This window comes from Hippoglossus hippoglossus, chromosome 10 (assembly GCF_009819705.1).
Source record: "Hippoglossus hippoglossus isolate fHipHip1 chromosome 10, fHipHip1.pri, whole genome shotgun sequence".
NCBI lineage: Eukaryota > Metazoa > Chordata > Actinopteri > Pleuronectiformes > Pleuronectidae > Hippoglossus > Hippoglossus hippoglossus.
In genome coordinates this window covers 24,432,635-24,497,634 of record NC_047160.1, presented here as the reverse complement: position 1 = coordinate 24,497,634, position 65,000 = coordinate 24,432,635, and the positions used below count along the sequence as shown (strand labels likewise).

The 65,000-nt window shown below is 43.3% G+C and overlaps 1 protein-coding gene across 1 annotated transcript; it reads left to right on the top strand.

The window, feature by feature from the left end:
- Positions 1–19,668: 19,668 nt before the first annotated feature.
- Positions 19,669–56,232, top strand: ankrd50 (ankyrin repeat domain 50). The gene is made up of 4 exons (XM_034598052.1): positions 19,669–19,970; positions 21,363–22,507; positions 36,294–36,526; positions 51,434–56,232. Exons 2-4 carry the CDS (start codon positions 21,996–21,998, stop codon positions 54,967–54,969), a joined length of 4,281 nt encoding a protein of 1,426 aa, XP_034453943.1. The 5' UTR covers positions 19,669–19,970; positions 21,363–21,995; the 3' UTR covers positions 54,970–56,232.
- The last annotated feature ends 8,768 nt before the right edge of the window (positions 56,233–65,000 follow it).

The following is a 65,000-nucleotide window of genomic DNA, read 5'->3' as shown; positions in this document are numbered from 1 at the left end:
CTATCTATCTATCTATCTATCTATCTATATATCTGTCTATCTGTCTATCTATCTATCTATCTATCTATCTATATATCTGTCTATCTGTCTATCTATATATCTGTCTATCTATCTATCTATCTATCTATCTATATATCTGTCTATCTATCTATCTATCTACTATCTATCTGTCTATCTATCTATCTATCTATCTATCTATCTATCTATCTATCTATATATCTATCTATCTATCTATCTATCTATCTATCTATCTATCTATCTATCCATCTATATATCTATCTATCTATCTGTCTATCTGTCTATCTATCTATCTATCTATCTATCTATCTATCTATCTATCTATCTATCTATCTATCTATCTATCTATCTATCTGTCTATCTATCTGTCTATCTATCTATCTATCTATCTATCTATCTATCTATCTATCTATCTATCTGTCTATCTATCTGTCTATCTGTCTATCTATCCATCTATATATCTATCTATCTGTCTATCTATCTATCTATCTATCTATCTGTTAATCTTTCTATATCTATATATACTGTATATATACCTGCATACCTTTTTTTATATTCATAGGATATTGTATAGCCTACTATTGTGAATTTATACCTATACCACAGCATTTTATTCTCGTTATATATATATATCATGTATTTCTTTGTATCTTTATGTACAAATACACAGTTTTACTTGCTCGTGCAATCGTCCTGTGCCTCTGCACTTTAGGGAATTTCTATACAAACTACTGTATATTACTGTGAAAGATGTTTATTATGTACATATTCTGTATTTTCTTTAATTAATTTTGTTGTGTTTATTCTCTTGTCTATCTCGTTCTGACTTGTCTGCTGCTGTAACAAGTTAATTTCCCCAGTGTGGGATCACTGAAGTTTTATCTAATGTGAGTATTTATGTATCTTATTTAAAACTGCAGTAACCAGGGTAAATTACAAGTTGCCCACACACCACATGTGATCTCTGGTCAGAGGTTAAGAAGCCCTCTCCGGTTGTAGAGGTCATCTGGACGTTCACAGTGCGTCTCTGACCTGGTTTCCAACTTTGGAAATGACCCGACTGTACAAACAATCTGCTTTTACACGACGACAGCTGATCTCCGAGACGCCTCCTGCCTCCACGCGTCACCCGGCGCTCGGCTCGTTGTGACAGCGCAGACCTGTGTGCGTCCGTCTCGCCACGCTTAAGTGTGTGTGTGTGTGAGTTCACAGAAAGTGGGTTTGAGGAATAAAACACAAAAAAGACATTCATGTATTTCGTGTATTTCTCTTCCACCATTTGTCACTTGAAAAGCCTCCATGTGGTCAGAGCTGCATTTTCTATCTGTCAATCATTCTGTTCTCCCCCCCCAACGTGCTTCACATTCTCAGACAAACCTCCCGACTTCTTCTTCTGCTGGAGGACAGACTGATTAATGGCGTCCCCCCCCCACTCCACACACACTCTGACATATGAAATATGATGGCCAGCTGAATATAGTGACATTTTGGGCTTTTTGTTTGTGTCTGAAAATAAATAAATAGTAAATTTTGTGTTTTTTTGCTCCTACATAAATGTTCATTCCACACACTGGATAGATAACTTGATATGGTCATAAAGTAAACTTGTTCTACCCAGTAAATCAATATCTGAAGTCTGCAGTGAATTTTACATGAGAGTACATTTATATTTTAAAGTTACCAACTAGTTCTGCAATGCACCAAACTATGTGTGATGGAGCAACAGTGATAGAACGCATCCCTGACTCAAGATATTTCGCCCTGCACTTCTCTCACCTTAACAGGAAACACACACACACACACACACACACACACACACACACACACACACACACACACACACACACACACACACACACACACACACACACACACACACACACACTATAGATGATGATAAAGAAATACTGCACCTGCCTCAACAACATTACAGACAATTTACAGTCCTGGGACATGGTTTTATTATCTTTCATTTTTATTCATAGTAATTAAATAATAATATTCAATCATTAATAATAATTACAGAGATTTTGGCCGATATGAGCCCGTCACAGACATATTGGTATCAGTGTGTGTATTTGTCTTTAGTTGCTGATATAACAAAGTTTTTTTTACAGAATAAGAAATGGAGAAAATACTGATTGCATTTGTTGGTTTTTAAATTAATGTACAATATTTAGTATTGAAAAGTTCCTAATCCCTAATATTAGTATCAACCTTGTCTTCCAAAAATCCACATTGGTCGGGTTCTACTACTAATGAGTTTACAATAGAGCCTAGAACTCCAAACCCCACAATGCAGTTCTCTAAAGAAGTAACTCCTCAAACCAATGAAAAGGTTCCTCCGCCCCAGGTAGAAAACGGATGTGGGCCACTTCTGGCGATGAGGCGGCTGCTGGTCGTCTTGTGACCCGGACAAAATGGACGTGAGCCTGATGTTGCTCACTTATAAAAAAGCTAATGTGGCTCAAATATTCCCCAAAACTAATCTTTGACAACAATGCAGTGCTCCAGGCGAGTTGGAATCTGGATGTGGTAAATGATGAATATGGCCCAAATAGCACAAAACTAATTGGGGCCATTGGAATTGATTTGCCATGAGGGCTTCTTGTGGCCTGGATCTGGCAAACAGGAGCTGACTCATCAGTTCATGCACGTGGACCGGATGTGGGCCAAATCTGTGCCACAACAATTTAGCTAAGTTTGCCAGTGGCAGCGATGATATCAACCTTTTGCGATTCTTCTACCTCTAAACACGTCTCGGACATTCGGGTCCATCTGCGTTGCTGTGACCGGTGGCCACTCGTACTGTAGCGCTGACGTTCCCCCCCCCCCCCTCACGAGCTGACAAAGAGTCGCACAATAGACGCTCTTATGAGCCGTCACACATTCTCCACATGCCACTGAAGAGCTGTTGTGCATCAGTGTTGTGATGGACGCCTCCCACAGTCAGATGACCCCCTCGCTCCTTTCTCATGAGACTCGAGAGTTACGTGAGAACGGCAGCACCATGAATTCATGTCTTTCAGAAATCCTCTAAAATAGGATTTGACCCATTTTACCCATTTTTTGACACAAAAGGTCAGCTCCTCTGTAAAGTCTGGGGCCGTCGAGGCAGCTCGTTTTCAGGAGGCTCAGTTCCACTCTCATACATTATACATACATTCATCAGTCAGGGAGATCTTTAACTTTAAAAGGTTCAGTGTGAGAACATGACCTTGTTTCTTTGTTTCTGCCAAAACCAGCTCGATTCAGACACTTTCTGATTTCTCTCTCAGACTCTGGTTTGCTCATCATGTACATGTACAGTGCATGAAGGAAGGAGCTGCATGTTCATAATGTATCTAACATCTGTGCAGTGACGTCTCACTGCTGAACCTTCACAGTCTATTACAGCTTGTTGAAGGAGTATCATTTAGTTAATGGTTTAAATAGAACTGCAAATAATGGGTGTGTTGATTATTTTACCTTTTTATTCATTTGTTTTCTGTAAAATATCAGAAAGGAACTAAACCTCAAGACAATTCTCTTTTCATTTTTAACGTTTTTTCGAATGATAGAATTGTTTGTCTTCAGTTTTTATACGTCTTAGAAATTAAACAAAAGTTCCATTATATTTAAAAAGGTCATTCAGGCTTATTCAACAACTGTTATTAAGAAACTTCTCACTAAAAATCACTTTGACTTTCATCTTATAATGATATAATTGTTTAAATATCATAAAATGTAAGCGAGTGTGAAGATTCTTTATGTAGTCTTGCAAAAAACATTTTTTTAAAGCTACTGTTAAAGCTACTTAAAGCTATTGCCTGTGTTTTTATGGCTCCTCTGGGTCACGATGGTTTCTCTATGAAACAAAGTGGGCTCACTTGTAAATGAAGTTAGATTTAAAGTCGGAGGTTTTCAGTCTTTGTTGATGAGACTTTGCTTCACGGAGACGCTGAGAGCTTAAGTGTAGACGATGCTTTTTGTTTGTCAACCAAGAAGTTAAATCAACTGTAGCTTAATTGAATTTAGTGCTGTGTTCACACCAAACATTGAGTGAATTTTCTTGTTGCGTTACTCATGTGATCATTTGTGTTTACCTGCAGTACTCGCTCGAGCAATGTGAGTAAACACAGCCTGAATAGAGGAGGACTGGATTCACTACAACTGATGCCTCGTACCTGTTGTGGAGACGCCGGAGAAGCCAGTGCCGCTGGTGTCTGGGTCCACGAGACCTGAGACATGAGACATGTCTCCTGTGAGTTTCCTTCTCAACGCTGATTGGCTTTCGAGGCATTGCATCACGCAAATGTTTCACTGAAAATCAAATATTTCCACTTGAGTGCGGGTGAAGCAAAATTGCATCTATTAGCATCTTTGCATTGACTCTGTATGTAATCTCATCACGTAAAGATTTGTCGGGTCTCTGCGGAGCGATGCTCTCCACTGTTTATCCTCCCATTTCGTTATCTATTGATTTGTGTTAGTTTGTAAAAGTATAAAAGACCATAATTGGTATGAAGATGTAATTTGTCAGCACAAAACCTGAGGTTGGGATGGAAGAATTTGTTGATTCAGAAGATTTTTACCAAGCAGTTCCACAGAGTCACATCCTCCCCCCTCCTGCTCCGTCTACTCTGATATAAGGTTCACAGGCCATATGTCCTGATTTTGCTTCCTGCACAACCACATAAACTCACACATGACATCCTCAACACACACTCACACACATGGTAATGACATTCACGCTCACACACACACACACACACACACACACACACACACACACACACACACACACACACACACACACACACGGACACACACATCTCAAACATATCACCCACAGGTCTCCAGAAGACATCAGCAGATGGTGTGAGGGACATGGGGGAGTTTGACTCGAGAGCCAGCTCGCTGAGTCTGCTGCAGGTTTTTCTCTCCGAGCTTTTCCATCGCAGCACATCCAAGTGAATTCAGGCTCTCCAGAGATCTGAAACTCTGGGTTTAATGTAGTTCTTCAGCAGTTTGCAGTATGTTCGGATCTTTTAAGAAACGAAAGAGCGAAAGAAAGTCTGAAATTTATAACATACTTGAGGAGAAAGGCAGATATCAATGAAGATGTAGCAACAATTTACTAACCCAGGATTAAGACAAATTCAACAAATGTTGAGTCAGCCAGTTACTGCGATGAAATTAGGAATGTGGGGGCATCTTGTTGAGTTCTCATTTAGTGTAGGTTTTTAGAAACAACACGAAATAGACATTAAAATGTTTGAAATGTTGTCAATAAATGTATTTTACCTTGTATGGGCAAAGGGTTGAGTAGTTTAATACTCAAACTTTATCACTGGCCTGTAAATTCAAACGAAGCCTCGCGTTGGACTGAACATGTTTATTATCGGCCTGTGCAGGTGCAGACGGGAGTATTTTCTCCATTGATGCTTGTGCACACACACACACACACACACACACACACACACACACACACACACACACACACACACACACACACACACACGCACACACTCCATAGCGTGCATTTAATTATTTGTAAAGTGCACTCAATATAAAGAAAATAAAGGCATATATATGTCTATACACGCAGTATATGAACTTAATCTACGAAGCTCTGTAGCGGACATCTTTCAAAGAGACCATATAAAAGCCTGAAACGTCCTTATTCTGATTTAACTCGTGGCCAAAAAGCCTCCATCGTTCAAATTCATAGCTCTCTTGGCATTTCCTCACTTCCTCACTTCTTCCACTGTTCAACACGAGCACCGGCTCGGCCATCTGCGAGCGCTCGTCACTTCAGCTCCAGCTTTTTCTGTCCTCCAACAAAGAGTTTAGCTTTTTCTACAATTCCACCGGAGGCCATCTTTATATAAGACGTGTCTCTGTGCCACTGTGTGTCCACCGCCCGGCGTGTCGGTGGCGAGAGCCGCTGCCCCGGAGCAAATAAACAAGCGACAGAAAAAGCCACCCTGCAGATTCCCTGTTTCTCTCAACACAGCATTGTTGTGTCAGGCCGTGCACAAAGAGAAGGCCTTGTTTAAAACCCAGATGGTGAAATGTAAATGACTGTTGAACACGATGATACTTCAGACAATACAGAGAGAACCACCCTCACGCTGATATCACTTTTTCTCTCTGCTGGATATCAAGTATCTATTAAACAACATGTAATATGTAGTTTCTTTAAATAAATATACATAGATGATGTAGCAGCTGGATGTTATTATCACTGCCTAGAATCTAACTGCCTTATCATTGGTATCTTATTTTATCACAGACATCAGATGACTCCAGGAGCTTTTAAAGCAGAAGTTAAGTTTGGGAGCAGAAGGGAGTTTCAGAGGAGACAGATGTTTGTTCATTATTTAATTTTTTTTTATTCCCAACCTCCTTAAAAACCTTTTAAAATCTGTTACAGCTCAACACAGACTCTGAGACCTCCTCATTTCAGCGTTAAGGAAGAGAGTGAGGAAGAGAGTGAGATTGATCTCACTTCTCCAGCTGTGTCTACATGTTGCATGTTTACATCATCACGTAAATGGAATATAATGGTTTAGTTCTCTCTCTCTGAGCCCTAATGGCCACGTCTTTACATTAGTGGTTGAAGCGTTGAGCTGATGCTCTCGTGTTATTTACGACGGGTGTATAACAGCAGCATCATCTTTTCCCACGATTACAGTAAACGATCTGTGAAACTCTGCAGTTATCTCTGCTATATTTCATATTGCAACGCACAGTGTTTTAAAAGATGCAGAATGATCTCATGTGGAAGAGAAGTGCTGGGAAAAAAAATGATTTTTGATTGATTTTCATTTCACATTTCATCTCTTACACTCATTTTAGAGTGTGTGGGACTTTATTAGAGACTAAGTGTTAGAGTCATCATATAATGTAGAACATATAAAATCTGTTAGACTTCATTCATAGCTAAATATTCTGTTAAAACCCTTATTGTTGTGTTTCTGAGGAGTTGATCCAAAGAAAACTAAAGAAAACACAAGAAAAGAATGTGACTGAGGTTTAAATTGGAGACTTTAAGTTGAATTAAACAGATTATGTTTTTCAATGGTTTTCCGGTATAAAGACAACCTTGACTAATCCAACCTTATGCTACTTTACTGTGTGAGACGTTTCACTACAGAGGATTTCAACCACTTTTCCTTTAACTCTACAAGTCAACTCCTCCTGCAGAGCGCTGGTCATTAAGTCAACAAATGAGTCCAAGTGGAAGCGAGAGAGAGAGAGAAGAAAGGTAAAGAGTGCAGCGACCTCTGACCCCCCAGTGAACACATGAGTGAGTGTTGGTGTGACCGTGTGTGACAGCGAGGGGGTTAACCAAAGAATGCATGAAGTCCGCTGGTACCTCGGGATAATTGAGCCATTTGTTGCAAGGTCACTGCAGAGCAAACCCTCCACCGCAGAAAAAAAAAATAAAAAAACCTTATCAGCAGCCTTGACCAGAGCGACAGAGTCAGGTTCTATTCAACAGACCTGCTGCGGTGGTTTCTACATCTCCGTCAGCGATGCAGAGCTGTGGTGCATATGTCATTTATTCATTTCTACCTGTGTGTTAAATCGCTTGTTTTGTGCTGGTGTCTATTAAATGAATGCTGCGTTGTATGTTTGTACCTCCCTTTGTCCTAGGTCCACACACAACAACAGGAACATGTCCAAACCATTCAGGCAACTGGTGGCCTCTGGGTAGTGCACAGGAGGGAGGATGACGTACAAGTGTTTTTGTCTTCAGCCCTTATCAATAACTAAACTCTTGTTTGTCTAAGTTGACGTCAGTGTCTTCTACTTGTACGGCTCCTGTTTAAGATATTTCTGTTCTTCCATTTTTACGTCTGATGCGTGTTAGAAAACTAGATTTTCCAGAAATCTTCCTGTGGTGTTCTCACATGGATTTACTCAGACATCGAACTGGACAAGGGCCAGAAAATGTGCAGATCAAATGATTTAAGGTGTTTGCGTTCTCTCGTGCAGCGTTTCTGGGAAATTACAGGAAAATGTCTGGAAAGCAGCTTTACTCATAATATCAATGCATCTGCTTTAGTCGCTTCTTTCAACAGCCCGACAAGGTACAACAATCTTACACAATTGTCTAGTTCATACAAGAAACGGGCTCATTTAGGTATCTTACGTAAATTACATATTTGTCATTAAAACATAGTTCTTCTAAAACCCTGCTCCCACACCTCCACCCAGTGTGGTTGAAACCAGTTTAGCAGTTTTTGCGTGATCCTGCCAACAAAGAGACAAAAACAAAACTCAGGAAAACAGCTCGGTTGGTTAAATGACACTTGAAAGGTAAACATTTTGATTTTCAGTATCACACTGAGTTAAAATCTGGTTAAAAACGTGTTGATCTCCTCTGATTCAGAGATTTCCCTGACCAGTCTTTGTGCTTTCGCTCAGCCAGACCCTCCTTGTCCGAAGAGGAAGTGAAACCTTGCTCTAATTGACTTTATGGCCACCGCAAACACAAATTGCAGCTGGAGCTGAGTGTGTGTCCTTTAAACAACCAGCATCGTGGTCGTAAAAGTGCAGAGCCGAGCTCCTCTCCAAACACAGGAGGAAATGTTGAGTGGTGGTCGACAAACACCAGAAACAGGCAACAAACAAAAAGGAAAATCTTTCCTTTAATTTCACAGAATCACATTTAACGACTTTTTTTTTTATCCACAAAGCATCATGAGCAGCCAAATTGGGTCTTTGAGGTTTGTGTTGTAGAGCAGAAAACTGGCTTTTATAGGAAAAGTCTGTATCTGTTTGTAATTACACATAAAACGACCCGTCCACGGATTCTGTTCATTTTGATGGAAAATAAAACAGGGGGAAAAAACGTAGCAATGTTTATTTCATTTGTATTTATTCTTTTTTCATCATATATTTTATGGTTTCTATAAACTGCTCTGACATTGGAAATCTATTCCATATTTGTAAAAAATAACATTTTCACAAGAATTATCCCTTACCGCAAATATGACTATTAAGTGCACGATACGAGTCTAATAATGCTAAACGTTATGCACGACGTTAGATATTAATAAAATGGAGACTTCCGTCCGAGCTCTGCGTTAATTTTCGTCCGTATTTGTGCACGTCTTCTGAGAGTTTACGGATTAAACGTAGATGCAGTACCACTGGAAAACCTGGAGGGGGCAGTGTAGCCTGTTGTTCAAACGAGACGATTAAAGAACACAAGAAAGAAATGTCAACAATGGTGGCACTTTGAGGAGAGACTTTGCGAGTTTGTGAGTTTGACGCACAGACTCACAACCTCCGTCACCGCCATGTTTGTCATCATCAGAAACTCTCGATGCTGCACTGCCCCCTGGTGGATGTGTTGCTCAACAGCCACGCCAACAAAAAACGATGCACGGAACCACGAGGGCACTGATGGTTACGATATTCAAAGTGGACGTATTCCTTTTCCTTTGCCAAGGCAGCATAAACACAGGTTCAGACAGATATGTGCCCCCTCGTGTCTGGAGTTCTCTGCTCTTGTGAGGCCTAAAGGAAACATAATGACCTGTGTCCATGAAAGAACCTTCTGTGTCCGTGTCGTGTCGTCGCACCGCACAAACAAGGAAAGCTGCCATTTCCATTTCACACGGTTTAACGGGTCGAACCTCCGGGCAAAAAAAAGCATTTGGAATAAAAACCAGCTCCTGACACTGCAGCTATAGGAACTGAGAGAAGAAGAGAAAAACGAACGATGCCTGCGACGTGTTCTGTGCTGGTTATGCAACTGAAACACAACAGGGTGATATTTTTAAACTCGATCCTGTTCCCGAGGAGTAAAGCGTCGTACACCTCGCTCACCTCCGTCGTCTCCTGCAGACGATTTGTCATTAATGATGCACCGGCTCTATTAACTTGTTTTACAGTGTTGACAGTTTGATTTTGCGCGTCCCCGATTTTCCCGGAGATGACATGTAACCGTGCGACTGTTGGTTTAGAATGAATAATTCACAGGGGTCATGAATTTACAATGAAAACTTGGTGTCAGATTGGAGAATGGAATCTGTCGTTATCCTGCAGCACACGAGCTGCGTGGAATAATTTGGTTTTGGTGCAACACACGGATGAAGACAAAGTATTACAGATTCGTTATTGAAATAATCAAATAATTTATTCCAACACTTTCTTGGAACAGAGGTTATTTTAGTATTTAGCAGCTTGAACCTATTTGTGACTTTACAGTTCAGCCATTAGAATATTAGAAATTAAGTAGCTTAGTAGGAGGATAGGAAATAAATAGAAAAACATGTTAACACTGTTTTTCAGTGATCTTGTCACATGATTTTAACTTAAAAGCTGATTTCAGACATGAAATTTGTCTGTATTGTATAAATTCTGCTGTGGAGATGTTTGCATTTGCATCACATCAACACCAGCGTCGTCTTTTATCGCCAAAAACTCTTAAACCTCGTGTTTTCAGGTTTAATTCTTCCTGTTTCTTCCGCATCTTTGGCTCCTTCTTTTTAATCCTGAGATATTTTCATTCTTACAGTTTTGCGTCTGTCACGTGTTAAAAACGTACGTAACTCGCTCACTGGGAATTTCCCTGATTCTCTCACACTTTGTCGTAGGGACATCATCACGTTCCCAGATATATCACCCCTGTATTTTTGAGACTACGATCTTTTAATAACCAAAAAGTGCAAAAACAAACCCCAAATTTTCATTATCCTTTGAGAAAATATCTTTTTTAACCTCGGAAACAACAACTGTGTCTCTTACGGCCTTGAAGACTGATGAGCAACGACATGATGAACGATGACACCTGCAGGGAAACCGGTAGTTAAGGGATGTCAATGACGGAGGAGGAAGAGGGAGAACCTTTTCCTTTAATGCACTGCACACATTAGCTTGGGTGTTATGCTGTGTGTGCACAGACACACACACACACACACACACACACACACACACACACACACACACAGACTCTCTCCAGGGACATAAATATTTCAGAGAGTTGTTGTTAGTTCCAGTCTGCTGAGCTGGACGAGCCCAAAGCAAAAGGAGCAAGTACCAGTTTGTAGAGAGGAGGGACACGAGTTCATGACCCGTACCGACGATTTCAAATGGATAAAAGCAACGTGGCTGAATGATTCTGTTGTCTGCAGCATCTCGAGGAAGAGCCCGGCCTTTAATGGTGAAACATTAATATAAAGTTAAGAGGCGCAGCTTTCTTTAATACTTTTTTCTTTTTCTCTCTTCGGCGCCGACACTGAATCGACTCAGATCTGCTTGGGTTTGACCTCTGGCTCTCATCAAATCAATTAGTCTCATGAAGACGCCAGATGCAGAGTCCAAGCGTCTCCATTGATCTATTTCCAAAATATCTGAAAGATGAATATAGGAACTGTTTGATCCAGTCTCTGTAAAAACAACAAAAACATGCTCATTTAATCCTGTTTGTTCAAATCTTAAAACGTGGAGCTAAGCCAGTGAGCTGAGATGAGTCCCTCGTAAACAGGATGTTACATCTCAAAGGTTTTATCTATAACACATCTGGATCCTGCGACTTCTCTTCTCCCGATGCAATTTTATTTTATTTTGTACACGATGTTACAAGAAAAGAACAAACTGGATCGTCTGCTGATGCCTCATGAAACAACTTCTGTATTTTCTGTTTAACTTTATATTTAAAAGTTCTCTAATTAATGTTTACAAAGTTTTCTTTGACACAACAGATGAAATTATTTTGTGAAAATTTAAAGTAAAGGTGTCGGTCAACTCTGCAGTTTCCCTTCGGCTACTTAGGTAGGAATAATAATGTAATAGTAACATTCTTAGTAATTTAGTTCATTCTTCTGTTTTTCTGTCTGTAACTTTCATATTTTAGTTCACTCACTTTAGTGGTAATTCCCATTTACAGCTTTTTCCGCGGCCTCCAAGTCCGATCTGACCCAAACTACTGTCACTTTTATCAAAGAAAAGATCCAAACATCCAACACCGACCTCCTCTCTCCTCCATTAGCCTCAGATTTGTTTCACTTTGACCTTTGACTTCCATCAAATCAATTATCACCTCTGCCCTCGTGAAGTATTTTGATTCAAAACAGCTTCGGCAGAGAATCATTTTAATAAAAGATAATCAACATTTCAACCCCCTGAACATCTTGCCAAGTCATTCAGGCTCAAAGAAAATCAGTTCTGCCACCGTGTTGAAAGTGAGTGAAGTCTAATTTGTCTCAGAATTCATTTCAAAGAGTCAAGCTTTGACGTGTACAATTAAAAATAACACACACAATAATTTAACTGCAGTGGAACCATGCATAAGACATATTTAGGATTTTAGCAGTCGGCAGAAGATTGATGAACGTGAGATGAATGTTTCTGAAGAGCAATCCGTCATCTTCTCAACAAATTATCGTACACTAATTGGAAAAGATTCAAACACAAAAAAAAAAAACACAACATTGTAATTTCTTATCCATTTAGCAGACATGTCATGTTTCCCCACTAAGATAAATTCCCAAACTTCCTGACATATTTATCACCACATCCCTCTGATCTGAGCGAAGCTGTGCCGCGGAACACAACATCATTTTCTACTTTCAGACGCCGTGCAGGCCCGGTAGCCTCGGAACTGCCAAGTGCGCTCCCTCATTTTCCGAGGGGTCAATCATCTGCATCACGCAGTTTGCCTGTCAACTATTTGTGTGTGAGCCTGAGGAAAGTGAGCAGGGACGACTTGACGAATCTGACAGGGGGGGAATAAAGAGGAAAATCTGTATTTACTTCAAAAGGCTCTGGGTTCTAACCGTCGTCGTAGACAGACAATATTTTATAAGAGCCGACATGAGCGGGTGAAGAGAAAACAAGAGCGGATGTTTTCTATGATCGAGCCGTCATTTGTAAAACTGAACGAGGGAAAACACCTTCGTCTGAACGTTACCGCTTCAATAACGCACTAAATTACTGCGGTGACTTTTGTATTTCAATGTTCACATAGTTTGTGATCTTTCGATTAAAGTGCAAACAAACACATTTACTTTAGACGACGAATTACAATAAACCCCAATGACGCCGATCAACTTGCTTCAACTTCCACTGTCTTGAGCAAAAAAAGGACTAAGACAAAGCAAGAATCAAGAAGAAATAAGGTCAAACACTAAGAATGATAGATTTCTTTACTTATATTATATTATTTTGGTTACACAGAAAACTGATTTTGATTCGAGACTTGAAGTTGAAATTGGTTGCCGGATGAAATTCAAAAAAACTGAGGTGAACACTCACGAATGAAGTCTGTGCCGCCACGAATCACTTGAATGAAATATGACTTTTATAAATAAATGGATGGATGCAGGAATCAGCCCTGACTGCTACCGAGGTGCAGATTTAACCAGTTTTGGGTTTCAGCTTCACCCAAAGTAACACAGAACCTGATCATGCATCTGAATTACTCTGCACTTTTTGTGACGCGGCAGCAGTCGCACATACATCCTCGTCTTCCCCACACGAGGGACACACAATGAGAAACTGCTGGAGTGCCGGCGTGGCCCCGTCCTGTGATTGTAAATTAGCGCTTACAGGCCCGGAGCTTCGGGTTCCTCGATTGGCAATTATGTTTTCCTCAGCTTCTGTTCCTCGGCCGAGCGAAGTGCTGCCGCTGCTCCAGTTATCACGGTCCGAATCCTCATTGTTCATTATTGCTCCCGCATTATCATTCCGGGAGGTGAAATATCGACTTCGCTCGTCGTTGCGTTGAAGTCGTTCTCATAAATGTGACGTCGTATTTGTTCTGCAGGGACGTGAGCGGACATTTTGAGAGGCGGCGGCTGAATTTAAAGAAAAGGGCCCCCCTCCCCCCCCTCCCCCAACTCATTGTCAGTGTGCTGCATCAAATGAAAAGTCACGTCAGGACACACACACTCATCTCTCTTATGTATGCACACACACACACACACACACACACACACACACACACATTTACTCGTCCTTATGTGACCCCATATATGGTTTGTTATTTGGATTTGGATTTGTTGAACAGATCAGAGCAGGAAAAGCACAGCAAAGATAAATAACATTATTTTTGAACTGAATCCCATTTGTGTGATTCAACTGGACCGAGGTTAAATAAAGATTGAAAGTCTCTTGAATGATTCTTATTTTCATGGTACTTGGTCAAATTAAACTCCATCCTGAAGCGGTTATTTTAGATTGTTTTAATAGTCTGAGACGAGTACTTTGTTATTTTAAAATAATACTTATCTTTAAATATTTTATTATTACTTGTAAATTATAATTTTGACAGTTTTAGACCACATTTATTTTATTTATGCAATGTTCTCACGTGGCTGCTTCTGTTTCGACAACATAAAAACTTGTTCTTCTTTTGTTGGATGAAAAAAGAGACTTCAGGGGAAAAGGGTATTCAAACTATCAAACTGTATTAATGATAGAACAGTGTCTACTTTAATTTGTCAGTGTCATTATGTTCTCTTCTCCGACTTCTAACTTCTTGTCTCTATCATCTCAGGCACGTTGTTTAGACGCTTTGAAAAAATATAAAAACCCAAATAACGGAAAACTTTCCCCAAACTCTCAGTGAACGTTACTAAGATTCCACCTCAAACATTTCAAAAACAACAACCACACAACACAAACACAAATAGAACCGCCACAGTGCCTTGAATACACTATAAAACTGCTAAATGTCAACCAATTAATTAAAGCCCCCTTCAGTTTCGGTCTCAGTCTCAGTCAAACATGCAAAACAACCACATTTACTGCCGTCCGGACTCGTTACTCGGCTGTGGAGCCGGCAGCCAAACATCCAAACAGCAGAAGAGAAACAAAAGGACTGAAGACGTGAACCCGTCCAACTCAATCTAACAAAGCAAAGCTACTGTTCTTCCGGCCAAAAGCACGAATCTGCAGCCGTGCGTCATCGCACTCGCTGTCTCCAGGTGGAGAATATTTATGAATATTCGAGGGAATAATCACGTGGACTCCTGCTGGTTCATCCTCCTGGGGACTATGACTTGAATCGGTCGGTATTTAGTCGGCACAGCGTCAAGAGAAATTGCTGTAATTATGTGAATTTGTGGCGAGTGGACATACACATCAAACCCAATGTGAAAACAGAGGAGTAAACAACAACAATGCGTTTTTCCATGGGGACGAGTGAGCTTGTAACTTGGCTCCTGCGACAATGTATATTAGCATGCTAACAGTTGCTAACATGCGACACTGTTAACATGTTGAAGTTTAGCGTGTAATGTTGTGTGCACCTTTAAATTTCTATACTTTGATACTTTTACATTTGCACATTTCTCTGTACGTTTATATTTAAACGTTTTCTTTATTGATTTCTCTGATAGTTTTATATAGTTTTTGTAAATGTCCGAGGCCCATCGCTAATGTGTGTGTTTTCTCCAGTACAACGATGAGTCTAAGTATATATTTTCTTTAATGTCGCTAACTGTACTTGTTCATTAACGTGACTATGTGGTGATGTAACATTTGTTCCCTGTCGCCAACACTAATGTCATAAGAAGTTTTCATAATGAGTCTCTGTAGTAGAACTGTACTTGATTGACAGGGAGGCTGGTGCTGCTAATTACTGTTTCTGCTGTGATTCTGCAGTTTTTGTTCCTGAAAGGAGGTGGGTGGAAAACACGGACTGTAGTAAAGTGTGTATATTGCAGCTCACGACTTCTACAAAGTGTGGAGGAAATAGCGTTTGAATAAGTGATCTTTGATTTTGTAAGCACATATTAAAGTTGCTTATTAGCTGTTACTGTTAATCAAACAAATACCTTAATTAAGAACCACTTAATTACCTGGACTAGAGGTGAACTACCGGCCCCGGTCACTTCATCTCCCTCCCGCCTTCCTCTTGCTTATTTGCCGAGGAGCAGGTATTTGCAGATGAAGTAAGCATCATGTAAGGTCAGTCAGTGCTTGTGATTAGTTTGGAGAGCGGCTCAATACATGGATTTGTTTATCTCTTTGGCTGCATCCACAGGGGGCAGCTCCACACCCCCCCCCGCTCTGCATGGTAACACCAACACAGTCGATCACGCCTCAGCCACAACACAAACGAAAACAAACACCAACGTCTGCATGTTTTCCAGGAATCTAGAAACCACACAAAAGCACAATAGCACGAGTCCCTGGCGCGATATTTATTGTTTTAAAAGCTCAGTGGGGAATCAATCATTACAGGATTGACAGCTGGTAATTATTTATGAAGGGAAATGTTTGGTTTTTCTCCCCAATTTGCCGGCGTCCTACTGTTGTAATAGTTTCTTTTTCTTTTTACAACACGGCGAGGATCTGAATTGACTGCGTAGTTTTGCTGTTTGATAAATCTAACAACACATCTTCCAACAGGGACTCACTAGTGTGTGTGTGTTTATGGGACTTTGAAATTCATTTTTACTTCCCATTATATTACTGTTGGGTTTAAAGTTTCTCTGCGATGTCGAAGCTTTTAAGACACAATACGGTCGTATAGGGGTTGTATCAACATCGCCACAACATGGGAACTGGGAATTTTAAGGGTCAAGTGAGAGTATGAAGATGAACCATCTATTGATCTATCCATCCATTATATATACCGCTTAAACTTTGAGGGTTCGCGGGGGGAGCTGGTGCCAATCCCAGCTGAGATTGGGCGACCTGACCAAGAGGCGGAGTCTATCTTGGACAGGCCGCCAGCGGATTGCAGTTCCAACATAAAGAGGCAACCATTCAGACCTGGAGAAAACCCACACAGACACAGGGAGAACAATCAAACTCCACAGACACCGACCGGGAACCGTCAGCCTTCATGCTGTAAGGCGGCAGTTCCAACCACAGCAACACTGCGCCGCCTGTATGAAGATGACACTGCAGGGAACTGTTCTAGTGACGTACTCAGCAGATTTGTCCGTGAGCCCTGTGAGGAACGTTGTCCCCCTTTCATTGAAATGTGCACCATGTGAGCTGATAATGAATCCAACAAGCTCCTAAAGTTAAAACAAGCCAGAGTAAAACATACTAAACACTTTCATGTTGCAAACTTATGTGCAACTATTTGAGAAGCAGTAAACTTTTTGCTTTTTTCCAAGTTGCCAACTCAGCTTTTGGTCATAATAAACAACTGCTCCTGGGTTTGAGTCTGCATTTTCAATATCGCTCCACCGAGAGTGAAATGGTACCGGAGCCGTGGACGGCACCGTCCTTCCGACCCACCGCGCTGGTTGCGTAAGTCGCAGTCACACTTCTCACTGAGTCACTTCCACAGTCACCTCGTCGATCACTGTCGCCTCAGTTCTCAGTCAGAACATGTGCTCGCTCATGGAGTCAAGCCGCAGTTTGTTGGTTTATCCGCCTGTCGAGATTTTAAATTGAGTTTTTGAAGAGTTTTGCATGGGCAGCTGTGCTCTGATGCTTTCTCTCTGTCTTTCTGTCTCTGAGAATTTAGTAAAGTTTCTCTTGTACTTTGCAAGTGTATCAACCAGCTGTCCCACCAGAAGTATCTGAGACCTGCACCCATTGGACGGCACTAGCTGTCAATCACATGGTATCCATGAGTACGTACGAGTGAATTCATGTACGATACATTAGTACTTATACCCATAACAACATTATTACATGAATACTTAATGATCTCTGGTTTGACTCCCACCATTTTGATCTAAACTACAGGTTTCCTGATTGAATCTTTCACGTTAGGACGTTATCGTGGCGACTAAATCTGTCATAAACCACTGCCATCTCCATGTTAGCCTCTGGGACATGAAGTCAAAGTAAACGTTAAATACATTTCCCCCAAAGATGTTCGTGTTTCTGTTCAATTTGGTTTGAAATAGTTATGAAACATCATGATTGACACATGAGACTGACCAGCGATTGGTCACGCATGTGAGTGGGCGGAACCTCGATACCTCAGGTCCACTCCATGGTCACTGCTGCTCAGACTCTGACTCCAAACGAGGCCAAAAGAGCAGGAGCGGTGGAACCGATATCCAGGACAGTTCGACTTAATTTTGGGATTAAGATGAGATGTCGTCCATCTTTATTTACAGTCAAAGGACACACACACACACACACACACACACACACACACACACACACACACACACGTAAACAAAACCAGTCATGCAGTCGTCACTGGTTGTTTTCATGCGAGCGGAGGCAGCATCAGCTGATAACAAACCGTCAGCTGTTCCATCGTACTGCACCGAGCCCTTAAAAGAAAAGGTCCCTGAAGGAATTCCTCAGGGGGCGTTAAATACGTTCCAACATCAGCACCCTCCAGTTAAAACATCACAGACATGACAGCCCCATGTGCATCCCTGCTGGAGGGAGGAGAGACAGAAACATTCACAAACTGCGGTATTTTAATTTAAAATGTAAGAAAATATGTTTTTCTGCAGCTGCGGCTGAAGCACAAATGTTGTTTAGCTGCAGGGGCGAGTGTTATCGCTGCAGCATAATCTGAGTAATAAAAAACGGACCTGACAGGGCCAGCAACAAGCATGTTTTTATCTGTTTATTTATTTATCCTGATTATGTTTCCTCTGTCAAAATAAATCCGCGCCGTGGACTTTACTCACAGAGATTTGCAAATAAAAAAACACCTCCTGAAATTAGAGCGGAAAGTAAAAACCTAATTCCAGAACCACACACCTGCCTGCTGCTCACTGACATCGACAACATCTGGTGCGTCAGCTGTGAGGTTGAAAAACACATCTCAGATAACATCTGGACCTCGGGAAGCAACAGCGAAGTGATGTTTTCATTTCAGATTAATACGGCGTGCATTTATTCATAAATAAACACAAATAACTGAGTGTAGATTGTGTATTTGTATAAATATTAAGGGATGCGAGACCAGTGCCAGTTTTTCGATGCTGCGTTTAATGATTTATTTGATTATTAATAGTCATTGAGAGTGTGGAGGGACAAGGACAGAAGAAAAAGAGTCAAGATTTAGAGTTTTGAGACTAATACCATATTTCTATCGTAATCCACTCGGTATCAATGCAGCTCTCCGGGGAGGCGGGGCACTTGCAGAATGTTAAAAAACAAACATTAAAGTTTGTTGATATATTTATACTCTACGTTTTGTCTGGGGAAAATAAAACTATCTTTCACATGTTATTTTTGGTTATAAACACAACTAAAGACTAAAGTATTTCACGTGGAATTGAACTTTGGACTTTCCTCTCTTTTTTTTTAAATAACAAGATTCAATTGGAAAATACAGTCTTAGTCACAGGTGTTCATTTTGGATAATGAATCATATCAAATCTCATATTTATACATCATATATAATATTTTCTTATCCTATAATGTATATCATATAATATATCATATCTAATAAGTAATACAATATCTTATATCATATATTATACATCATATAACATGTAAAATATATCATTTATCTTAACATCTCGTATATCATATATCATATTATGTATATCCTATCTCATATCATATATGTCCATGTATGTCCACATTTTCCCTAATCAGTTTGTAAATAAAACTTTTTTTAAACTTGTTTGTATAATTTGTCTTTTCTTTATTTACATGTTCGAAATAAATAAATAAATCGTATATATATTATAACTAATGGCCACAAGGAGTTAGAACTCCAACTCCCATAAGGCGTTGCGCGGCTGAATGCTGTGTGTGTGTGCGTGGAGAGAGATGCGGAGTGTGTTGGAGGCGGAGTGTGTTTGTGTGTGTGTGTGTGTGTGAGAGTGTGTGTGTGCAGCAGGAGGAGCCGCCGACACAAACCAGTGATTCAAAGGGAAGACGTCGCTCTCTCGCTGGGTTCGGAGCCTTGAATCGCAGCGGAGCAAACCACCGGTTCATCTGCGGGGCTTTTTTTTTTACACATTCAACGTGGACTCGAACCACCGACACTGCACCAGCGAGCGGCAGCGGCGGCACGGACCTGCAGGAAGCCGCCCAGCGAGCGGAGCCGCGAGGAGGTGAGAGGAGAACCCGAGAGGAGAACCCGAGAGGAGAACCCGAGAGAGACGTTTCAAACTGGGGCGACAACACTGGAGCGGGCGGCGCGATTGAAGTTTACGGAGCAGTTGTGTTACAATGTAGCGACGCGGCTCGGTTCCGTTTGATCTCCGGCGGCTTCTCCCCCGGAACACTGCTCGTGAACACGGTTGCGCGTTTTATTTGTAAAGCTCCCCCCCATAGGTGCGAATTGTTTCCCCATGTGAAATGGGTGAGGTTAGTCCGCTCATACAAAAGACTTGCCTTCTCAGTCAACTGGAGACACACACACGCACACGCACACCCACAGACACACACACACACACACACTATATTTACATCCATGCACGTTCTATTCTGCAGAGTTGTGTTGTTTTGTAGACAGGTGGGTGCAGATCTATAGAAGCTCGTGTTATTTGGCAGCATTACAAACTACCCAGCAAGACTGATGACTGTGCGTGCGTGCGTGCGCGTGCGTGCGCGTGTGCGTGTGTGTGTGTCTGGGCTGTGGCATATTTGCATTTTGCTCCAGAAGCAGCAGGAGACAGTGATGAAGGGGCCACAATGAAAACTGCATTTCTTCATAGAAGAGCCGTAAATCAGATTCGAAGGAGCCTGCATGTGACTCCCAGTAAAGATCCACAGTCCTGATCACCGAGCATCACGTGTCTCCCTCTGGTGAACTCCTGCCACCTTGTTAAAGGGTTTGTTAAAAACCCCCGTTTCAGAGGTGGGGTCACCTTCCACTTCCACTTCCACCCATGTGAGCGAGCGACCCCTGTGAGTGCAGGAAAAGAGGGACCCCCCCCTCTCTCTCTCTCTCTCTCTCTCTCTCTCTCTCTCTCTCTCTTCCTCTCATTTGGACTTTCTTTTTTCTCGTTTCCCTGCTGGAGTTCAGGACGGATGTGCACTGTTTGGGATTTAAAGCCACATAGGAAGGAAGGTGGTGGTGGGGGGGGGGGGGGATCAGTGGATAGACTGAGAGAAACTGGACGAACCCTTTGCCAAGAGTTTAGTTGCAGTGGCGGCTGTCGGCCCTGTTTTGGGTTGTGGAGGATAAAAGAGCAGCGAAAAAATCCCCTCGCCCACCGTCGGGTCGCTGCAGGAGAAGCGTTAACCCTTCTCTGCAGTTTGTGCATCACAATAACTCACGTCAGCGGGCTGCAGCTTACACAGGGATTTGTTTTTTAAAGGCTTACTAATGTCTCCTCGTGTGGTTGTTTAGTGTTTTCTGGTTCAAGACAATGTCAATCGTGCATTAACAAACATCCTGTGGACTAATTAAAGCTGCGGTTTGTGCATTAGCATTAAGCCCAAACTTGCATTTTGAGTTGTGTCCCCGTTAAGCCTTTGTTTCTGTCTCTGTTTTCCAGGGGAAGAGCCAGGCCGAGCATGTTATTGGAGAAAATGACTCTGCACTGGCAGTCGTCTTTCGTGCTCGTGTAATGGAAACACGCTCCGGTCGCCCTCGGTAGCATCTGAAATGCATCAGCGGAAATATATCAGCAACTCCCATGGCTAATTGTATCAAGCGGTGGTGGCTGGAGTTTGCCAGCGGATGCACTCAAGAGCCGGGTGCCCTGCCATGCCCAGCGCCATGCTAAGGCAACACGCTCATAATAACAAGGAGCACTCGGTTCAACCAGTGGGAAAGCTGTGGAAAAAGTTGGTGGAAAATCTATGGTTTGAGCCTCAATTTTGATTTCCTCTTTATTTTTATTTTTTTAAATTTGACCTAGATATTCCTCCGCTGCTTTCACCGCCATCTGCTGCAGCTCGCCTCCTTTTTCTCTTCTCTCCCTCGAGTTGCACTCACTCTGGCTCCTTCGCGTTGAAAAACCAAGGACGGTAAAGTGCAACCTGCTTTCTGAGAGGGAACGTTTTCAGCCTGCAAAATGGATTTCCGAATTTACAGCTGGCCCTCGTTGGAGTTGAAAATGTGAGGGGCGGAATGAAGGGACCCCTATGAAGTGGAGGAATAGCTGGAACAGCAGCACAAGATCACAATGGCCCAAACCAGTTTGCTGCAGGGGAAGCGCTTTTACTGCCGGGAGTGGGTCTTCCACAAGATCCAGCATTGCCTCCAGGAGAAAACCAACAACCTCAGTGGAGTGACCAGCACTCCCAGCAAGCAGCAGCAGCAGCCGCCGGCGCCCAGCGGGGGTGCGTCCACTCCCGGTAGCCTCACAGCGGGATCTGCAAAGTCAGGTAGCTCCTGGGGGGTGTTGCTGGTGGGAGGGCCGGGCAGCGGGAAGACGGCGCTGTGCACGGAGCTGTTGTGGCCCACGTCTGCGCAGGGAAGCCACCGCGGCCTGCACCAGCAAAGCCTGGCGTACCACTTCTGCCGGGCGGACGACTCGGACACGCTGTGCGTCGGCGGCTTCGTCCGCGGCCTGGTGGGTCAGATCTGCCGCAGCGGGCAGCTGCAGGGATACGAGGAGAAGGTGCGTGACCCGGCGGTGCAGAGCTGTCTGCAGCCTGGAGAGTGTGAGAGGAACCCCACCGAGGCTTTCAAGAGGTGAGGACACCATCACACTGCTCGTCCTCTTTACCCTCCTCTTCCTGTTTACCTTTCTCTTCCTCTCTACCTTCTTCTTAACCCTCCTCTTCCTATTTACCCTCCTCATCCTCTTTATCCTCCTCTTCCACTCTACCTTCCTCTTCCTCTTTACCTTTGTCTTCCTCTTGACCTTTCATGTACACTTTACATTCCTCTTCCTCTTCATCCACCTCCTCCCCTTTTGTCTTTCTCTTTACTCTCCTCTTCCTCTTTACCCTTCTTCTTCCTCCTCACCCTCCTTGTTACAGCGGAGGAAGAAGTCGTCTCTGAAGTTATTGCTGACAATTAGTGGATTGACAGGAAAGGGATTCGGCAATGATCAGTTATCAATCCACAAAATGCATTAATGTGCAGTTTCCTGCTCCCTCACTGTCTGGATTAGCTAAATGCTAAATGCTCTGTATTGATATAGATCTTTTCTCGTCTTGATGACACTCAAAGCTCTTTACAGAACAGTTTTACATTCACACACAGTCATACACTGCATCTATGTGCAGCACTTTTCTCTATGAGAAGGGCAACTCAGCGGATCTTGTGTCTTAAATCTAACATTTTACGTTATTAACTTCATTCTTCACTATTTTATAACATTTTATAGCGATTAAAAAAAATAAATCATCAGATTTATAGTTAATAGCAACAATTGCCTTTTGCAGCAGGAGATGAAATCATCCGGCTTGTTCATACATTTGCTCTGTGGGACTCGTTTTAAAGAATGAAATGTTGCAGCTCCTCTCAGGCAGTTGGTGATTGACTCTGTCAGTTCCAGGTATTGTTGGAAATCCAAGAATTTGCTTTGGCCTGAAATGTAAAATGCAAAGCCAGCCCCTCCCCCTCTCTCTTCCCTCTCCACCTCCTGACCCTGATGCACCCCCTCCCCTGTTTTTTTTTTTTTTTACTGCCGCTCACACTCAGCGCATAGCTCCGCCTCAGCAGCCTCTCCACTCATTTGATGTCATGGTTTTGTTGGTTTTCCCCCCTGGTGGGACATGCTGGGTGGGACTGTCCCTCCCTGGGTCCCTGATTCATGAAAGGTCAGATATTTTTAAGTCACTGCCGAGCTCAGGTGGCGGAGGACTCGTGGGTGAGCAGCGTTGAACCTCGACCGACTCACCGGTTGACTTGAGTCGCCCGGTTGACCTGAACGAGGATGTGAAACTGAAGTACAGTCGGCCTGCGGACTTCCAGCGCCGTGCCCGGGCATGTAACGTGATCGAGACTGTTATTGTAGACGCAGGCTTAAAGGGGCGCTGCACGTGAGCTTGTGTGTGTGCATGTGGGTTAGTTGCACGACTTGTCTTCACAGTTTAGGTCAGGCAGTCTGTGCAACACAGGCTGGAATGCAGCACTGAACACACACACACTCACACACACTCACGTTTCTTGTCTGGCCATCTGGTGACGCTTATTGCACCATCGCCACATCACACACCGGGCGGGGAGGAGGAGCAGAAGTAGGTCAAACGTTCAGCAAGGTAAATCATTTTTTTTAAATGCTCACCAGAGTCAACAGCTCAACCTGCGCTCCTCTTTTCTTTTTCTTTTTTTTCCGAAACACACTTGTTCTCAAGGAAGTGAGAGCTCCTCTTGTCATCTGCTGGTAATCACGCGGCCGGCACCGGCGACTCTGACTTCAGTTTGACCCTCTCAGATAAAAGGCAGGTTATCGTGGGGACATAAACAATCGAGCGGGCCCCAGCGGAGTCGGACTTCTCACTTCAGCTCTGCTCTGTGTCACGCTGCATGTCAGAGGGTCCGTCCGCCTGAGACGGTCGCATGACCTCGACGCTGCCTCGCGAAGGAAAAGACTCCGTTGCATTCGTCCCCTCGGGCCATGAATTTGTCGGCAACAAAGACGGCGTGCTTATCGCCGCCGGCCTGTTTTGTTTGCGAGGCACAAAAGCAGTTGTGCAAATGCCTTATCGCCATCTCAGGTGTAAAAGCATCCCAGGCACTGTTGTACACTGATAATCTTAACGGCTCCCCTGCCGTTCTAGATGCTATCTGGTTTCAGGAAGTCGAGATTGTCGACTCTATCTGGCAGTGACTTAAGAAAAATGAAAGATATAGATGCATGTAAAAGTTTCGCTATTATTCGAACACTAATTTATATCAAGGATAAAGATTCAAAGAGGGCTGCATGCTTTATTTTGATTGGACAGACTGTACTTGATAGTTAAACAAGTTTAATTTACTTAAAGCAACACTACGCAACTTTGTACAGCGCCCTCTGCTGCCACACGTGGTGATTAATTCACTCCTTGTCCCGGCAATTAGTTTAAGTTTAAGGGCTGTGTTCGAAATCACCCAATCCCTAACCCCCACTTTACTAACCAGTGTCTTCTATGTAGAGGACTATAAAGTGAGCTCATTGGCTAAAGAACAAAAACGCCTTCAGACACGTCTCGGCGCATTTTCTCTCTGCAGGTAATTACGTCATTGTCGCAGGATTTAAACGAACAACAACAACAACAATATTTCCCGTCCGAAGATCTGCAGTAGCTTTTAAATGTTTATTTTACACTTTTAGGTAAAAAAAAAACATGTTGAATGAATGTGTTTAAATGTAGAAATACACTTGTTTGTCTCAGTTTGTGCTGTGATGAGCTGCTCTGCTCGTATTTACATTTATAAGACGGGTCGGTCTGTTCCTGTTGCTCTTTCTCCTCTCGTCTCTCTGCCGCGAGCACAATGCATGATGGGATATGCTGCTCGGTTAGTGACCATCGGTTGTGCTTTTCACGATGCATTGTGGGAAACAGTGAGTGCGCTATATATGGCACACAAAATTAAATCCAACATTCATACAGCACTGCAAAATGGCAAACTCACTATGGACACAGCCCATAATTGTGTTTAGAGGAGCTCTGACTGTGGATATTACCCATGATCCCCGGCTTCCTGAACCAGAAGAGCTGCCGCTGTAACAAACACACAAAACCTTGTTCACAATTATTCAGATAAACACAGTTTTTTTTCATGACTTCTAAGACTTTTTGACTCACCGACTGTACTCACATGCTATTTTAAAGTCTTTCTGACACAGATGTTTTAATCCCCCCACCCCCGAAAAAACCCAGCCCTCTTCCAGCTGTGATTTGAAAGGTTAGCTGGTGGCTGAATGCATGAGGCCCTGCCAAATTCTTTAGCCTGGTCAAAGACAAACAGCTCTGTTTGTTGATAGTAATCAGTCGTGTGTTAATGCATTGAAACTGGTTCAGACACGGGGTTTTACGTCCACGCTGTGCAGCCTGATCGTTGCCTTTTCCCGTGTGTACGTCTGCAGCCAGAGATAACCAGACTGTCTACACTTTAAATCTGAGTCTATAAATCCCCTCACACTTGTTTGCACGTTTTATTGCTGCATTTGTTTTACCTCAGTTCTGTGGTTTTATCACCGCGTAGCATTGTAGATGAAAACAGCCAAACGATATGAAATCTAACATCAGAAGTCGTCAGCAAAAGTGTAAATGTTAGTAAAAGTACTTATTAAAAGACAGATGTACTCAGTGCTGTAGTTTAGTAGCTTGAGTAAGTTACTTAATTTGAATTATTTTATAGTTTGTGTGGTAAAAATGCAACATATTTTACAGCTTATCACAAGTTATCTGCACAATCTGGATTTGTAAACGTCAAAAAGTTTATATAGTAGTGTCAGTAGTAGCACTAGTATCTGTAGTAGTAATGTAGTAACTTTAAATAGTGTAGTACATCAATGATATAATGTAGTACAATATTATAACAATCTCTCTGAACTTCTATTAAATCCTCTTTATTGTCCAACAGTCACATTCTAATTTATTTAAGTGTAAAATATTTAAAGTTCAACTCATGAAATCAGCATTCGTAGTGTGAGCAGAACTTTATATTTGGAAACGTGGTTGTTGGGCTGAGCTGTGAAATATAATAATTTATTGGTTTTCAGCAGAATCATATTTTAGGGGAAATTATAATATTTTATTATTCTACAAAATGTTATTCTTCAAAAGAGGAATTTCTCTGCACATGCAGAATTTGACGTACTGTAATAAATCTCGACGCAACACATTTCTTTTATCATTTTATGGAACAAATCAACATCTGAAACTGTACTTATCCCGATATTGATATCTGTCATTTATCACCGAGCCTTCACCGAGCTGCCTTTCCGTTTCATCTACCACTAAAAGTCACGTGATGCATTAGTCGGACAGATTCCTGCCAGCAAAGGTCATGAGCCCCGGTTCTGCAGATAAAAGCCAGTTTCACCTTTCAGTTTGACTTTCTTCTGCCGTGGCGTAGCAGGAACTGACGTCTTGTTCAAACGATGAACGTGGTGCATCGCCTCGCCTGCTCAGACGGGTCAAACTCATTGCCGTCGCTGCTATCTCGCAGCGTTGGTACTTGGAGGGCATCGTCAAGGATTTTATTTCCAGACAAAGCACATTCCTCTGTGTCATTAGCCTTATCAAAGGCCACTGCCGTGTTGTGACTGGACCCAGAATGAATTTGAGAGTTTTAAAACGAGCAGTCAGCCGCCTGTCGTCCAACGTGCTTTACTTTCTCCCTTTAGGACAAAGGGGGGAGCTTCAAATAGGTGGAATTAACTCAGTCATGTGGGTCAAACTAAAGGCTACAGGGTTTTCTTTTTTTTGCTGATGGGACAAAGCTGCCTTTTAGTGTAGGTGTGACTTTTTGTGGATGTGCTGTCGGGCTGTTCGCCACCGAGCAGCATGAGACAAGTTTCTATTTCTTCTGTAAAGGGCACAGGCTTCACATATGATGAATGACCATGGCTTGAATTTGAAAAGTTCCTCGGCAGTGGTTTTATTCCCTCAGTGAGCACGAGGGAGAATATGATCCTGATATTTTTATACAAGATGATTCAAAATGCTAATTTCCCGGCAGCCACATCAAACGTTTCTTTAGGTTTGTTCGTCACTTTGTTCCAAACTACTGTTGATAATTCAGATACACAATCAAAGCAAATTAGATCTTTTCTCGTTTTAATAATGATAAATTCATTTATATAGCGCCTTTGTTTAAACTCCAAACAGTTAAAAGTAAATGACAACTCTGTGAACATAAATATCGGCTTCTTTTAAGTTATCGGCTCACAGCAAACTTTTGAAAAAACACTGTTTGATAAGTGACTTCCAGTTGTTTTCATTGCTGTTTGTCTTTTAGCAGGATTGCACAAAATCTACTGAACCGATTGAACTCAGTGGAAGATTTGGAACAGAGGCCCCAGAATGAACGCATCAGTTTTTCAATCACTTTCAACATAGCATTTTTTTGGACATTTGCACTGAATTTCCAGGGGAATCATTTTGCATCTTGATGAAAAAAGGGACATTTATGTGACTGATATCTGAGTTTGTGCCATTCGGTGCAGCTTGATTAAATTTAATGATACTGTTGGGTCTTGGTTTGAGTTACATTCTATTTTGCTCTTGTAATGTAGGAAACTGTGAGGTGTGGAGATATAAATATAACGAAGATGTTTACAGCGGTGACGTGACGTCCTGTGGTCTAATGTTGACCTAAGTGAGAGAAACCCTGTAATAACGTGACGTAAGTGAAAACAGTTCGTTCACCAACGTGCCTGTTGTTCTCGTTTGGACACATTTCAGTCTGAAGTGAAACCAACCACGACATGATTTTATATGATGATGACGGAGCTCTGTAGTTTCTCTCCCCCCTCATCTCATTGTGTTGACTTTTTAACTGTTGCACGTTGGGCGGCTCTTCTTATTGGGGTTAAGAGACGCTAAATGAAAGCGGCCCCGGTGCCTTTTCATGTGGTGCACGGCTGTGGAAAAACCTGCAGCCGATTAGGGCCACATTTTACCGAAAGCAAAAAAAAAAAAAAAAGACTCAGCGTGACGCATCAACTCCAGTTGAGCAGATGAGGAGAAACAGCGGCGCTGGTGCGACTGCAACGATGACTCAGCAATCTGAGGTCAGCCTCTGTCTCCACACCACTGGCGGCTCCTGTGTGTGTGTGTGTGTGTGTGTGTGTGTGTGTGTGTGTGTGTGTGTTTTGTGTTTGTGTGGATGTGCCGACGTGCCTGTGTGGGCATATATAACTCATTCATATTATTTCTATCGCACTCAATAAATGTACTCGTAAACTGTGATGCTCACGCTCGTATATCGGCTCGTAAAGACAGAATTAAACTTAAGATTCATTCACGAGGATAAAGAACAGTTGCATCTTTATTTCCAAACAAAAGTTTAGTCTTTTTAAACATGGAGCATCTAAAAAATGTGCATTATATGTTCCCAGAGTCAAAGGTCAAGTGTTCACGTTGCTCATGTTGTCCAACCAACAGCCCGTAACCCGAAGATACTCGGTTCACACAGAAATACAGTAGATAAAAGCAGCAAATCCAAATGTTTTGGAAGCTTTGAACAGTGAATGCTGAGGATGTTTGCTTCAGTGATTTCCTTCATGGTTAAAGCCCCCGACAACCGTCTCATCAATATTAAATATTCATCAACAAACAAGCAGCTTATCTGCGTCATCAGCGCAGTGAAGCTGTGGTTTCATCAGATCCCATCGTCCATGTCGGCAGCACAAGTAAATAAACTTCACTACCGCCGACGCTTCTGAATTCTGATTGGTGGATGTAAATATGCAGCGTCACCATTTTCCAACTGGGTTTGCCGATTTCAAACCAGTGAGAAAACCAAACGAAAGTAGTCGGACACTCTGAGCGCTTCCCTCTGCCAAAGCTGATTAGCCACTTTATCGCCATATTTCACGTACACGTATTGAGTTTGTATATTTATACATTTGCTATATACAATGCTCATATTAAACGCAGGTATATAGTTGAAAGGAATATTTGATACCGCACAAAATCCAGATATTAGCAGTCTACACACAAAGCAAAAACCTCGTAATGTTAAAGAAAGAGGAAAAACAAACAGACTACATGTCCCACAATGCATCTTATAAAAGATATGTGCCAACGTCTCATCTAGAGGAAAAGGAGCAGAAGTCCCACCCCGTCTGAAAAGTTTAAACGCCTTTTGTTGCATCAGGTCCTAATGGGTTTATCCAGTCTGCTCCAAAAGTTAATGGGTCCTTCCCTGGCTCCTACTTCACCTTTCCACCAAGTTTTCCACCAAAACCTCCTTGGCAAAGGTTAAAAATAGAAATGTGTCCGCTCTATTTTCGGCAAAAATTTTGTGCGGTTATTGGAAATAAAACATGTTTTCAGTTCCCTTAATCAAATATTAAGATTATCGCCTGATGATGATTGGTTTCCTCAGCACCAGATTGTTGATCTTTCCCGTGCCAGAGCGCTCACACAGCTGCCCTTTGTTTCTAGAAGCCTTTTCAGTTGAGACGAAGCCTCGTATGTATTTTCAGAATCAGGCCTCGGCCGGGCTCTGGACGTCCTGCAGGTTTTTTTTTACACGTGTAGAAAACCTGGCCGAGAGGTGTGTGTTTTTTAACGTGTCGAGCCTCTTTGCACAGATGCCGTGTGTCCGTGCCGCGGAGCGTTTTGGAGGCAAACCCCCGGCGAGAGAGCGTCGGCAGGGAGACGAGCGAGGGAGGGAGGGAGGGGGTTGAGAAGGATGAAATTTCAGATTCCTTTGACAGTGTTGGATGGCTGGCCAGGAATGCACACCTCGTCTGGGTTGGGAAGAGCTTTGGGGATTTGGAATAGTTATCTGAGGCATGTGTGCTGGCTGGAAAAGACGTCCGGCCTGTTTACACTTGTGCAAATCGTTAATGGCCTGAGTTATGGAAGTAAACATGTGTTTGAATTTGAATGCTTTCATTCATTGTAAATAAAGCTGTTTTCAGACGTGAGCTCCAGAAAATTGGGACATTTCTGGAATTTGGCGCGGCCTTGGTAGAGCACGCAGGAGGCAGGACGAGACGTATACATTTCCTTTTACATGTCGACGTCCTCTTCTACGTCTAAGGTCACTTTTATTTTCAGTGCCTTACTGGGTTGATCACAGTTTAAGGGCACAGTGAAAGGGGAGGGGGGGGGGGGCAAGAGTTCAGATGGTCAATTCTACCAGAATTCCTATAAAACAATGTGATCACTGTGTGTGACCAGTCCCATGATGATGATGATGATGAGAATCAAAAACATCATAAGACTTAATCTTTATCTCAACGATCACCAGTTATCAATTTAGATTTTTCAGTTTAGGGGCACTATGAAGGGTCGATTATGAGGAACCACTTTGGGCTTGTTCTTGTTTGGGAAAGAACTTGTTAGTGTGTGTGTGTGTGTGTGTGTGTGTGTGTGTGGGTGAATCCCCCAGATTTAGCTGCCGCGTGCTCCTCACATCCACCCCCCCCCCCCGCCCCGCCCCGTCCCCGACCGTCTCCAGTCTCTGGGACAGCTGGAGGCACTCTGCTGCTCTGGAGTCAGCTCGGAATTGATTGTGCAAATCCATTAAGCCAAGATCAAATTCTTGCATTGTCCAGCGTTTTAAAGAACGGCAGAAACAAGCACTTTTTAAATACTTAGAGCACCATTCACAAGTGATCGGTTTCTGTGCCGGTGTGTGATGTCGGTGTATGAGGTGATCTGCGTTTGGGGCGCGTGTGGGGAAACGCTCGCTTTGGGTCACGTACAGGGGCGCAAACGTGCTGGAGGGCTGGATATGTTGGTTCAGGATTGGCATCTCTCTGTTTTCATATATTTTGACTCTTCTCTGTGTCCATACATCGATTTGTTAGTGGCCACGACCTCAATATCAACACTGATCACTACTTAATGATTGATGCTTTGCTCAAATTAGAAAAATCTGTCCTCATAGCTGCACGTATTCATTCGTTTAGCCCGTCCTGAGTTCGCTCGCTCTCTTCTCCTCCATCTGGTCCTCTGGCACACACACACACACACACACACACACACACACACACACACACACACACACACACACACACACACACACAGTGACACATCTGCAAACTCAAACTGGGTAAAACAACACAATCTGGTCTTCGCAAAAAACACGAATGACGTCAGTGATTATTTGCATATAGAGCAGCAGACTCATATCCAATCACACGTGGTCATAGAAGACGCGTCCGTGATGCATTTCAACACCAGGTGTGCACAGACGGACTTAAGGGCTGTACACGTGTGATTGGATCTCTCAGGATTGAACTGGGCCAGAGATTAAAATATTCCAAACTGAAGCCGTCTCTCTTAAAACCTAAAGCTGCTCATGTAAGAAATACCGAAGCGAGGAGAAGTTGTTAAACTCTTTGCATTGTTGGAATAATGTCGCCATGGGTTTTAAACTCATTTGCGTCTAGACATGATGTAATTGTTTAAGCACAATCAGATTTTTTTTTTTTTTTTTTTACAGTCGTTATGAACAAATTACTATAAAGGCTGTTTCTGTGTTTTTGGAGAGAAACTAATTTACCGCTGCCGTGTTCACATCCTCAGAGGTTTATCTGTCTAATGAAAAAGACTCAGCACAAACTCATGTATATATGTCGTGTGAGTGCAGCTGGGCTCCTGTGTAACTAAAACCATTGATTTGTAAAAAAATATATACTTTGAATAAGAAGCTTTAGTCGATGCAAAAAACTGTCATGAAGCTTTAGTTCCGCAGATTAAATGGAAACTGGAGCGAGATGAAAACAGACGGAGAAGCAAAGCGGAGCAAACAGCCAGTAGTTGTTCCTGTTGTCAGTGTGATTACTTTCAACAAGACTGTGATTGCGACACCTTTATGCATAATGTAAGAATCGTATAAGTAAGAAGCCGCCAGATACTCATCTCCTTCACTTTGCTGGAGCCTGAGTCAGCTGCTGTCGTCCGGCGCTGCGGCACTAAGCTCTCCTGACTTCACAAAGACGCTGAGCAGGCCTCCTCCACATTGACCCGATGCTAAATGAAGAGATGGACGTTCCGCTAATGAAAAGACATCTGGTTTTCGATCGGCAACGGCGGAAAGCTTTGTCAGGATCACCTGCTCGCCGTTTTTTTTTCCATTCAGCGGAGCCGTGTCAGGACCACACATTGGGTTGTATATTTCACCCCTTGTGCCGCGTCCCGGTCGGTGTTTACGTGTGAGTGTGTGTGTGCGGTGATGTTTGGTTCTGTGGTGTGGATCTCAGGCCCCGCGCCCGCTCTAAAAAGTGAGCTGTGTAAATTTGTAAGACTCTGGCTCGGAGCCCGGCGCGGCCCAGACATCTCCACTAAACGTCACACTGAAACCCTCACTTTGCACATTGTGGAGCGGCGGCCGCTCAGAATGACAGATGGCGAGTGCATCGGATGCATCTGACACACACACACCCCTCTCCACCCTTTCTTGTCTCAAATAGCAATCGGCGTTAACTTGAGCAATATGCTGAGGATCTGAGTGAGAACCAAAGTCGCGTTGTGTGTGGCTGATTCCCTTTTAATTCTCTGGCTCAGGTGCTGCAGGTTTGTGATGCAAACTAAATCTGCTTTTCCCTGAGCTGATTCTCTCTCCATCTCCCGCGTCCCAGGGAGTTTTCTTTGTCCGCGGCTCTTGTCTTTTGACTCTTTGACAGCCCTGAAAGTAGCTGAATTGTTGGAGAAGAAAGGCCCTTTGTTTTGCCCACTTGCTGTCACTGTGGATTTGATTGTCTCAGTAGGCAGCGTGGCCTCAGACACCATTCACGCACACACTCGCTCACAGTCACCCCCGTGGATGGACATTCCTTTTGGCGAGGCTCCCAGATGGCACCGCAGGTTCTCTGCGGGGCCGCGGACATCAGAAGCAGTGATTGACCGTGTTTCTGAAAGGCTGAGCAGCATCATGACGGAGGAGCGTGGAGGGTTGGAGAGACTTAACGCCGCTTTCATTTCCTGCTGAGAGAAAGTTATGAATACGAGCTGAAGATTGTTGAGGCTTTGCCGAAACAGGTTAAACTGCGCTGGATTGTGTCAAGTGCTGAAAAGTTAATGGAAGACAACAACGATCAACAACCTTTTTATTCAGTCATTCTGAAAAGTGAGAATTTGCTGCTTTTCTTCATCACAAAGTGAAGTTTGTCGAAACAACAATGGTGATTGGCAGAAGTTGCTTCAGGTACCTGATACCAGTGTTAAAACAATTTTACACTGAAATCATTCAATTAATAAAAAACAAAAGAATTAGCAGCTTAATAAATACAAACTGTATTTGGTTGCAGCTCTAATTGCATCTCAGAGTGATTACTAAAGAATTATATATCATGTAATGCAGTCTAAGATAAAACTCTTATGACAAAGAAATGTTATTGAGGCTAATAAAGAACAGTAAATAAAAAGAAGAGACAAATAAAACCGAATATATAGATCTAAAAAACTTAAAATTGTAAATAAAGAGTACAAATCTAGTCTGCATTAAATATTCTTTAAAATAAAAGGTTTTATATCTGCAAACATAAACATAGATAATAAGACTCATATCGACTGATGTTATCATTTGGGCTCCTGTGTTGAAATATTATTATGCACATATTTTATATTCACTGGTAATAAGTCGACCATTATTCCGACTTCTAAGAAATTGTAGCTCGTCAGCAAAACCGTTTCCAATCCAGAGTTTTCCTGCAAAACTTAAAAGTAGTTTAACTCGACCCATATTGTACGTTGTTGCCTCAAACTACAAACGTACGCAAATACATTTAGTCAAACACTGGACGTTGTTGTAAAGGTGTCTTCCTCTTGTCTGTCTCTGCACTGAACGCACACAGACCTTCACCACTTCTGCTCCCTCGCACTTCAGGATAATGAACTTGGGTTGAAATGTGAGCCCAAAGTGGTGGATGCTTAAAAAGGCAATGAGCTCTGGAGCCACGGGGTTAGTGACAGGCTGTTGAGTATCCAGAGGACGTCTCATTAAAACAGTATTTTAGTGTTTTATGACAACGCTTACAAGCCATGTCAGCTCCATTAAAGAAGAGTGGTAGTTAAAGAGAGCGTCCCGTCATCCGGAAGGTGACCGATCTTCATCTGCACGATAGCTACCCGTGAAAATCCTCACATGCCCCGAAGCCGTCTCCGCTCCCGAGTCAAGTTTTCGTGTCGATTAATTGATTTGTTCAATCTCCTTTTTTAAATGTTTAATTAACCCAGACCCAGATTAAAATGTCACTATAAAATCCTCAGATCCTTTATCTCGGCCGGTTGAGCTGGAAGTAGTTTTATGAATCTTGGGAGATTACACTTTCCCCTGAATGGACGTCGGTGGCAGTTACACTCCTGCCAGCACAGACGTAATGTCACAGAACCAAAAATATGAAAATATAAAAAGATATTTCGCTCCTGTGGGTGTTAATGTGATCCCATGTCCTTCTTGAAGTTTTGTTTTTGGTTAATGTTGCATTTAAACCGAGCCACAGAGCTGAATTTCATGGACGCTCGTCTTCAAACATCAATAATTAATGCAGCGAGGAGCTTTGTCGAGGTTTGATTTTGCGTGTTCAGTTGTCACGATAGTTGCCGAACGCATCTTTTCCTTTTTGCACTTTGAAATCGTCTCAATGCCGAGAGTTTAGCTCGCAGACAAAGTTTATGTTGAACATAAAAAAAAAGGGGCGGCCCACTGAATTATAGATGAGTGTAGATCAGCTGTGGATGTTTTCAGCTCACATCGACTTTGGAGGGCCCGTTAATGGATGCAGTTTAGGTTGGATGGAGACATATTCAAACGCCTACACTCGCTCCCTATTGAGCCGAGAGAGAGAGAGAGAGTCGCTCTCTTGCTTCGCTGCGACTGTCATCGTTGCATCACACCAGACAAACTGCTGCGAACAGATACATCCCAGAGAGAAGCTTGTGTCGCGCACAGGGAGGAAAACAATGGACGCATTATGATTCATTTCTACCAAACACACTGGAGATTTTACTTCCTTAACATTATGATATTAGAGTTGTGTAGGAGACAGAAACATAATAGTTTTTACTGTATTTTGCAATTTCGGCTTCGAATAGCTATTTAAAGCCAAACTTACTGGAACAATTAACACGTGAACATTAGGTTTTGGTATCGTTTTGTTTTTTCTGACGAAGGTGCTAAATGTATACGTTTTTCTTTAAAAGAAAGAACAAATGACAGTTGACGACAATATTTTTTTTTATTGCTACGGCAAATTGGAAGTTGAAATATAACATATTGCCCTTCTAAAAGTTTTAACCAAACTAATAATCAAATATGCAAATACAAATAAGTGTCAAAGTCCCACGATAAATGAAACCAAAGCCTTCCACAATAAGTCAAAACTAAATAATAGTTTCAGTCCTGGAAACAAGAGCAGTCAAACACCGAGCATCTCTCTGCTTTCAAATATATCCCATCCCAACATTTTTGCTTTGGTACATGTCCCAACCATTAACACGGAGGAGGAGAGGGAGTATGACATAAACGTAGCTTGTTAGCTCAAGTGATGTTTCCATGCTCCATTGTTACTGTAGTTAGTTATCTTGCCTAACGAGCACTGCTGAAATCCACCGGTAACATTGATTTAAATTAATATAATCTCACATGATCTCATACGGGCAATGTTTTTAGATTGATATATTTGTTTTTCAAATGTACCGTGCTTACTTTCTGCAGCCCAAGGTGGCAGCTTTAAATAACCTGTTTTTCTGTGAAGTCATTTTTCTCTGACGGAAGGCAGATAACAGACAAATTAATTGATAAGCAAAACGCCATTGCGGCCCTGCGTAAAAGAAAAGAAGTAATTTGCTTGGTTTGTCGGGTACAGTCGGTAAAGATGAAAACATAATAAAGTTTCTCTCCCTTCCCGTAGGTGCGTCCTGCTGCCTCTCCTGAGTGTGAAGCCTCCTCAGCAGTGCCTCTTCCTGCTCGTGGACTCCATCGACGAAGGCTGTCAGCTGGGCGAGGGGGAGCAGAGGTCGCCCCCCGGCTCCCCCAGGACCATCGCCGAGCTCCTGGCCAGCCACCACGAGTTCCTGCCTCCCTGGCTGCTGCTCATCTGCTCCGCACGTCGACAGAACAAGGCCATCACCAAACTCTTCACAGGTAAATACTCCCGGCTTTTCTCTCCATGAAGGAAACGGCTGATGGATTGAGATCAAAACTTGAGTGCCGCCATTGTTGAAATGTCTTCCTCTGGGCTGTTGTCGTCCTTGCTCGAACTATTGGCTTCAATGCCTCCAATGATTTCCGGTGGCTCTGCTCCATTTCCTTTGTTTTGTCCGTATCTGTACGCTTCCAGAAGACGTGCACAAATAAGGATGAAATGAACGCAGAGTACGGACGGAAGGCTCTGAGCATAATCCCAAATGAGCTGAGCTGATTTAAAGAAACACTCCGATATATAAAACATGATGCATCACTATGGCTTCAAACAAAGTGCGGTGCAGTGTGGCTCGGTTTTTGTGGCAGCTGTTTGTAGAGTACGGATGCAGAAGGTTTTCTAGCACCTCGGCCTGGCCCGGTGAGATCAGGGTCACGGCCGCAGACCTCTTCCTTCATGTCCGATGACACCGCACCCACCCGGCTGCTATTATCTCCTTGTCAGGCCAGCAGCCCACTCTGTGCTGATGAGCTGGCTCAACATTCATCGAGGACCTGACTGTGTGGGAGGAAGTCTGCGCCGCAGGCTCGCTCTGCTGCGTGTTTCCTCCTCTACCTTCGCTGAAGCGCTGAACGTGGGAGCTTCTCGTGCCCTCGGCTCGCCCCTTAAATCATTACGTAATATCCCAGCAGTGTTTGCAGTCGCTCGTCAGCTACTCCTCGCTGAGGAGAAGCAGGAAGTCAGGTTTAAGGCTGAATGAGCCACTTTTCCTTTTGTATACTGACTAAATAACACTTCTGCGGCCGTATAAGAGTAGTGAATTGTCGTATTTCTGTCATATTACTATTATTTTGACAAATGAAATGAGGTGCTAATCTTTAAGTGCTAAGTTTAAAATCTAATCTTGATTTAAATTGTTCTTCTTCCCCATGTTACTTGATCGTCAGGTTGGTATTAAAGCTCGACCAATATGTATTTTTGGGGGTCGATACCGCTTTTGGCGATTTTAAAATAATGTATACGATATATCAGTCGAAAGTCATGGATCTATTTAGTAGCCTGATATCTATGAGTGTGTGTTTAATTGAATTTAAGGCGACCGTTGAACCTTGGCGGAGGTATGAGCTCTATGAGTTTTTCTTTTTAAACTTTTTTATTATTTTGAGGTGAATATTTCTCAGACTGGGATTTGAAGAAAGTTGGGAATTTGTCATAAGGATTCTTATAATTTTTTGCCATTTTATGGACAAAACAATTAATCAAGAAAGTAATTGCCACACTGATTGATGAATACGTTGCTGCGTTTGGGTTTAATGAGCCCTGCGATGCGCTCTTAGACCTGAGCCATGTTTTACAATGTGTGTCAACTGTGTATTGATTGAAGTTTTATGGAGCAGTTTGGCATCACCGTTATCGGAGCGTCCGTTTGGATTGATTCACGCCGCGACTCAACAACGTTAAAGCAAAGTAAATGAAAGAGTTATGGTTGAAGTGATCTCTTACGGTGTCGATTGGTGTTAAAAAGAAGTGGCAGCGAGAGGGTGGAGCCCCGAGTTTAAAAGACTAAACTCGGGAGTCTTTTGTGTTCCTCATGCGAAACAAACCGGCTGTGATGCTCGAGCTGCCCACTCCGTAATTGCAAAGACATGCCCGCCCACACGTTTCCTCCAAGATCAAAGCTCCTACGCGAGTGCCCATGTGCGAGATGAGATTCTGGATCAGGTATCAGAGGCGCAGCAGTGTGAAGCATCCTCGCAGCGTTTTTTTTCCCAAAAAACCTCCAGCCCACTGACAGAAAAGAAGTTTTATATTAAATTTTTTCTTTCTTCTTGCCGGGAATTTGCATTTAATCGTATTTGCTGGTTTATCCTCAGTGTGTGTTTGTGTGTTTGTGTGTGTGTGTGTGTACTTCGTGCTGAATCTGGCCCGGGCCACAGTTTTAAATCAGCAGGGTTTTATACGGAGTGCATCTAACATCGACAGGGGAATATATAACCGTACACGCTGCAGATGTAAATGCTAATAGGAAGTGTTTTTTTATCTGTAAGTCACTTCAGAGAATCCCGGGGAGTTTCTGCCTGTTTGTGGCTGAAGAGCTGTCTGTTTCTTTTTAGTTTTTGATATGATTTGAAGGGAATCTCATCTTGGAACAATCAGATAAACTGCACTTATCTTCTGTCATTTCTTTCTTTCTGTTCCACTGGCTCTCATTCGCTTTCTCCTTTTTTTTATTTTTTTTGTATTTATTCCACTGGCCCCTTTGATGACGGCCAAGCTTTTGTCAGGCTCTTATTCCAATTGGCTGACAATTTGGCGTTCAAAGGCAAAAACCTCCGTTTGAACAGAGGAACACAACCACACTCGCACATCAGATGTGACGACAACAGCTTTTAAAGGGGTGAAGGACGGATGTGTTTTCTCTTTTTTTTATGGACAAACACGCTGTTCTAGATTGGAATCTCCTGTATTTAAGCTTTTCATCGCTTCCCATTGAGTTTGTGCATTGAGATGCTCCCGGGCCACAATGAGCTGTGGCCTTCCTCTTTTCTGATGCTTTTAGCAGCGTCTCTGTTTTGTCTAGGTCCAGTCTTCCGCTTTTAGTTCAACACTGGAAATTCTTCTGCAACGCCGGTCCCCCCCCCCCTCACACACAAACGGATGTAGACCTGCACACAAACACACACTCGCCCACTTACCGTGTCCTCGATTAGCTTGTGCGCCTTATTATGAACACGGCAGTGTGAATGCTGCTTATTCATGCAGCACTGGACCTAAAATAGACCAGAGGACTTCAGAGGATTAAATTGAGGCCAAGTGTCCCCTAAAAATACCCTCCATATTGTTTACAAGTCGGAGATGGCCGTGACCTGCCAATACACTCCACTTTCACGCTCGGTGCAGAGCCAACTCCTATTTTATACGAGCGGCCTGTTTTGTCTGGGGCGGAGGTTGTGAGGGTTTCCCAGTATACTCTGGTCTGCGGTGATGAGAACTTTGCGGCGGTGTGAATATAGTGTCGATAAAGTTTGAGTAATGACCTTTAACCGCGGGGGGTCACGCTGCAGAGGAGAAGCCGGTGGCCAGAAAATCTGCTGTGACGCGTTTAAGATTTCTGAGAGACGGCGCTCTGGATTCCTTCTCTCCTCACTCCACTGTTGTTCCTCGTGTCCGACTCGCAGTGGAATGTGCTTCGGGAAGTTTTCGACACCTCTGAGACCGAGCAGGAAGAAGGAGGCATTCTGGGTTCTGCTGCAGAATGCCTCGCTCGCATCCGCTCGGCTAATGCCTCACAAACAAAGGCCGTTCTGTTGGAGAGGAGCAGTTCGAGAGTTGTGCAGCGTGTCCCTCTGGCTGACTCACTTTATATATAAATATATCACTTCAGTCTTCGTGCCTTCACTTTGACTTAGGTCCTGGGATGTAAATAAGCACAGACTTGTACTAAAAACTGAAATGCACTCTGTAGTTTGCAGCTTCTTTCCCTCCCATGTGACAGCAGACCTACAGCTCACCCCCTCTGTGTGCTGTGCTACTGTAAGACCAAGATGGGGGTAGCGGAGTGGAAACACTTAGGCAGCGATTTTGGTTTGGAGCCGGGGTAGAATCTGTGCCAATTTAACAAGGCCTCCGGCAGCGGGGCAGAGCAGTGGTGAGGGGAAAGAGGGGGCGGACGGGTGGAGGTGGGAGACCGGGGGTTGGATTGAACCAGGGATTAACATAGAAACAGCCTCAGACACTTTTAGACAACTCATACCTGAACCTCTCATAATGTTCTTACGTGCACAAAGGTGACAGATTCTCCAGATTCGAATTTACATTGTGCTGAATCAGAAACAGTTCCTGGATCTGTGCAGAAATCTATTGGAAGGTTATTAGAATTTGCCTTTCAATCACAATCATTGTTTACACTTTTTTCAATATATGCCCCAGTTTAAAGTTGTGCATGTGCTAAAAGGCAGAATGAAGTGGAAAATGTCTGCCGTGATAAAATAGTAAAGCTAATGTTGTTAGCATAGAGTGTCTCCACTTCCTTCCTTTATCCGGAAATCAAGCCAAAACATCCCGGACATGAACGCTGCCATCTTTAAAGCCGGAGCCTGCGCAGTAGTGTTCAGGGGGTGGAGCCACGAAAGCGAGGTCCCACAGATACATGAGAACAACCAATCACGAGTCAGCCTCAGCTGTCAATCATGACGTTTCACCTCGTTTTCACCACATTAGATAACAAATTTACACCAAACTTATCAGAAATAATAAAGGAAAAGCCTAACACGTCCTCTTTAGAGCAGGAATCGAAGAGTCTTTGCTTGTCGCTAAGAGACTTCATGGTTAAGAAATAATGCAGCGCTGTTCGGCCCGTCATAAAAAGAAAAAATTAGACTTAACGTGATAATTAATGATCTTTAAAGATGCTGTTACCTTTGGACCCAGTCGGGCGGTTTCCAGTCACAATCTAAACTGATCAGGCTGCTTGTTCCGGCTACATTTCTTGATATAAGATAGTAATCTCCTGATCTAAATCCCTGCAGTAAATAAGCAGATTCCTCCAAAGGATGTTTTTAAAGAAAATAAAGGATTTAATTAAAAAATTCAAAGAACAGAAATTTAGCGCGTGTAGTGAGAAGATAAGAATCTTTATCTCTAATCAAAAACGTCTTTTTTTTCCCTCCTGGATCTACATAGAACCGTCTTTCAGAATAACGGCCACATGGAGTCGGAAAGAAAGAAATATGTTTAAGATCTGAGATAATAGAGCGAGCATTACTCCCTCTCGAATCTCTCCTCCCGCATGGAAGCATCTCGTTACTAATCCAGCAGTACAGGAGGAGGTAGATGGCAATGATACAACCCAGTTTAAAGGAAACACAAAACAAAAACCCCTGTGCAAGCCGTACTTAGGATCGTGCGAGAAAAGCCAACATGAGCGAGGGATGAGGACGGATGGAGAAGGCCTGGATTGGAGTACTGCAGTGCCAGTGGTTATAATAATACAGTTTCGGTGTGTTCTGCTGGAGCCGTGAAAGATAATAGCTCCCTTGAACAACCACATTCCAGCTCTGCCGTGTTACAGCGACTTCAATTAGATTGATTTCCACTATCATAAAATACAGTATTATTTCCCCTTTTTTTTTTTTACCAATTTCTGCTCTTGGTTCCTCTACTTGGTCACGAGGGGCACTTGGCAGGAGTCGAGGGCTTCTACCCGCCAAAAACTTGTGAAGCAGCCACACACACACATATACACAGAAAAAGAAACCCACACATAAAAGCCCCTCTTAGTTATGAATCACAGCTGTAATTAAGACAGTTATATTCCTGGCTCGGTGTGAGGAATGTTACAGGAGTGTGCGGCCACTTCAAGGAGGACACTCACCCTGTGAGGCATTTTGATGGAGGGTTTACTCATTTCCTTTCCTCGGGTGACACATTTGCACATGCTCGAGTTTAAACTGTGGGTCATTTTGTATAGTCTGAAGTATGTAGGTTCTATAGAAGGTTTTTTTATAGCTGTAGAAATGCACACTTTTAAGAAACTGTGGATAATGTCCAGAAAATTGGGTACTTTGGATCAAGCTCACATATCGCTTTTTGGACATTATCTCCAGAAAATTGGCGTAGCAGTGGATTTTACGTTCACAACAATGGGGAATAGGAGCAGGAGGAAGGACGTGACATATGAATTCCATTGTAGAAATCATAATTTTTTGTTAACGGAACATTCAAATTGGCGCTAATATCCCCAAAAGCTCTCAAATCCCGTCGACATCTTCATCAGCGTCATCTACGTGGACGGCTCCTCTTTTTTTTATCCTGAAATATTTGTGTCTGTACAGTTTTTCGTTGCTATGTATTTTTCCGGATATTTTACTAGGGTGCTGGCTGGAAAATGTACGGAAAATGTCTGGAGTGACTGACTCAGACATTTGCGTTCCCTCATACAGCCCCTTCTGGAAAATGCTCAGATCGTCCACACCGTCTTGAAGCACCCCCTGGGGTGGGCCTGTGTTTCTATGTCATTGGAGAGAGGGGCAGTCCTCCCCCAGCAAGAACCTGAACCGCATCTCCCACCTCCGCTCTCACCACCGTGAATGGAGCTTTCTTTAGGCGCCCTGTCAGGAGACGGAGCTGATTTACCACCAATGATCACAAAACGAAAAAGAGCAGCCCTGTTTTAAAAAGTGTGCGCCCTCCTCCTCCGCCGCTCTGAGCAGCCCTTTGTCCCGAGGCATGCGGGGGAATCTGACACAGGGCAAGGCCGTGCTGGCGCAAAAAAAAAAAAAAAAGGGGTCAACCGAACTCTTAACATCTTCCTGGATGTGCTTTTCTGTGTGTCTACTTTATTTTTGGTCAAATGTGAGACCTCTCTGGTGCGACCGCGGGATCTTCTGGCCGACAGACAACACAAACACAGTCGTAAAGCAGCGAGGACGGTTTATTTCTACTGGGCTGTGGAATGCTCCCTGAAGAGAGACAAAGATGGCTCTGCCTACAGACTCCCCAGTAAATGTTGCGGCATCATTGACTTGACGATTGGACGAATCTGAGACTTGACTGTGAAATAAAAAATTGTGAGTTTTATGAGAGGTTACGCGCCAAGAACAATTTTGCGGACTGAGAGTGGAGGGCGCTCCGAGGCAGTCTTTAAGCAGAGAGTGTAAAAAGCTTTTATTTAATGGTTTAAAGGACTTTAAAGCCAATTCCAACACATTTTGTCCGGGCGGCAGCCTTCACCAGGGAGCCTAAATTGCTCTGCACCAAACCAAAGGGAACATTTGACAGATGCCTCCTCTGTTCTCTCCTCTTGGAGTTTTCACTTCAGATCGTCTCTGTGCCTCGATTCCCGGGCAACACGAGCGAGGACGACATATTTAATTAGCTTAACGCCCCCCCCCCTTCTTGAAAGTGGCTTACACAGACAAGCTGATTTATGTCCATATTCATTTATGAGTTGTCGTCTGTGAGGCTGCATGTTGAGCCTCACTTTGGATGAGCTGAAGACCATAATCCTCGCTGAATACTGTAATTTGCCGTCATGCAGTCTGACAGCCGGGCAAATTACAGGTCTACCGTGTCTGTATCTCGAACACCTTGGGTGCTGCACTGCAGTAACATGATTCTGAACATGGCTGACGAACCGCCGGGCCTCTTTCCTCCTTGAGGTGATGCCCCCTTTGGTATGCGGCATGCCCCTGCCAAATTTTTATAGACTCGAGATTCTTTTATTTCATCAGGGGTGTAGCACAGAGCACGACTTGTCGTTTTCTGCTTTAATTGGAGGGTATTTTTTAATTAAGTCTTAGTTTAACTTGAGTTGAAATTGAATTCTTGGCACGTTGCTTTTGCTTCAGGGTAAAGGTCTCGAAAGTAAATACAGTTGTTTTTTTTTTGTGAATACCACACTGCCTGGTGACCTGCATGCCAGGGATGACTTTGCAAGTAACTCGATTTCACAGAGCTTTCCTGGTGTCGAATCTGTTGTCGGGACGTTTCCCTGTGAAATCTTTTCACCAAAATGGTTCCAGACTTTCCTGGCACCGCGTTCGCGATGGCAGATAATGGCTTGTTTGACTTGATGACTAATAAAACACGACTGACATGCAAGAACGAGTGGCCTCTGGTGCAGGTGAATGGAAACATGTGGCGGCAGGGAGAAGTGAGGTCACTTGGAGGTCAGCCAGTGTAATGATGAACAAAAACACAGGAAGATATTGAGGAAATTTTAGCGAGTGGGAACTCCCTGCACAACAAGAGCTCAGTGCCACCTTAAAGATTCTCCAAGAGGAAACCGGTTATTTTAGTTTGAAGACTTTCAAATGGCATGACTGGAGGGTAAATCATTTTTTAATTTGCATGGCTTTTCATGGATCCTATTCAGCATTTAAAAGATTTATAATAAAGGTAAAATAATAAAAAGGGTTAGGGTTAGCGATATATGGATAAATTACTGATATATTGACTGAATAAAAAAAATTGGCAAAGATTCCTAAGATGTCGTTATTAAATCCCTATGAGTTTAAACATGAATTTGAATATAAATAACTTTAAATAACAGGCCAACACAAATACAACCTAATGTGTAGAGTTGTAATTGAGAAAAAAAACTTACATTTTTGCCTTATTTTGCATTTATTCTGTCAAATAACAGTTTTATATCTGCAGACATAAACCAGATGTGTTTGTGAGTGTTTCATATTATCAGCCAAACAATATATAGGTCAGGATCCAGTGACTACACAGCCTGGATAAGGTTTTAATACCATTTATGTACTGTTGCTCTGGTTTGATCTGTGTATTCTTGGCTGAACTCTCTGTTATTTCACTGGGATGAAATTTCCAGTCGTCCGTGCAGCTGCAGGAAGACGCTCTGTGATATACGGTGACAACTCTCTCCGAGTTATCTGCCGTGGAATTCAGAGAGAGGAGGCTTGTAAGTGACCAGGTGCGCTGCCTTGTGATTCGGCCTCTTGTCACCGTCTTAATGAGCTTCTGTCATTCAGAGGCACGGTCAGATTTTCCTTCAGCTGCTGGAACGGAAAAAACCTCAGCATCTCAGTGCAGGCAGTGTTCCACACAACTGTTCATGAGATGGATGTTCCTTTCTTTACGCAGGTGGTTTGATGGCTCCATCAGTCTCAGCTTTGTATCAGAAATAATCCCAGAACCGCACGAGCGCACCTGGAAACGCACGCCACCATTCAGGGAACTAGATCGTCTGCTCTGCTCACAGGAAACACAACAAACGAGAAACTGCAGTGGTGAATTATCGGACTGATGACGAGATGGAACTCTTAACTTTGCATTCGAGTCGTGACCGATAATAACCAATCACAAATTATTTCAGAACGTCAAGCGATTTCAAACTAGCAGCTTTTCCAAACTTCTCTATTTTAGATGCTTGAAAACTCTCCACTGTTCCAACGACTGATTATTCAGAATGAGTTGCTAGTTGAATATTCCTTTTGCATAGCATAGTCTTATTATGACTCACATCATCATTATGTCCACTGCAACGTTATTCCACCAGTTTCAAAACCTCAACCTGAAATAGTTTAATATGCGATGCTTCTAAATTTGCAAAAGCCACATCTCATTTTTATTTCTCCATCTTGTCGAGCAGTTGGTAACTGTACTTAAGACGTATACAGGTCTACATAATCCTGTTAAGACTCCACATTGTCTTAATTTGATTATTCCTTATTCAGATATTGATCTTATTCAGAAAATGCTGTTCACATGGCAGCCTCTCATTCTGACTGTTGACCTAATAACATTAAAATCTGAATATCGGTGTCCATGTACACGTAGCAGCAGCAGAGATGTAGTCTTAAAACCACAGCCTCAGAGTGCACCTCTCCCACTGAGCCGTGCTGCTGTGTGTTAAGTATATTCCTGTTTGCCCCACCCCCCCACCTCGTCTGCCCTGCTCAGCTGCACCGCGACAGGTTTGACTGGAAACCCCTCTCACGTCCTGTTTGAAATTCAGCGAGAGGCGTGTTGGGGCAGGAGTGTTTTCATGTGCGCTGCCTCCAGCGCTACACGAATTAATTGTTAAACTGTAATAATTCCAGCGTCTGCGCCGATGCTCATGTAGTGTGGCAGTGGAAATACAGTGCAGTTAAAGTGTAGTCGCTAATCCAACATGATTTCCTTCTGCACAGCTGAATTAGGGGCTTATTAAAGTCGAAGCTCCCCGGTGCTTTGCTTTGTTTCCTCTCACTTGTGAATAAACCACATTTATCCGGGATGAAATAGAAAGTTGTGTCTTTATTTGTCTGTCAGAGCAGAAATCAGAGTGTGTGTAACCAAACAAGGTCCTCAGCAGTGTTTTTCAAGGCTTAAATGGCAGCACTCTTTTCAAAAGGCTGTTGTTTGCAGACCGTTGGAGCTGACTCTCGTCCACATACTTGTGTTTAGGAGGTTGGCGCTCGTGTTTTTTGGAGCGGGGAACACTGCAGCTGTCGAGCAGACGTTTGTCGAGCGAGGGTTTACTGGAGGGCCTGAGGAGAGGGCAGCGAGGCTTGGGTTTCTGTTTTCTTTATGGATCCGATGACTTAAGATGGTGTCTCTGGCAGGGAACGTGCCAGATCTCAGACCTTGCCATTCCGAAGTCCAGGTTGATGAGCTCGGACCCCTCTCTCCTCGATGTGCACGCACGCAGGCACGCCGCCTCATTTGTCATCTGAAAAATTAATCTACAAGGCAAACAGTCCCTCTTTTGTAGGCGAGGCTCTGTCTCCTGTGGACGGTTTCCAGTTCGGTAACGAGCAGCAGCTGTCTGCGAGGCCTGTACTCAGGAGCTGCGTCCCTCACCCTGATGAATGTGTCATTTGTTGCTTGTTTAGCAGTCGCCTTTGTTCAGACTCTGAACCGTCCTCACGGTACACAGCTACAGTTTGTGTAGCCCCCCCCCCCCCCCCCCCGTCTAATAGCACAAAAATCTAGGCCGTCATAACTGTGGAAGGAAATAAAATTGTTCTTGGAGAGCATCTGGACATTTATAGCCAACGTGAGTTCTTGCATTTTTCTGTAGTGCTTAATAGTAGTTCCTGTTACACCACAGACATGAAATACAGGTCGGATGACTTTCCCCATGTGGTGGTTTTAGTGTTGAATCTGCACGAGTTGGGCAGAAATCATGCCATGACGTTACAGCTGACATCCAGGCCTTATAAAGTGATGTGTGCTGATGAAGTGGAAACTGTAGGGCCATCCTCCTCCAAGTGCTGTTTCAGAAAAGCTCTTTCTTCTTCTGCTTCTTCTGACTGGAGACTTTTAGGCTGAATCCGTACTTTAACATTTTGACAATGCACCATCTCTGCTACCTGGTGCCCACACAGACTCCAGAGTTTTAGAGGTGTATAGAAACAGAAGTTTTAGTTTGAAACGGACGGGCAGACACAGATGTTCAGAAAAAATTACGTAGACACTCACCACTTCCTGCTGATTGGTTCTTTCAATCACGATGTAGCCTTCGTTGATTCGTCAGGCTCCTATCACACGACCCCCTTTCTGGAAGAAAACAACTGGCATCGGACTCGTGTAGAATTCAACGAAGATAATCAATTACAAGTGTTGCAGATCCTGTTGTCTTCGCTTACAGCTGCTGTGCCATTAAATTCTGCAAGATACAACATGCACAACATGCTTATTCGCAATTTCTTGTAGCCTAGCTCATTAAGGCACAACCAAATACTTCCTGTCTACACCAACTAGTATCAACAGGGAGTAAAACTGATCCAGATCCAAAACGCTTGTGTGGACGGAAATTGTTTCAGTTTGAAAACGCCATTTTCAGACAGAACACAGTGTGAGTGTAGCGTCACTTCTTCTTTTCTTTTCTTTCTCTCACAGAAATGTGTTTTAACAGAAATCCAGGCATCTGCTTTATTTCATGTGGCTGCAGTCAAATTTCAGCCTCCGCCTCCTCCTCCCACCTCCAGCTTTCACTGTATCTTCATAATTGGTGTGTCAGCGACCGTGGAATGCAGGATAAACTGTTTATCATAAACTACAGCACAGAAGCATTTTTCTTTTGTTCCCCTGAGAAAATATTCACAACGAATCTCCACACTCGATGTTTTTCTCAGTCCCTGAGTGAACGGAGTAAATCAGAAGACGGAATGTCACACTTTTTTTTAAAAGTCAAAATATTTTCTTTTTCCTCTTAGTCTGCTGAAATCCCTGTTTCCCCCCCCTAATGGCCTCTTCCCCCGCTCTCTCAGCGAGCGGGTTTCCTGTCCCAGCTGGAACAAACCCAGAATGTCCAAAGAAGGATTTGGTCCAGAAGGGGTATGAGAACGAAGGCAGTGACGTCAGAGCAGCAGAAATACACACACACACACACACACACACACACACACACACACACACACACACACACACACACACACACACACACACACACACACACACACACACACACACACACAGGCGCGGGATCACAGCAGGCCTCAGACGTCTTACTTAAAACATGGCAGCGTGATAAAATATTCATATGATGTCACTTTGTTGACTAAGACACTTGTGATTGTGCAAATACAACGTTCACAAATCACAGATACAAGTGGAAGGAGGCTTGTGAAGCGTGTTCACCAGCTAGTTTGGCTTTTAAAACAAAACGCTGGAGAAAATTAGGAGCTAAAGAGGGAAAAAGTCCTCTGATGATCTTACGAGAGGCTGAAACTTGATCGTTAATGCTTGAAGTTGGAGCCAGAGGAGATAGTGTGCACAGAGGGAACAGGTACGCACGTCAGGATCGTGCGGTGCCTTCAAGTGCTCCAGTATCTTTTTGATCTGAAACCCCAAGTTAACCTTTCCCAGAATCATAACAACCCATTACAGCTCTTCCCAGGCTACTGTCATGATTTATGAGTTTGTATTTGTAAGGAAAGGTTTGAAATATTGAACATCTTTAATGGTTGAAGACAGACGTGCCTGAGTTGTTTTTTTTTACGTGTAGTTACTTCGCTCGCTTCCCATGGATCTGTCCTCTGGAATGTGTGAGCTGGTGCAGGGGGTCACGCAGCCGGAGAAAAGAGCGCGGAGGGTTGGAAAACTGCACACGGCCTCCGAAAACAATGACAGACTGAAAGTGGGTTAGGGTCATCGAGTTGCTGTAATGATTGGGCAATTATATTGTACAATGCAGGAGAGAAATACTTTATAGCTTTATTAATCCAAACTGTTTGTGCAGCTGCACCACTTTTTTGGAGAAACATTAATCTGTAGCCATGAATATTCAGAATAAACAGAGTATGGATTTGTTTTCAAGAGGTTATTGTTTTTCTATGTATCCAAGGCTTGTTCTGGTTTAGATTGTAGAACTGCAGAACTACATGTGTCCGTCCATATGATCCCTATTATAATAAAGTCATTAATCCTAAGAACCCCACCCCCCCCCACCCCCCTCTGAGGGTTAGCAACTCTGTCGTAAAATATTTTGGCAATTGGTACTTATTATGAATTCCATCCAGCGAGTGTGTGTTTTATTAGAGTTAATCCAGAAACAGATTTTTTCGCTTCTCTCCTCCTGCCATGTTTGAAATGATACCAGAATACATCTCCTCATTATCTCCGGCGTGAATGTTTGCATTTCAACAGTTTTATCGCAGTTTGAAATACAAACGAAGGCCTCAAGGACAAAGTAGAAGGAGATTACTGCGAGGTGCTGTTCAGTGGGTTGTGAGCTTATCTAAAACAAACTCAGAAGCAGATGATAAAGAAAAAGCCAATTGCTCCTTTTGTTTACCGGGAGCTTGTCGACCAAGCTGTCGCTGGGAACTGTTGTTAAACTCATCGGGTTATCTGGCGTCCAGGTGCGGTCACCGCTGGGCCCGTGTGGAAGAAGATTTCGCAGCCTTTTCTCGCCACATATGAGCAGTCGGGTGAACAAAGCCCCGCCTCGGGCTCGGTGACAGTCGGATTGTGTACAGGGAAAAAGTGGTGTTATATAATCAAAGCAATCACGTTTCACTGTCGGGGATTAAAAGTGTATAGGTGCTGATTTTTTTTTTTGCTGAATTGATTCTTTTCATTAAAATCTGTAAGAGCACTTTCCCGGGGAGAGAGACTATAAAATGCTCCGTCAATATGAAGAAGCCAAAAATCGAAACCCTAATCACCTAATTTTTTTGAGTTAATCGTAATGAGTCTGTGCTCAGCCTGGCATATAAAGTGGACCTTTTCACAGAGCTGAATTAAACTGGCTCAGACGCATTAGCTGTGGAAGAAAGACTCTAAGTCATTGCAAATGGTGCAGTACTGTATGTCAATAATGGGTTTTTTTTTTTCCTGTCCCAGTAACCCCCGAGAACCATGGGAACTGTAAATACAAGTATGCAGAAATGCTCTCCTCGCCCTCCGGCTGCACAGACCACGAGCAGATTGTTTTAACATGCAGGAAAGTTCACTTAATGCCCATTAGCCGAGGCCATTAAGGGGCCATTTTTTTCTCGGCACCGAGAGGAATTTCCTATTAAAGATCATTCATTAAGACCCACTGTGATCATTTCGGTGCTTTTTCCCTCTGAAGGATTTCTAAAGGTCTGAGCCGGGAGCATGTGGGACAATAATAAGTGAGGCCCTGGAGAGATGTTATACAGATCATTGATGGGCTACAGGGATGGAAATGATGTCCCCTTTGCTCTCCCACGATTCAAATCTTGTACATTTGCAGCCCTTATTGCAGATTTGCTCCTGCTGATTAAGCTCTAATAACCTCTATAGTCAATGGATGGGTTGAATGAGCAGTCGAGCTTCAGTGGATGTAGATTATACATTTAAAATCTTACTGGAAAAGACTTAATTATTTCTTCTTTGAATCGGCACAAGCATATTTTAAAGTCATGCATGCATCACATGAGCCATGTTTATACTGACACTATTACCGTTTTAACTGATTACAGCTGAAATTGCTTCTGCACCAGACACATTAAAGAATGCTAATTGGAATGATTTTTGTTTTCGTTGGTGCTTTATGGTCTGAATTGATAGCGAACTCCTGCTGATCATGTCTGCTTCCAGCAGCCAGAGGGGTCGTGCTCTCAATTCCTCTGAAAGGCTTTACTTTAACACCACAGCTTTACTGTTAATTATCCCGTGCCTTAGGAAATTAAAGGTCGGTCTAACCTAATTATCCAAAGGTACAAGATCAGTGGATAAATACTGGGTATGATCTCAAGGTCAGACTCAGGATTATAACTCAAGGGGGACTGTGGGGAAAGTAACACTAATCATTAACTAAGACTCCTTCGACTGCTCCCACCTCTTTTGTGTGTGTGTGTATATATAGAATATAAACACCATCCTACCAAGTTATTTTTGCATTGCCCTTTTCATCCTCTGGATCTCTGCCACAGGTTATATATCTGTTATCCCACTTGTCTAATGTCCTTTTTCTTCTCTTCCAGGTTTCCGTAAAATCAGCCTCGACGACCTACGCAAGGCCTACATTGTCAAGGATGTGCAACAGTACATCCTTCACAGACTGGACCAGGAGGAGGCCCTGAGGCAACACCTCACCAAGGAGACGGCCGAGATGCTCAACCAACTTCACATCAAGAGCAGCGGCTGCTTCCTCTACCTGGAGCGTGTGCTGGATGGCGTTGTGGAGAGTTTCATCATGCTTCGTGAGATACGTGACATCCCTGGGACGCTCAACGGCCTCTACCTGTGGCTCTGTCAGAGACTCTTTGTCAGAAAACAGTTTGCCAAAGTCCAACCCATCCTCAATGTCATCCTGGCAACTTGCAGGCCCCTCACAGTCAAAGAACTGTACCATGCGGTGTGGACCAAAAACATGACACTAACTATGGAAGAGTTTCAGAAAAAGATGGACATTCTCTCCAAGTTGTTGGTCGATGGCCTCGGGGCTACTAAAATCCTTTTTCACTACAGTTTTGCAGAGTGGCTACTGGATGTTAAGCATTGCACCCAGAAGTACTTGTGCAATGCAGCAGAGGGACATAGGATGTTGGCAATGAGTTACACCTGCCGGGCAAAGCAGCTCAAACCCCTCGAAGTGCAGGAGTTTGCTCTACACCTTGTCAATTCCAATCTTCAGATTGAGCCGTACCATCTGGCTCTTTGGATGGTTTGGAATGGAACTCCTGCTAGTGACTCCCTGACCACCTCCATACCAAGAGAACAGGAAGTTCTGCAACTTCTGGTCAAAGCTGGAGCTCATGTTAACAATGAGGACGATCACGCCTCATGTATTGTACAACAGGCCCTGGAGAGAGAGGACTCAATAAGGACATTACTTGACAACGGGGCATCCGTGAACCAGTGTGACTCCAGTGGAAGAACTCTGCTGGCCAACGCTGCATACAGTGGAAACCTTGATGTGGTCAACTTGCTAATATCTAGAGGGGCAAACATGGAGCTGGAAGACAACCACGGACAAACGGCACTTACTCTTGCTGCAAGGCAGGGCCATACCAAAGTGGTCAACTGCCTAATTGGTTGTGAGGCCAACATCAACCACACAGATCATGATGGATGGACGGCTCTCCGCTCAGCAGCCTGGGGGGGACATTCAGAGGTTGTATCGGCTCTGCTCTATGCTGGTGCCAAGGTGGACTGTGCTGATGCCGACGGTAGAACTGCCCTGAGAGCTGCAGCTTGGGGAGGTCACGAGGATATAGTGTTGAATCTTCTTCAGCATGGAGCTGAGGTCAACAAAGCAGACAATGAAGGAAGAACAGCTCTCATTGCTGCAGCATACATGGGGCACAGAGAGATTGTTGAGCACCTCTTAGACCACGGGGCCGAAGTTAATCATGAAGATGTGGATGGGAGGACTGCCCTCTCCGTCGCTGCTCTCTGTGTTCCTGCAAGCAAAGGCCATGCTTCTGTTGTGAGCCTTCTGATCGACAGGGGAGCAGAGGTCGACCACTGTGACAAAGACTGCATGACCCCTCTCCTTGTGGCTGGCTATGAAGGACACGTCGATGTAGTTGATCTGCTTTTGGAAGGTGGAGCCGATGTGGATCATACTGACAACAATGGCCGCACCCCTCTTCTTGCTGCTGCATCAATGGGCCACGCCTCAGTTGTCAACACCTTACTCTTCTGGGGTGCTGCTGTCGATAGCATCGACAGTGAGGGAAGGACTGTGCTGAGCATTGCGTCTGCTCAGGGTAACGTGGAGGTGGTCAGAACTCTGCTGGACAGAGGTCTGGATGAGAATCACAGGGATGATTCAGGCTGGACCCCACTGCACATGGCTTCATTTGAGGGCCACCGTCAAGTGTGCGATGCCCTTATCGAGCAAGGTGCTCGTTGTACAGAGGTAGATAATGATGGTAGAATACCGCTGATATTAGCTGCACAAGAGGGACATTATGACTGTGTGCAAATTCTTCTGGAAAACAAGTCGTGCATTGACCAGAAGGGATATGATGGGAGGAATTCTCTCAGGGTGGCTGCACTGGAAGGCCACAGGGACATAGTTGAACTGCTGCTGAGCCACGGTGCTGACATAGATTACAAAGACGCAGACGGACGCCCGACACTCTACATACTGGCACTTGAAAATCAGCTGGCCATGACAGAGTATTTCCTTGAAAATGGAGCAAATGTGGAAGCCAGTGACACTGAAGGCAGAACAGCCCTCCACGTTTCCTGCTGGCAAGGGCATGTTGAAATGGTGAGGCTGCTGATTAACTATCACGGTGATGTGAATGCCTGTGACAATGAGAAGCGATCAGCCCTCCAGTCTGCTGCATGGCAAGGCCACACTAAAGTCGTACAGTTTCTGATAGAAAATGGGACACACGTGGATCATACATGCAACCAGGGAGCAACCGCGCTGGGCATAGCTGCACAGGAGGGTCACATCGATGTCGTGCAAATACTTCTTGAAAATGGTGCTGACCCCAACCACGCTGACCAGTTTGGACGCACAGCAATGAGAGTGGCAGCGAAAGGAGGCCACTCGATGATCATAAAACTTCTGGAAAAGTACGGGGCCTCAACATTAAATGGCTGCAATCCATCCCCAGTACACACCATGGAGGAAAAAACACCATTGACTGTGACTGGTAAAATGCAGTCCCTCACCATCAAATCAAGCAGTTCTGGCAGCACTGGGGCAGGAGATATGCAGTTGTCTGGACGCGGCCTACCCAACGGACCCGTCCATGCTTTCAGTTCGCCATCAGAATCTCCAGATTCCACTGTAGATAGACAGAAATCCTCTTTGTCAAATAATTCCCTTAAGAGCTCAAAGAACTCCTCCCTGAGAACCACGTCCTCCACAGCCACAGCTCAGACTGTGCCAATCGACAGTTTTCATGGACTGACGTTCACAGAACAAATCCAACAGCACTCGTTGCCTCGTAGCCGGAGCAGGCAGTCCATTGTGTCCCCTTCCTCCACAACCAAGTCCATTGGTCAACAGCCACCATCTCCATCCAATGACTTCGACTGGTCTCAGTTGAAACCTGGTCTCAAGTCAACAAAGGGAAGTAAAACCGGAAATGGGACGTCAAATAGTAAAGGGGGAGACAAGAAGAAAATCAAGAACAGTGGATCGACACAAAGTCAGGTGTTGGAGTACGAGATGACGCAGTTTGACAAGAGGATCGCTCTCAACAAGTCGGTAGCTAACATTTCAGTGAAGGATCCCCACTGTAAGATCATGATCGGTGGTTCACTGCAGCAGGAAAGGGGACAGGACCAGGATCAACTCTTTATCCAGCAGCAGAGCGCTGCTGAAAAGAAGAGAAACGGCATCATGACCAACCCCAACTATCATCTACATAGTAATCAGGTTTTCCTGGGTAGGGTATCAGTTCCTCGGGCCGGACAGAACAGAGGCCACCAGGATGTTCTCGAGAACTATCCCATCGGGGAAACCGAGCTAAGCCTTAAACAAGCCCTGAAACTGCAGATTGAAGGATCAGACCCTGGGTTTAACTACAAAAAGGAGACTCCGTTATAGCCGGTAAGAGACACTTTTCAAAATGACCCTCCAATATGTGCTTGTTGAATCACATCAAGCATTTGTCTCGAAGTTGAAATCAAGGTCAGGGAGACGGCACATAGGTAATGCTTCATTTAGAGTGGCTGAAATAGAGGCTAATGACAGACTACGTTCATTTGTTACTGGATTGCACTCAACAGAGCCGTCATTAGTTGGATTTAATCAGACTTGCATGAAGAACGCCGCAATCCGGATGAGAAGACTTTCCTCCCAAACCAAACATTGACCCGAGTCATTCCTATACTGTTGCAGATGTCTTGAGTGCCGTTCGTCACGCAGCCCATTGGAGGGATTGTGCCAAAGCAACTGTTTTCATCTGCATAAAAAAACAAAAACATATTTTTTCTTTTGTTCATCAGAGGGCGACCTAAAAATACAACCTAGGGAAGATTGTTGATTGCTACCTGAGGCTTATGTGAACTGATACTTCGACGTGCCTACATCTGTTACAGCCTTCTTCATTTATTCATGCAAACTATCATTTTAATTTAATGTAATGCTATTTAATAAACAGTGTATGCACTTTTAAAAGACTAAAATGACAGACATGCATTTGTTCTATTTACTTTGTATCCCATCCATGTTTGAAAGTAATTGTTTGATACAAAACATCCAATGCTTTTTATTTTTTGTTTTTATTATTTTACATCATGTTTGTTCTGTCTGTTTAATTTGTTTTTATTTTCACACTGACAGCAATGTAACACTGAGTACATTGTCACAAACCAGAGGACATAACAGTAACTGATGTCACGGTATGAACTTAAGCGCATTTATAGTCTGCCTTTCTAGAGACCCCAAATAATCTGTGTTAACCTTGATCAGTGTGCTAAACCTATGTTGTGTGTAATGTATTGATAGCTATGGCAGTTTTACTTCATGAGTATATACAAGCATATTTATTTTTGGAAAAAAGCCACTTTTGCTGCGGTTTGTGTTGCATTAGCTCTACCATGGTGCTGTGTTCAGAAGTTGCCTGCAGTTGTTTTGGACTCCAGATTGTGTTGGCTTCGTGCGTTTTCTGTATTATCACAAATATCTACGAGAGAGATTCAATGAAAATGTTGAGGTTAAAAAAAGTTCATTTTGTCCCTATGGGATTTTTCTTCTTTTTTTTTTTTAAGTTTGTGTGTTATGTTTTTTTGTGTGCATAAAACATATTTAAATAACCCATTGTGTACCGTTAACAGAGTTTTGGTGCTAAACGCAGCAGTGACTACAAAAAAAAAAATGCATTCGTCTGCATTTGTCCGAGTTACATGTATAACCTACTGCAATGCAAGAACCAGGATCCCAGCTTTGTTTTCTTACTGTCATGTGATTCATTTTCAGCGATTTCCTTGCGGGTATTTCAGGGGGACGACACGAAACGGCTTAAAATGGGGTCCCGCCATCGTGATGGTGTTTGAAAGGCAAAATTGTAAAAAAAAAAATAATAAAAGCCAAAGTTGAAGCAGCGTACTCTGTCCCGCCTCCTGCCTGCGAGGAGCTGAACATCAGTTCAACGGGACTCAACCCCGCGGGAGCAGGAGGGGAGGAGGTGCTCGGGCCGTGGCACCGAGGGGACTCGAACATCTGTTTCTCATGAACTCTGTGGAGCTGCGTTAGCGTTTACAGGCTGTGTCATATTTTTTTGCAGGCTTTTCATACCGTTTAACAGCGAGCTATTTTTCGCCAAGAACTGGGATCAGGGGGGGGGGAGTAGGAACCCATCGCATGCACAAACACTTATAAGCCCTAGTGAAAGCTCTCAGCTCTTCAGTACCACAGTAGCTCAAACGTTTTGCCATGAAGGGTCAATAGAAGGATTGAAGGCAGGAGTGAGTCTAGAACCAGTGTTGGAAAACAAACTGTACAGTCTTATTCAGCAGTTCTCTTGTTTGTCTTGACTGTGTTTTGTCTGTCATCTTTGGTTTGACTGTCAGTGATTGGATTGTAAATAGCTTACCATGTACATTCGACTTTCAGTTTAAAAGAATTCCTGTATTATATGAAGTGGAATTTTCTGATGTATATTAAAGTGCTTAATAAACATATTTGCTTTACTGCTGAACAACATCTTTTTGCTGATTTATTCCTGAACAGGATGTAAACGAATACATAAGATCTGAGGAATGAAGTCGTTTAATGTTTTGGAGGTTCAGGATATTTAAATTAACATTTTATAACATGATATCTGCAGTTTATCTGATGGTGGTTTTTCTCTTTTAGTCTTTTCTTAGTCAAATCTTTTCTTAGTCAACTCAAGGCTCATATAAACTGAAATTTGTGGTCAAAGGTCAATATCACTGTGACCTTTGGCCGTACGTCAAGAATTTAATAGGTTTGACAATGTTTCATACAACTTTATTGGATAAAATAATGAAACAATGACATTTAATGTCCATAAAGTTAAAGGGCAACCTCACTGTTCTGCATTAACACTTCTCTGGTCCGTGCTGTTCGTCATGAAGGGAGATAGAAACCATACTTAACAACTGGGGGGGGGGGGGGGGGCACTGAGTTGGTAATTTAGAGTGACCACCATGAAACGGGTGACTGTATAGATTATACACTGTATAGAAACATGGACGACATGACAGCTCCCCTAACGTGAAGCCAAATCCTCTTGGTCGCCCCCTGGTGGCTGGTTCCTACACGTTAGGGGGTGAGACATGAACCAAACTAAAAAGTCAAAGTAGCCAACACATCAAATAATTCTTCTCAGAGATGGTTTCTGTCATTTTAGGTGGTTCCTATCAAACTGATGTATGTTTTAAGGGATATAAATGAAAATTCACACATTATTATATGTATTAAGTGTAAAACACACTATATTACTTTAGATATACAGCAGAGCAGGAACAGCTTAGCCTTTAATGACATCCTTTCAGTTTTCACCACATGGACTTTATCATGTGAGTGTGGACAGACGTGGATGTGACGTGCAACCTGATTGGCTGGCAGAGGGACACAACTGCGATGTGGTAATTATAGTTTTTCTTTGTATCGAGGCTACAAAACCACAGGCTGTGCTGTTAATACCTATCTCCCTGCTGGTCATTCGATGGGGGACGGCCAAACCAGGACACTGCAGGAATCACAACACATGCTGAAGTGGAGCAGGCGAGCGTGCCAGTGCCCCCCCCCTCCCCCTTTCCCCCCAGTTCACTCAGTTCATCACAGTTCAACAGGAGCTGCAGGAGATCAAGCACAGAGAGGGTTTGATTAAGTTTGATACAAATGCTTTTGCAATCTTTCAAAATTACACTTAACGTAATAATAGGTTCTCGGTCAATGTCAGCTGGGACTGGCTCCAGCCCCCTGCGATCCCAGATGAAACAGCATCGATGATGGATGGTACCAGAAGCTCGTTCCTCGGACTCGTACATCCTCAAAAGCCCATTTCAGTTCAGAATCTATGAGAAGCTTTATGGAACTTCAGATGTCCACACTAATAAGAATATTTCGCAAAACAAACTCCTGTGCTTGTTCCTCTTGTCTACTTAGGAACAGTGTTTTACTAAAAACATAGATTCTTGCAATCGCAAAGTGAGGCTTTTCAAAAACCTGTTTCTATGTAAGGACATGTAAAAAGGAGCATTTGGGACACAAACCCCAAAATAACAGAAACAACAACGACAATGGCAGCTTTATACCGATTTCTACATTTGGTTTGCACTGATTGGTCTAATTACAAGTTTACAGCTAAATTGAGCATCGCTGCCATGACTATGGACCACAGCCTTCCTCTCTGGTATTTCACAGGTCGTTGATGTAGACTGTATCGCCCCCTACTGGCCCAGTATCTTTGTTTAATCGTTTGTAGTTGTTTTCGTGTTCTTGTCTGGACGGAGATATTTTGTAAAACAAAGATCTTGTGGTTGGAGATTCATTTTATAAACGAAGAGGAAAATATCCGTGCAAAATATATCAGAATATTAGCCTTTGGCCCCAAGATTGAGAATTGGATGATGTTGTTACAGTAAATAATTCAGCTCGATCGTCACCACCCAGCACTTTGTGAATAATGTGCCGCAGAACAGCTGAAGTGGGATTCAGACATTTGGACCCTCGGCTCAGTCGTGTCTCCATGTTTTTGAGAGGGTGGGTGTTAATGGCTCGACCATCTGGTACTGATGTCATGTGCTATGCACTGTCCAAGCTTTGGAGAATCTGCTCGGGGAAACAGCTGCCAATGGCCACATCTGGTTCTTCTCCAGCCAGGCCCCTTGTTTTGGATACGGTGCTAACAAGCTCCCATGCAACAAACACAACACGGCGACGGTTGGGACCCAAACGTTGGACTCGGTCGTTTCTGTTCCCTGGTGCGTTCGGGGTTTTCCTCCAGACGTTCACTTCAGCAGATTGTTTTTTTACTTCAAGAGAACAGGACGTTGTACTGAAAACCTGTTCACACATGCCCTCCGCGATAGCGCTGAGTAATTATCAAATCAGAAAACGGCTGCTGATTCCTGTGTCCTTGTGTGGAACACTTTCCCAGCCTGAGTTGGGAAGAAGCACTTCACAAGAATGCAAACACTGGAAACATTTCTTTGCAGTTTGGCAGAGCTGCGTTTCCCTGTGTCCTGTTTCCAACTGTCTCTGTGATCACATTCGCTGGGTTTAGCTGATCCCGGTGCAGATGGTGTCACGAGACACCGACACAGTTTTTATCTGCCTGTGATTACTGCAACTGCAGCGTGAGACATTAGTCCTAAACATCACAGATCGTAATGTTTCTCAAAAAACGACTCTTTGAATGAACGAATGAGCACAAAGTAAATGAGAAGCACCAGAAGGGAAACTTTTTAAATGTGTAATAATTACATTTTATAATGATGAATGATTGGTTGATCTAAATAAGCTGTCAAATGTGTCTCTAATCTTATTGTTTGCCAAATTGAATGGATTACTACTTCTGACTTCATCGTAACATCCTGTTCTTATAGGATGCAGGATACCTTGAAAAATACATTTTAAACTACGTATGAAGTCATTTTTCTGACTTATTTAAACTTATTTTTGTCACTTTTCATATAATTGCGAATGTTGGGGAATGATTTTCTGATCAATGAAAGCTTTAGATTGTTATTCTGTTATGCACATTGCCATCACAAAGGAAACAAATCTCTGCGTAAAATATTAGAATATACATTTGCAAAAATCGACCCATTCTCCCCAGTGTGCATGAGTGAGACTGTTTAAGAGAACATCTTGTCAGAGCATTTTTATTCTTCAAATGTTAATTGCTGTTCTGGGAAATCTGGCATCCGTACAAGCGTAAATAGTCAACCTCTGCGGATCAGTGCCAGCAGTGATTCGGTGAGGAGGCGGCCAAGTGGCAGCCTCATGCAGAAAGTCTACAAAGGGGTATTTAAATCTGTCCATCCATTTTTATAATGACACAAGTGCAGCCATGCAGAGCCCTTCATCATACCGGGTTTCAAATTAGATTTGACCAGAGCTGCCAGCGCAGGAGCCAGGTTCGAACTGTGAAATGGAAAAAGGTGAATGTTTCTTTTTTTGTCTCCAAACTCAGAGCAATTACACGACAATTCAGAAAAGGAAACGACTGCAATTTAATCGTTGAATGGAAATACATGTTGTATTTGAACGCCCAATGACCTTGGTCAGAAATTGTAAATTGAGCCTCAGCTGTTATTAAAGTTACACAGGATTTTCTGAGGGTCTCAAATAAATCACCAGATGCAGATATTTCATTAATATTTCAAGTGTTTGCTGACCTGTTTTTTGACCTTAGTGCAATGATCACTCTTGTATTTAAAGGAAAAACAATATTACTTCATAATAAGTGTTTTGTTCTGAGTCTTCAGTGAAAAGCTAATGCAACAGAGGTTTGTTAGAAACAGGTTCGTTAACAGATGCAATTCTGGCAACAAACCTACTGTTGGTCTACATGCAAATACCAGGATGTGAAATATCAGTGTCAGGAAATACTTTCATAACGAAAAGGTCAGATCCCAAAACTACAAAACCATCCTGGGCCTTGAAAGAAACTATTAAATTTAAGGGCGGATCCAGGATTTAGTTTTAAAACGTCTTTAACTATGTTTTATGACCAATAACCATTCACATTATTCCACCACTTCCTCTTAAGAACTAGACAATCATCTGATAGTTCGTCCTTGGTGGAGGTTTGATCGTTGACTTTGGATTTTATTCCACTTCGGTTGTTGATGTTTTCACCTTTACTGGACAGATGGAAGTACAGGTACTTCACAAGGGGACATTTAGGGTTGTAACATGCAATAACCGGATATTTCAACGATTCTGCAACCAGGATTTTGTTCTGCACTTCTTACAGTGTTTAGTTTCTCTTTGTGAGTATCTCATCACAGCCAGGACAGAATAAAGATGATGATGAAATCGATCAGTAACTTTTTTAACATATATAAACCATGTGAGATTAAAATAGAGTACAACATCTAACACATCTTCTATTGACTAGCTGATGGTATCCATGTATCCCTCAGTACCTCAACTGAGAGATTTTACAAGTTTGTTTACCTCCACTTTATCTTATTATCGACATCAGATCATTATTCACTTTTGAAACTTAGGTTTTATTGACAACAACGGAGCGTGAGCCTAAAAGCCAGAACTCTCCGATTCCCCTGAAGTATTCAGCCACTGATATTGATCTGAAACCCCATCAATCCCCTGCAGATACATTATGATCACTTTGTGCTATAGGGCAGAATCAATCTTAGTTATGGCTCCTATAAACTGCTGGATTCACATAGTGCCAACAGGCAGAAAGATGGTTTCAGATGTTGTTGTGACAAGCAAGTTTTATCCCCTTCACTGGCAACTGTTCAAACACGGAGCGTCTGAGCTGAACAAGGCCATTCTTGTCCAGGTCTGTGTCAGTGAAGTACAGCAGGTGGAGAAGGGGGTTCATTCATTGGCCTCTCAGCAACTAAGCATTTAAAACCTGGCTCAAAAGACCTGCTTGTGCTCATCTGTTTTCCCTCAGAGCTCCGAGATCCATCAAAAGCACTTCGGTGAAAGCAAATTCGACAAAAGAAGGAATTAAGAAGATTTCTTTTTTTATATTCAGAATTATATCCTGCTATCTGTTGCAGAGCAGCATCGACATCAAAAGTTGAATCAAAATTTGTGGGAAAAGCCTGTGCTTAAAAAAAAAAAAAAAAGGAGACGGCTTTCAAAGCAGTTGCTGCTCGACAACAATGCAGCGACTCATGGCCAACAAAGCCGGAGAAGGAGAGATTATACGTCCTGTACTCCTCTTTGTAGCCTGTTTACATAATCCCTACAGTCTCTCATCAAGGAGCGTGGATGAAAAGCTTTCATCGACTCTCTGTGGAAAACCTGCTTTCGTCTTTGAAGCTCGACACTGTGGCCCGACGTGCACACAGGTGTTCCACTTTCACTAAACGCCGAGCAGGATAATTAAAACTCCCGGCGACAATCTGCAGCCACAACGTCTGTCTCTGGGGAGACAAAACACCGAAGCACCGGTCCTGTGCAGTGTGGGTGAGTTGACCATAGTGCACCGTCATACTATGCATCATTAATCATTACGGCTGAAGCCAAGGATAATAAATGGACCAGGGCTTAATACAATGAAAGGCCTGTAGCTGCACGGACCGAGATATTCGGGTTTAAGGAAAAAACAGCAGCTGCCTGTAAATCAGAGGGCTCAGTATTTCATGGCTCCCTGCTCTCTCTCCATCAGTCGCTTTCACATGCAAACCTTGTATCTCCAAAACGTCAGCTTTATGGAGGAAATAAAAAAAAACGTCTTTGTTTACAGTTTGAAGAGAATCCAGCTTCGAGAAGAGGGGAAAGGGTTCACGAGCCCGAGAGGTCAGCGAATTATCCCAACCTATGAAGCATATAATCATCCAATCGGCCCCTTCTGGAGTTACAAGGTTCGTCCCCGACAGGAATGACGGACGTGTGTTGGTGGAATCTGTCAGAAAGCAGCTGGGAATCGAACGCTTTGGATGTGTAACAGGGAAAAACCAATAAAAAAAGGACCATTAAACAATCCGTGTCGCCCTGCGAACCCACGACCACCCCCGTCCTTCCGGGGTTTCTCCTGTGCCTGAACGGTGCAGCAGAAACAGAAGCAAATGAAAAGCAGATTTCCCCTTTGCCCATCAAGCTGGGAACACTGGGCGCCACCTGGGTGTTTTATTGGTACTGAGCTGCTAAATCGGCTTATTATGCAGAGCTATTATCGCCCGGGAGTTGAGGAAACTTTACAGTGTTGGCAAAGGTTTTCGTCTGTTTCCTATTTTTTTTTTCATTATGCCTCACCTGCTTTCATTCGTTCTTATCCTCCCATTGTTTTAGTTTTTCACTCTATTTTTTATCTCCCAACCTCCATCGCTTCATTTTGATTTATCTCCCTTTCCTGCTCTGTCATTCCTCCTGTTTTTTTTTCCTTTGCCGTTCTCTCTTATTCTTCATCCTCCGTCTGTTTTGCTTCTTGCTTTTTTCCCGTCCCCCTGTTTTCACGGCTTTCATCCTCTTTTTGTAACATTTTCACTCACTGTCCTGTTTTTCTCATCTCTCTGGTTGTTTTTCCTGAAGCTGTTTCTTTTATAGCTCATTCTCCCTCACTGGTGTTTTATTGCCACTGTGGAATTCTTTTTTCTACGTTTAGCCTTTTTCCTCTCACTCTTATTTGTCTCGTCTGCCTTCTCCGATGCGTTTCCCTCTTTGTCTCTTTTTGTTTTGCCCTCCCGTGCCTTTTGCCTTCTCCCTCTGTTTCCCTCCTCCGTCAGCAGCGAGCCGCCCTCACCAGGGCTGCTGCAGAGTTCATCTCAGGACAAAACTCTGCTGCTGCTGCTGCTGCTGCACACACACCGTTTGTCGACCGAATCAAAGTCTTGGGTGTAACGGGGCCCGGGGACAGATGGAGAACAGTGAAGAAGAAAGATTCTCAGAGTTTCACTGACGCAGACTAAGGGGAAAAGTATCGAGAGGACAAGGATGCCACACGATATCACCGATGGACGCTGTTCAGTGGTGTTTTGCACATTAACGCATGAGAGAAAACTCAAAGCTGGCACAGACTCCGGCCTCTTGGCTTCAATTTTGCGATCTGTTTGCTCCGACTCGCATCTGCCAGCATCCGAATTTGTTTTGTCAAGAGTGTTTAACAGACTTGACCTGATTCGACTTTCATAGCAGATTTTAATCAGCAGTCTGACTGGATATCAGTTGTCACAGCGCACCACAGCACGGTTGGAGATTGAAGGCTCTGATTCAAGGTGGCAGTTTTAAGAAATATATATATATATATATCACTTTTATACGTCTAGCGCTCGTCTACAATGATGCAATAAGAAAAGAGGAAATCACTCAGCGCGGAATCCTCGCCAGCACTCGGGCTAATGCCAGAGAGATTGTTTTTTTCCATTCAACAGTTGAAATTCAACTCAAAACCAGATTAGCCACACTCGCAGCATTTCTCTGGGGATAACGCTGGGCCAGGCCGTCATCTTTCCAAAACCTGAGCGTGAAATATTTCCACAGCTATTGAATATATTTACAAGGAATGTGGTAATTCATGGTGAGCAGAGGACGATCCCCAGGAAATCTGCAGTTCAAAATGTCCACTTCCACAGGACACATCAACAACAACACGGCCGTTTAGCCTTCGTTTAAAGTGGTAGGCTAACGATGAATGTGATGTACTATGTTAGCGTGTTTTTGCAAACTGTGAGAACTTGGTAAAGTTAAAGCTGCAATCAATATTTATACTTAATAACAGAACAGAACTTTATTTTACGTGAAAGGATGTAGCTCATTGAGTAGTTACCCAAATCTGCCTCAGAGCATTTTATCTTTTCGCTCAATTACAGACCACAGCTTCACCTTTTTGCTCTTCATTACTCTCATCGTCTTCATTTCAGGTGAAAACATACACTGCGTGCTGATTGCCAAGTAGACGGGCGGCTGTGGCTCAGAGGGGAAAATGGGTCGTCTAAAGCAGAAGGTTGGTGGTTCGA

Coding starts and splice junctions, on each gene's coding strand:
- ankrd50 (XM_034598052.1), top strand. CDS start 21,996: ATGGCCCAAACCAGTTTGCTGCAGGGGAAGCGCTTTTACTGCCGGGAG. Junction 22,508..36,293: donor CCCACCGAGGCTTTCAAGAG/GTGAGGACACCA, acceptor CCCTTCCCGTAG/GTGCGTCCTGCTGCCTCTCC. Junction 36,527..51,433: donor CATCACCAAACTCTTCACAG/GTAAATACTCCC, acceptor CTTCTCTTCCAG/GTTTCCGTAAAATCAGCCTC.